General features: G+C 43.6%; 3 protein-coding genes and 2 non-coding genes across 5 annotated transcripts; 2 read left to right on the plus strand and 3 right to left on the minus strand.

Annotated features, from left to right (window-relative positions):
- Positions 1-11165: 11165 nt before the first annotated feature.
- On the minus strand, positions 11166-15912 carry LOC109786974 (uncharacterized). Its single transcript, XM_020345538.4, has 11 exons — positions 15622-15912; positions 14531-14614; positions 13754-14069; positions 13567-13650; positions 12963-13478; positions 12747-12876; positions 12498-12660; positions 12290-12418; positions 11982-12176; positions 11771-11893; positions 11166-11682 (listed from the first exon to the last, which is right to left on the minus strand). The coding sequence occupies exons 3-11, from the start codon at positions 14004-14006 to the stop codon at positions 11569-11571; spliced, it is 1707 nt and encodes a 568-aa protein (XP_020201127.1). The 5' UTR covers positions 14007-14069; positions 14531-14614; positions 15622-15912; the 3' UTR covers positions 11166-11568.
- Positions 15913-26883: 10971 nt separating this feature from the next.
- Positions 26884-26956, plus strand: TRNAA-CGC (transfer RNA alanine (anticodon CGC)). Its single transcript has one exon. It is a non-coding gene; the product is annotated as a tRNA-Ala (tRNA).
- Positions 26957-27888: 932 nt separating this feature from the next.
- TRNAA-CGC (transfer RNA alanine (anticodon CGC)) lies at positions 27889-27961 on the plus strand. Its single transcript has one exon. It is a non-coding gene; the product is annotated as a tRNA-Ala (tRNA).
- A 1817-nt stretch (positions 27962-29778) lies between these two features.
- Positions 29779-41837, minus strand: LOC109786954 (putative F-box/LRR-repeat protein 9). The gene is made up of 2 exons (XM_020345520.4): positions 41444-41837; positions 29779-30623 (listed from the first exon to the last, which is right to left on the minus strand). Exons 1-2 carry the CDS (start codon positions 41752-41754, stop codon positions 30014-30016), a joined length of 921 nt encoding a protein of 306 aa, XP_020201109.1. The 5' UTR covers positions 41755-41837; the 3' UTR covers positions 29779-30013.
- Positions 41838-43670: 1833 nt separating this feature from the next.
- LOC109786964 (uncharacterized) lies at positions 43671-46589 on the minus strand. The gene is made up of 2 exons (XM_020345528.4): positions 46302-46589; positions 43671-44172 (listed from the first exon to the last, which is right to left on the minus strand). The coding sequence occupies exons 1-2, from the start codon at positions 46480-46482 to the stop codon at positions 43889-43891; spliced, it is 465 nt and encodes a 154-aa protein (XP_020201117.1). The 5' UTR covers positions 46483-46589; the 3' UTR covers positions 43671-43888.
- Between the last annotated feature and the right edge of the window lie 25500 nt (positions 46590-72089).

The raw sequence follows: 72089 nt of genomic DNA on the forward strand, positions 1-72089 counted from the left end.
TGCATCTCCCAAATGCAATGATGAGCTACTAGAATATAAAGCCACTAAAAATGCAAGAGAGATTTAACTGGTAGAGGTTGTCACGAGAAGAGGGGCAGATCAATTAGGATATTTACAAAGGGCCAAAGACACAAGATGGAGTTACCACTACAAGTCAATCAAAGACTTCTGTTTGCTGCAATTGTTTTGGTGCTAAGAAGTGTAGCAAATGATCACACACCAACATAAAACTTAAGATATTGCAAATGTGTTAGATCGTATTTCTAACACAAATGTGTTGCTTGCTAAACTGAGAGAATATAGATGGAAACACAAGATTTATGTTCTGGATATGGTTCAATAGAATTTCTCTTTTCCTACATCCCTGAGATTGTTAGAGTGATTTAGTCACTTAATTACATACAGACTTACTCATTAATTTATGAATGTTGATGTCATAAAGTCTTGAAATAAGCATGATAACACCACATATATCCATCATTACAAAGTAGATGTATTTAAACGTTGCAATACATCATTAAGTGGTAGAGTTGAAGGATTGATTCAGTTCTAGAGTAACTGAGCTTCTGAATCTTTGTTCATCCTTGGGTCCGAGACATGAAACCTACGGCAAGTCAAAGATATGCAGCCTAGTGGAGGAAATCTATCCTGCTGATTTTCTTAGTCAAGAAAGAGACCGGTTGGAGTTTGAGCCACAACATTTCAAACTTGATACATTCAGCCATCAAGAGACCATAACCTGCAAACCAATAGATGATTTGACAAAAGGAATAGTTAAGTTGGCAAATCTTCTGATATCCAATGGTTGAGAGGTTATTAAGTGTAACATCCCAACATTTGCATTTTGGTATGTTATGATATAGCTATGCATACTTACATGTCATCTTGCGTTCGAGTGCCATTTGAATTTGGGTTCCCATTTGAAGTTCTTTTGAAGTTTAATTTGAATCCCTTTTCTTCTCTGAGTTAAGACTTCTCCATGTTCTCTCATAATTACAAAATATATGAGTGAAGGAACATGACCCTTGAAAACCAGAGACAAATTTGGAAAAACATTTGAGAAAAAAAACAAAAAAATATTTGGAAAACATTTAAAAATCAAATTCCTCTTCTTTTTGGAATTAAAAAAATTAGAGTATTTAATTTTGCTATGAAAAATAGTTCATATTTTTTATGTTTTATTTCAAGATTTTTGATATAAATTTTGCATCCTACAAAGTTCATTTTCTTTTTCTTTCTTTTCCATTGATGTTTAAAAAAACGCAAATAGCCCACGGGAGGCCCAGCCTACCTCATGAGGTCGTCCTCAACCTCATGACTGGGCATTCCAGATCGCCACCACACGCCATGGTTGCGCGATCCCCGCGCCCCGGAGCCCCCTTTCCTTCCTCCCCTCGCCGTAGGAAGCTTCCTCCATGCCCCGCACCTTCCTTCCCCACCTCCCCGCACCTGTATGACCATCAAGGCCGAGATCTTCGCCCGCCGGAAATCCAGTAATAGCCGGATTTTTCTCGGCTTGCCGCCGCGCCCTCGGCCCTCCCCGCCCCTATATAAAGCCACCCAAGGTACCTCTCATTCCCCTCAACTGATTTCCCCCTGGGTAGCCCCCCTTCCCCCACTTCACAGTCTACAAGAACTCGCCAGAGTTCGCAAACTCCGGCGGCTTCTCCACCGCCGCCCGAGGCTCGATTGGCCCTGCCTCGGCCTCTCCTGAAGTTGTTGCGATGCCCTCTTCCCCGTCCCATGCTCGCCTTCCTCCCACAGTCACTGCATCATCAGATCCGAGTTCGTTTCCGTCATCTTCCCAAACTCCGGCGACTAACCCTCGTGGGCTCCATTAAAATCCCGTAGTTCAATTTTCAGAAAATAGCCAATCTTAAAAAAAAAGTGTACCTCCTAATCTACTGATCCAAATGGAGTGATTCCAATTGCTATGGTTACATAAAATTGTGTAGTTTCTGTTGGATCCAAAAGTTCTATGTGTGAACCTTTTAAATACATATTTGAACAGATTTATTTCAAACACCAATTTGGACATAACTTTTATTTAAAGATAAGTTTTCAATTGATTCTTTTTGTCATTGTTTCCTATATGTTTTGTTTATCCAGAGAGTAATAAAAATAATTTTTCAAGACTATTTTAGATCTGTTTTGATCAGTTTCAAATCTGAACCTATTAGGCTTGTATTAATGAAAAGAAAATTATTTTCTTTTACTTTTAAGTAATTCTTTTTGCCACTTTAATTTAATTACACTAAAGTTTCTGTTAGTTAACAGTAATAAAAATTTATTATTAATTAAAATTATTTTTGTTCAATTCTAAGTTGATTCTTGTTTAGGCCATAACTTTGGATCTACAAAAACTTTTCAATTGATTTTTTTTGCTAATTGAAGTTTTAATAAAATACTTTTTGTTAATATAATAATATTAAGTTTTACCTTCTGTTAAACTTTTATTTTAATCAGAACTATTTCTATTTTTGTTTGATTAGAACTTAAGTTTTCCCTAAGTTTTATAAGATTTCTTTTAACTTTTCTTTGGTTTTTCTTTAATGTTTTCCTGTTAGTTTTACTTGTTGAATTCCTTTGTGTATGTCATTGTTTGCTTCGTTACATTATCAGGAGTGCGAAGCTTGCTACTATCGGTCGTTAGAGTTTGAAGGGCATCACCAAGGCAAGTCACATTTGATCATATTTTTGGCAATACCCATGATTTTATTGCATTAGATGCAAACTTTCCAACATGTCATCAAGTAGGTAATATTGAACTTGTCCTTGAGTGGTATCATGAAGTAGGAAACCCCACACCCCTGTTACCAATGCCCAGGAAACAATGAACTTATTAAGTTGCTACGCTCTAGTAAACGGGGATTGGTTGAGTGATACATGGAGTTGTGAGTGTGATATAAAATTTTGATCAAGACTAAAACCTCAAGATTTCAAGACTTCAAGACCAAGAATTCAATATACCTCTAGGTCGAATGGTTGAAGGGCACCCTGGAGTACGAGTGGATTCCCAGTGAGCTGGAGTAGGCCAATTATCATTAGGACTTGTCGGTTTTCTCTGTATGCAAAAACTTAAACTTAGAGCCACCACAGCCACATTGCATATAGTGATAGTATTTTTATCTGTTTTCTCTATGATTTTGCCAGCATATTCAAAATGTTGACCTACACGACTGCAACTTATCATATTGCAAAGATATTTTCCAACGAGGAGTAAGGTCTACGTTCTATGCTCGGTGTTGCCCTTGGAGTCGGATGGACTCATCTACCTTTGTCGCTTCCACAGTAGTTATATCTCATGAGTTAGCCTTTAGCCAATTTATTATTATTGTAATAAAGACTCGATATGAAATTTTAGATGTAATAAAGCATGTGATTGAACTTTGATATATACACTGATGTACTGTGTGTGCTAGCACGATCCAGGGATAGCAAAGATACATAAAGACTTGAACTTTTCGGGTCGGGTCGCTACATAAATGTTATCAGAGCACACGCTGGCCGTACGACGTGACCAATAGGATTGGAAACCATTAGAAAGAAACTATTTTACTATATGCTTTAATTATCGTATTCTCGTCTATTCATTTCTAACTCTTATCCGATCTCAATGTTTTAGATGGCTATCACCTATACCCCAGTCATCATCACGGAGTTTTGCCAGCCGGACGAGACGATGCCCTTCGAAAAGCAGCTGGTACAAGTCGTCAAGGAGCTGAAGATAGCTCTGCCCACCATCACCAAAACCCTCATCAAGATCATTCTGGAAGACCCACGCTGGAAGATTGAAATTCACATTCTTGTAAGGACTTTTGGAAGACCATAGAGCCAATAAACTTCCATTTTATTGCTCCCACCTGGCTCCTCGGTAGGAATGTTTCCGCTCACTGTGCACTTGGACGCATCCGTGAAGAATACAATGAAGAGCTCTTCGCATCAGATCTTACCATGGTCTCCCGCAGAAGGCCAGATGGAGAAATCGTCCGCACAAGGAATGATGAATCCATCATCTCCTACGTCCAAGACCTGGAGGTGCATATCAGGACCCTGGAGCGACAGACGCACCGCAGCACGAAGAAGGTCAAGCAGCTGATGATTCGTGAAGTGGAGCTTGAAGATGAACTGGAGGAAGTCCACTATGATCATGAGGATGAAGTCAGTGCTCTTCAGGAAAAGCTTGAGGAATTGAAGCTTCAGCTTGCCAAAGCAGAGGAGAAGCTGGACCAAGGAGAACACCTCCAAAATGATGATAGTTATGCAGACTACGTGTGCAACGATGACGATTATGAAGAGAGTACAACTAAAGGAGGCGGAGTCATTGACATTTCCTCTGAAGAAGACAACTAGTTTCGACCACCATGTTATCTTAAATTTCTGTTTATCGTCTAGACCGATGTTGAAAATTTAAGATAACATGGTGGTCAAAACTAGCTGTCTTCTTTAGAGGAAATGTCCATGAGTCTGCCTCCTTCAGTTGTACTCTCTTCATAATCGTCATCGTTGCTCACGTAGGCTGCATAACTGTCACCATTGTGGAGGTGTTCTCCCTTGTCAGGCTTCTCTTCTGCTTTGGCATGCTGGAGCTTCAATTCCTCGCCCTTTTCCTGAAGAACACTGACTTCATCCTCATGCTTGTAGCGGGCTTCCTTCAATTCATCTTCAAGCTCGACTTCATGAATAATCATCTGCTTGACTTTCTTCATGCTTCGGTGCATCTGCCACTGCAGGGTCCTGATATGCACCTCCAGGTCTTGGACGTAGGAGATGATGGAGTCATCACTCCTTGTGCGGACGATTTCTCCATCTGGTCTTCTGCGGAGACCATGGTAAGATCTAATGCAAAGAGCTCTTCATTATATTCTTCACGGATGCGTCCAAGTGCACAGTGGGCAGCAACATTCCTGTCGAGGAGCCAAGTGGGAGCAATAAAATGGAAGTCTATTGGCTCTGTGGTCTTCCCAAAATTCCTTCCAGGAATGTGAACTTCAATCTTCCAACGTGGGTCTTCCAGACTGATCTTGATGAGGGTCCCGATGATGGTAGGCAGAGCTATCTTCAGCTCGTTGATGACTTGTACCGGTTGCTTTCTGAAGGGCATCGTCTCGTCGGGCTAGCAAAACTCCGTGATGATGACTAGGGCATAGGTGATAGTCATCTAAAACGTTAAAATCGGAGAAAAGTTAGAAATGAACAAATGGGAATACGAGAATTAAAGCATATAGTAAAATAGTTTTCTTCCTAATGGTTTTTAATCCTAGTGGCCACGTCCTACGATCAGAGTGTGCTCCGATACCATCTCTGTAGCGAACCAACCCAAAAAGGTAAGTCTCTGTGCATCTATGCTATCCCTGGATCGTGTTAGCACACACAATGTCTCTGTGCATCTATGATATCCCTGGATCTTGTTAGCACACACAATACATTAATGTATATATCAAAGTTCAATCACATGCTTTATTACATCAAAAATCTCATATCGAACCTTTATTACAATAATAATAAATTGGCTAAAGGCCAACTCATGAGAGAAAACTACTGCGGAAGCAAAGAAGGTAGATGAGTCCATCTAACTCCAAGAGCAACACCGAGAACGTAGACCTTACTCCTGCCGGAAAATACCTCTGCAACATGATAAGTTGCAGCCGCGTACGTCAGCATTTTGAATACGTCGGCAAAGTTACAGAGAAAACAGATAAAAATTGTATCACTATATGTAATGTGGTTGTAGCGGCTCTAAGTTTAAGTTTTTTCATAAAAGCTAATTCTTTCCTACTCAAGAGGAAAATTAATTACCACAAATTAATGTCATTAATGAGATATTTCCGCCAACCAAATTCTCATAACCCAGTTACAATTAAATCCAATTATTTTATAATAAATGTGTCGAGAGTCCCTGATAGTTCCAATTCCAGAGGCTCAAGTTGTCCATAATCGAGAACACGGCTAATTGATTGGTTTAATACTCCACAGAATTTTGTGCACTTTCCCCACAAGATTTGATCCCTCCTTTTACGTCCTTGCACTGCTGTTGTTTAAGAACAGAAAGATCAAAACATGGTCTTTCGGAGAGTTTCCCTGAGCCACTGACAGTGCCCATCCAATCCTACCATTTGTCTACATCTGGTAGCACTGTCCGGTGAGAGTCACAACTAAGATCAACCAAGTCAGAGCCCATATTGACTTGTAGTTGCAGTATCCATCCGCCTCTTTGAGTCTGGGTGGAACTTTCGTCATCATAACTGGCCTACTCCAGCTCGAAAATCCACTTGTACTCCAGGGTGCCCTTCAACCATTCCACCCAGAGATATATTAAAGTCTTGAAATCTTGAGGTTGTAGTCCTGATCAAAATTTATATCACACTCATAACTCACATATATCACTCAACCAATCCCTGTCTACTAAAGCGTACCAACTTAATAAATTCATCGTTTCCCGGGCATTGGTAACAAGGGTGTGGGGTTTCATACCTCATAATACTACTCAAGAACAAGTTCAATATTATCTACTTAATGCATGATGGAAAGTTTGAATGTAATGCAATAAAATCATGAATATTACCAAACATATGATCAAATGTGACTTGACTTGGTGATGTCCTTCAAACTCTAACGACTGATAGTAGCAAGCTTCGCACTCCGGATAACCTAACGAAGCAAACAATGACATGCATAAGCAATCATACTAACAATGAAAGGAATTCAACGAGTAAAATAACAGGAAAACAATAAAGAAATCCAGAAAAAAAACAAAGAAAAATTAAAAGAAATTTTACAAAACTTAGGTAAAACTTAAATTCTAATCAAACAAAAACATAAATAGTTTTCTGATTAAAATAAAAGTTTAACGAAAGATAAAACTTAATATTATTAGATTAATAAAATGTATTTTACTACAAATTTAATTAGCAAAAAGAATCAATTGAAAAGCTTTTGTAGATCCAAAGTTATGGCAAACAAGATTCAACTTAGAATTGAACAAAACTAATTTTAATTAATTATAAAAATTTATTACTGTTATCTAACAAAAACTTTAGTGTAATTAAATTAAAGTTTAAAAAAATAACTTGAAAATAAAAGAAAATAATTTTCTTCTCATTAAAACAAGCCTAACAGGTTCAGATTTGAAACTGATCAAAATAGATCTAAAATAGTCTTCAAAAATTATTTTTATTACTCCTCTGGATAAATAAAACATATATAAAATAGTGGCAAAAAGAATCACTTGAAAACCTATTTTTAAATAAAAGTTATGCTCAAATGGGTGTTTGAAACAAATCTGTATTTAAAAGGTTCAAACATAGAACTTTTGGATCCAATAGAAACTACACGATTTTATTACTGTAACAATTGGAATCACTCCATTTGGATCAGTAGATTAGGAGGTACGATTTTTTAAGATTGGCTATTTTTCTAAAAATTGAATTACGAGATTTTAGTGGAGCTCACCGGGGTTAGTTGCAGGAGTTGGAAGATGGCGGAAACGAAATTGGATCTGATGATGTAGTGATTCCAGGAGGAAGGCGAGCACGGGACGGGGAAGAGGGTGTCGCAGCAACTTCAGGGGAGGCCGAGGCAGGCCAACCGAGCCTTGGCGATGGAGAAGCCGCCAGAGTTTTCGAACTCCGACGAGTTCTTGCAGACCGTAGGGTAGGGGAATGGGGGCTCCCGAGGGGGAAATCGGTCGAGGGGAATGAGTGGGACCTCGGGGGGCTTTATATAGGGGCGGGGAGGGCCGAGGGCGCGACGATAAGCCGAGAAAAATCCGTCCGTTACCAAATTTCCGGCGGGCGAAGATCTCGGCCTTGATGGCCATAAAGGTGCGGGGAGGCGGGGAAGTAAGGTGCGGGGCGTGGAGGAAGCTTCCTACGGCTAGGGGAGGAAGGAAAGGGGGGCCCGTGGCGCGCGGATCACGCAGCCATGGCTTGTGGTGGCGATCTGAAACGCCCAGTTGTGAGGTTGACGACGACCTCGTGAGGGAGGCTAGGCCTCAGGTGGGCTATTTCCGTTTTCTTTAAACAGCGATGGAAAAGAAAGAAACAGAAAATGAAAATGAATTTTGTAGGATACAAAATTTATATCGAAAATCTTGAAATAAAACATAGAAAAATATGAACTATTTTTCATAGAAAAATTAAATACTTTTAAAATATATTTTTTGAAAATTCCAAAAAGAATGGGAATTTGATTTTCAAATTTTTTTGTTTCTATTTTTTTCAAAAAAAAAATCCAAATTTGTCTCTGGTTTTGAAGGGTCATGTTCCTTCACTCATATATTTTGTAATTATCAAAGAACATGGAAAAGTCTTACCTCGGAGAAGAAAAGGGATCAAATGAAAACTTCAAAAGGACTTCAAATGGGAATCCAAATTTAAATGGCACTCAAATGCAAGATGGCATGTAAGTATGCATAGCTATATCATAACATACCAAAATGCAAATTTTGAGATGCTACATTAAGATTAGTGATAACTTTTCAGTGTCAACTCAACAAAAGAGTAAGCCATTTCTACTATGAAACTTGTGAAGACACGACTTCTAACTAAAATAGGGGACACTTTTCTTCGCCATTGCATCATAGTCTATATAGAGAATGTACTAGCAGAAGTTCAATTCTGAAAAGATATCCGAGACTGTTGATCTTCGTAGTCGTAATGCTCCTAGTTCCCCCCTCCCTCCAAAGTTTTGGCTCCATTCTTGACCACATTTGCTCCTAGTTCCCCCCTCCCTCCAAAGTTTTGGCTCCATTCTTGACCACATTCCCAATTGGATTTGTGGTGTTGCGTTGGTTCCTCATTTGAATCGACGACAGTCAGCACATGTTCTAGTAAATTCATACTCTTCCAAGATTAGTTGATAGGGGCCCTCAAATATACAAAAACACCTACACCATCTTGCTTTCCAGGAGGGTGTTGCCAAATTTGAACATCATGATCAACTTGGGCATTAACTTTAGTAGGATTAAGGCTGTCATCTTTGCTAGCTTGCGACATCGTTTATATATTTGTATTAGCATCATGTTCGCACGGCTGATAGCTTGAATCGATTGGCTTGCAAAAATTATGAATTGATCTGGCTCTCTTTCTGTTCATATTACACACACAACCACATGCATGTGAACAAACTGAAATTTCCTAATTAGTTTTGGTTGTTTGTATTTTCTTACAATTCTACATCCATAATTTAGAAGTCACAGATTTAATCTGCATGACTGGTCTTTGGAGTAAACTAACCTTTCTTCCTTGCCTCTTCGCCGCTCATCCTAACCGGCCGGCCACGCGCCCGTGCAGCTGTTGTCTCTGGATCGCCACCCCCTTCTTCCTCGATTCTTGGATCAACTGGAATCGATACAGGCAAGTAGCCAGATAGGGCATGGGCATGTCTGATCGAAAGCGTCGGCGGCGGCAGAACGAAGAAACAGGGGCGATCTGAGTGCCGACTGCGTGCGTGCGTGCGTTTCCAGGGGACAAGTTCCTGGCCCTTTATATTCTTCATCAATGGTGGGCTTTGGCCTGGGAGATTTTGTCCTGCCAGCTCCTTCGACGCCACAGATGAGATGGGCCACTATGCGACAGACTATCGGATAATGGTCAAAAGTGCCCCCCCCCCCCCCCCCCCCCGGCGCAATTTGGGCTAGCCCATGTGTTCTTTCTCTTTTTTCCTCAATTTGTTTTATATTTTTCTTTTTCTTTTGGTTTTTTAAACTCCATAAAATGTTCAATATTTCAAAAAAACGAGCTTATTAATTTTTATTTCAGAAATGTTCATGAATTTTCAAAAAAAATCGAGTTCCAAAAATGTTAATGCATTTTAAAAATGTTTCAAATTTCAAACTATAATTTTTTTAAAGTTCTATGATTTCAAAAATGCTCCAAATTTTAAAAGTGATCGCAAACTTTAATTTTTTCCCAAAATTCAAATATGTTTCAAAACTAAAAAAACTATCAATTTCATCTTTGTGCCTGGCGTGCACAAGACGTTCAAGTTGGTCGCCGTTGTCATGATGTCGAAGTCGTCGTCCTCCTCTGTGTCAACGGTGTTTGCATGGCGTTGTTGGGGTCCACCATGTAGACCAATGTCGGGACCACTGCCAAGCCGGCTGTTAGGAGTGCCTCCGAGCAGCTGCTCAAGCCTTTGTCCTCGTCGGACTCTTCCTCACCCAAGATCTGGTGAAGCGACTCCACCGTTTCGACAAAGTGAGAGGTGGATGGGAAGTTGAAGATTTTCGTCGACTCCTTGACTAGGCCTTCAACAAAGTTGGAGGTGTCAGATCGTGAACATGGGTCTCATCGCGCTAGTCGATGACGAACTCCAAATTCCCAAAGATGTGAACCTGGCCTTCGACAAGGGGAGGGGCAAGGCTGACTCACCCCGTCGAGTCAGCGATGAAGCTCATGACGCCTAAATACAAAGATCCGGCCCTGAGCATAGACGCAACAAATTATGCTAGATCCCATATGAATCTTGTTTCCAACAATTGCACCCCACGCCTGGAGGCTGGAGTGCCATTGTCAGATTGGAATCTAACAGATCCCTCGATAGGGTACCGCAACATTCGGATGACCGAGTTGGCAAACCCAGAGGCAAAGTTTACCCCGGTTCAGGCCCTCATGGTGATGGTAAAACCCTAGTGATTGTTCATAGGGTGCACAAGCACAATGTACACAGATGTTCGTATGTGTATCGAGGGAGTGAAACTATGAGATGTAAGATACCTAACGACTAGCTCGACCTCGCCTTATAAAGGAAGACGAGATCTAGGGTTACAAGTTTCCTAGTCGGCTAAGGCAATTGAAGAGTCATGGATCTATGGTTCGGCGTGTCTTAACGGCAAGCCGAATTCTTCCTTTGGTGGAGGCCATGGGCTGGGTAGAAGGCATGGCCTGGGGAGGCGAGGGCTTTACTAGGTCTGGTGGGCCGATTTCTGGTGCCCTGGATACCGCGGATTCATGGCATCGTCAGTTTTGGTGGAAAGACAGCTACACTATTTTTCCCTCAAAAATAAAAAGACAGCCACACTATTTTTTCCCCTTAAAACAACTCCCGTTGGATTCTAGTTTGAGATAACTGGTGTCAGTTATACTAGCATTTTAGCATCAAATCTTCAAGATTTGGATTACAAAAACTCAGATATATATATTGATGATAGCTACGTCCAGAACTAGTTTCAGAATGAGATGTTGATGGAGGTTGGCATATAGCCTCATAACAAATAATGTACATACAATATGATATTAGAAGATAGAGAAGAGATAAATTGAATAAATAAACCAATAAGGCTGTCCAGATAGCATCATCAACTCCTGATTCGCGGGGTTCACAGATTCGAAGTTGACCCACATATCCAGATTGTTAATGAACATGACTATATACGCATGTTTTTACATAACAACATTGTGGGTTGCGGCAGGACCGTTCATCTTGCAGAGCAGCGCAACCCTTCCAAGCACACATAGCAAAGGGAAGGTCATCAATCCTCAAGGGTCAGAACTTGTGAGCACCTGGAAATGGTTTTGAGGTCCTGACTGAGACTTCAGGTTTAACTTAGCACACCCAGGTCACGTGTCAGTCGTCGTCGCAAGGAAGGAGTGTTGGTATTTGTCCATGATCGACGAAATCAAGCCGGTTTAGCCTTACACTGCACAGGACACTCTCAGGGAGTTCTTCCTGCTTCTGGGCCTGCATGACACACGCTCAACATGTTCAGTTCATCGACAAGTTATATCCCCCCTAGCAACTTATCAAGAAGAATGGGTTATCATGCTACCTGTATAGTCAGACCCAGATCGATTACACCATGTTTCAGCCGTTCCCGGAAAGCTTCGAGCCCTTTCCTCGATATGAAGCTAAACCGGTGCACATCTAGGTCTATCTCCAAGTAATTTGGTCCCTGTATGTATTAAACCCATATGTTATATAGGAGTGGAGATGCTAGAAAAAACTAAAAAGATGGCATGCATCAAGAAAATGTCACGCACCACATAGAAGTTGTGTTGAGGCCGTGACAGAACTGGCTTTTCATTATAAGCCTGCACAAGTTTCCTCTCCGCAGAACTCAGATTCATATCATCTGGGTTAACCAACCCAGTCAATATTTTCAATCTTTCCCTGTAAGGAACAGTTGAGTCTAATGGAAACCCTTTGACCTTTTCTACCTCATCGCTTACAAGTCTCTGTAAATAAGACAGAAGACAGAGATTCAGGGCATATCAGTCCAGGTCATCAGGATTATCAAGCATCAGTTGTCTGCGAACAAAGACGGCGCCTGACGTGAGAGAAATTTTACCTTGATACTCTCATAGAAGTGAGGAGAAATGTCTTTCTCAAAGTTGTCGTTCAGTTTGAAATACAACACTAGGTTAATCCCTTCCCCGTCGCTGTCACCAAGGAAGATAGCAGTCGGATATGTAGGCATCTGGGTGCAAAATACATACGCATTAGTAATCAAGCATCCTAAAAGTTTAGGGGAAACCAGCGAGTTCTGACTATCATACCTGAATATTTACGATAAGTAAAGAAGGAACTTTCTCACTTGGCCTTATAGATGGTAGCTCAATATGCTGGGCAATGTGATGTATTTTCCTTGGTGACATGAACATGTCCACGCCGATTGGAGTATATGGAGAACTTCCTGGGGCAGCTGCCTTCTTTTTGTCTCTACATGAAAGTTATACAAATTAAAACCAAGTTCATGTACTAGAAAAACACAAAACAAGACAAGCAAAGGGTGTACCAACTCTTACCTGAAAAAGCTGTCTCCGCGTAGCTTGAAGATCGAAGGCTCAAGAATGGACCAACAACCTTCTGATATTTTCTCGCTCGCTTGAGGAATCAATAGCCCGGCTCTTGGACGAATCAAGTACCTCCTAGAGCCTGCGGATAGAGATTCAACATCAACCATATTTCTGAAAACTGCCTCTAATGTAAAAAAAGGTAAAATACATCAGAGAAGAACTCACATATTTCAGTAGTTTGCTCCCCATCAAAAGATGTCCTCGTGAAAGAGAGCCTGACAACTCCTGACTTCTTCTTTTGGCCCCGTGGGCTCGCCACTCCCAACGGCTGAACCTTATTAGCATGACGAGGCGTGCACACTGGTGTCAAACTTTTGAAGATACTTTCATGAGATTTTTCTCCATCTTTGAAAGACTTCAAATTATTGCATGCCTCGTCACCTCTTCGAAGTTTTGTCAGCATTTTTACGCCATCATTTTTTGTCTTTGCTTCCTCCACCTTTGCACCAGAGATATCAGATGTTTCCGAACTTGCAATTTTAAGCCTCTCTGCTTCCTGAACACCGGATTGGCTTGATTTATCCATACAGTGTGCATCTCTTGTTAGGTACTGTTCAACAGCTTGAGCAACACATGAACTGTCAAAAAACTTCTCGAACTTCTGGATGCAATCAGCAATACATGAAGCATCTTCACACTGCACTAAGTGTGTCCTTCCAGCGCCCGACATGGCAGGAAAGTCTGCAAGAAAGGATTGTGCATAAATAAATATATATGACCAATGCATATGCCTAGTGCGAATGAAATCTGTCTAGAGAAAAGACGATACCTCCGTTGACACTGCTGAAGTCTTCATCAGAATCAGAACCCAAAATGCTGACAGAATCGAACCATGCTTCTTCCTGACATACAACTGGAACAATAGGAACAAAATTTAAGGACTTTTGATCCTAAATGTGAAATGTAAAGACTTTGGATCCTAAAACGTATGAAAGTAAAATGAAAATTCTGATTACCGCTTCCATTTTCCGAGTCTAGCTCGCTATGATGCCACTGCAGCTGTGTAAGGTGGAATGTCACATTCGAGCCATCAGATTTCCTGCGAGTGGCCGCGGAAGTCTCCACATGGACAACTTCTCCAGAAGCAGCACAGGTCCCCACATCACTGGCGCGTATGGTAGGCGTGTTTCTCAAAACCTTTCCACGGCGATATGTGCAGCGCAATCTCTGCGGTCTCCGCCTCCTGCTTGAAGACACGCAGGCACCCATGGTAGTAGTTGTGAGAGGATTTCTTCTTCAAAGGGTCTGACCAAAATGTAGACTTCCAAGAAGCTGCAGAAGAAAAAGGCTCAACAGAGATCAGCTAGCTTGTTCTTCACAGTGTGGAGATTACTTGTGTGCCTACCCTAGATTGCTTGTAGTACATCTGAAAGTTGGTTGCCTAATTCATGCAGCTGTATGAAAAACAACCAACTACAGTACAAATTTGATAAAAAGAAAGAAGATGGCAAGACACATCCATTTTATGGCTCTCTAAATCTTTGATGATAAAATAAACGGATAAAAAGAACAGGCCCCCCCCTCCTACTGAAGATCTCGAGGGTGCTTAATTTAGAACTTAATATAATGAAACCGGCAATGAGGGGGCATGCATTGATCTAAGAACAAGATGCAGGGACCAAAGCAGACAATGAAACCATGAACGGCTTACCATGACAATAGAAGGCAGACAGATCAATCAAGATAACACTAGAAAATTTCTTGAACGGCTACATGGATGGAGCTGGAAATACCTGGTGATGAAGAGGGCAAATGAGGCCGGAGATGTGATGCCTACTAGTAATCACCGGCGCAGCACTCCGCCTCCTTGCGACAGCCTGCGCACAAATCCATTTATTGACCGTTCAAAAGTGGAAAGACATGTATGCTCATAATAAAACCGCAAATCAACAGTTGGTCGGTCGGCGCATCATCACAGCTATAGAATTGATTTGAATCAATGGAAATGCTATACTAAATAAGAAGATGGTTGTACTGGAAACAACCAGGAGCGCTCCAGGTAAAAGAATAAACAAAGTGTGAAGATTCTGCCGAGCTTTATTGCTGGTTGAACTTCTCAGCTCGACAAGTTGACTCCACGGCCACCAACGAAGGATTTTTTAAAGCTTTTTTAATCGGCGACGAACACAGAAACCCAGAGTGGAGTGGGAATTAAAATAGTCGGATTGAAACTAGCAACGGAGCTGGATCTTGCTACTTAGCCAAGAACTTGTTTTCTTCTTTCCGAAAGGAAATGAAAGGGGAGGAAATCAAATATAGTGGCCAGCAAGAACCTGAAGGAGGTGGATTCACGTCTGCGAAGACTAATTATCCCATAAATCAAATGACAGCACAGAGGAAAAAGCCCGGATGAATCGGAGACAGAGAGCGGACAAATTGGTCAAATGCAGGGGCATTTCTTTTCCTTTTTCTTTTCCATTTCCTGTTTTCTGGAGACAGGGCAGGCAGCAGCTCGATCAAAAGGGAGCGGCCTATTTATGAGCAGCAGAGGGAAACAAGAGATGGTTTGCGTGAAAGTAACCCAGGCTGAATCCAAGCAGAAATCGACAACACAGCTGCGGCATTGGTGGATAAGCAGAAGAAGCGCTCGTAGTTGTGTGTGCTCTACCGACAAACCAATCCCGCCGGCAAAAAAACGCCAAGTAAGCAGAAGCAAGGGGGGAAAGATTTCGCGGTCGATCCAGAGCAAGCAAGGCCGCCTCCTCCCCCGCCAAGAACACCAAGGATCCCCTCCGAGCTCCCGGAAACAGAAACAAAAAAAAAACAATCCTCGCGAGAAGAGCGAGCAGGGCGAGACGGGGGAGAGAGAGAGAGAGGCGGGTACCGAAGCATCACAAGGAGGGGACGGGCGGCGGCGGCGGCAAGGTGGCCGGCCGGAGCGGGGCGGAGGGTGGATGGAGATGGCCGGGCCGGCAGGAGCGAAGTCGCCGAGGTGGTGGTGGTGGTATCGTATATACACGTACCAGTATATACCCCCACGTGTGGATCGGAGGAGGGAGGGGGCTCGACTTCAAAGGCAGGTGGTGGTGGTCGGCAGGAAAAGGAAAAGATTGGAGGCTACAGTGCAGCACGGCGTCATCGCTTTTCTCCTCCTGCGCTGCGCTGCGCTGCGCACGGACGATCGGTTCGGAGTCCGGGAAACAAAAAAATCGTGTTTGGCTCGGAGCATCGACCGACCTTCCGTTGTTTTCGGATTAGACAGTAGAGTACGCACGCTCTACAGTAGTGGAATCGTATATCGGGCGGAAATTGATCAATGTTTTTGGTTGGGTGCGGTGGGCCGTGGGCGGCTGAGGATTTACTGCTGCTCGCGAGTCAGCAACAGTGCATGCTGTTACACGACACTGTAGACGAATTTAATGAATGAAAGATATGGGATCGTCAGGTGCCAGTGCTGCACTGCTGCTCATGCTCGAACCCTCTGTCAGACTCTCACTAGGTACACATGCATGCAGTGCACGGGCCGACTTTGGTCACCGTCGCTGCTTTTTCCGCGGGATAACAGCACCATAATCTCTAACAGAGAGCAAATTGCTCAAACCACCCACTGTTGATGCCGATTTGGTAAGAACATCTACTCTATGGGTTTGTTATGTAGAACATCAACTATTGATGTAATTTGTTACAGCTAGGTCTAATCTAGCGTTAAGGTACGTTGATGTGATTTCCGACAGGTGAGTCCCGTTTGTAAGTGTAAATATGGCAAAAGAAAATGGCCACATCAGTCAGCAGGTCAAATCAAGGGTTTTCCATTGCAAGTTTAATTGGCCTATTTAAATTTTTGACTCAAAATTCAATAGTTTTCAACCCAAATGCAAAAAAAAATATTGAGTAAATCACACATGTATGAAGTACTACTCTGGGAGAATCGCAGCTCATTTGACCAACGGTTTTGTAGAAAATGGAAGTTTGGCATTTCATTCAAATTTCAGTTCAAAACTTAACATTTTCAAAAAAAAATGTGCAAAAAACTATATTAAGACCATAAATGTATCTAACACCGATCTAGGAAATCTCAATTTTAGTTAGCTTGCTCAATTTATTGTTTATAAAATCATCATTTTTTGATAAATATGAAAAAAAATCCAAGAAATCATACTCAATACTAAGCTAAAAAATAGCTTAAACGGACCAAAGGTTTGAGAGATATTGACAGTTTTGGTTGGTCAGATGTCACCGGTTTTGTTTGTCACGGCGTGCATATACAAGCGGGACCCACCCATCAAAAATCACATCAGCGTATCTTAACGTTGGATTAGACATTGTTCCAGCGGAGTACGCCAAATATGTGATGTTTTGTGCAAACTCAACACCAATAGTTGATGGCTTGTGCACCTTTCTCCTCTAACAGAACCCAAAAGTTATATTTGAAGATAATTTGATGTTTCAAGGGTTGCAGGAAGTAAATTCTAACCGCTTTCTTTTGATCCAATTTCAAATTAGATTAGAAAGATAGAAAGGCCACGAGGATGGGAAAATCAAAATAAAATCTTTTTAAGTAGTTCTCCTTTAGGCCTAGCTAGCATATCACTCAAGCCAGTAATCCCTAAAAGATAGTCTTCTATCCCCAAAATGCGGTCGTCTCAACTAAATTTAGTACAAAGACACAACTTCTCGGTAAAAATTAGGCGGACGTCCGACCTTCCTCTCAGCCCCGACCTGCCAACCCCATTAGCGTTGTCCACCCATCGGGGCCGGAACCATTTGCGACAATCCCGCAGGCATGCTGTCCTCACCTACACCTTCTCCTCGCTCGCCGACACCAGAATCCGTTTTTTCACCGTCGACGACATCGTCGTTTCATAGCTCCGTCCCGTGGCTTGGGAGGTGCGTTTTCATTCTGAATCAAACCGGCCGACCTTGGATACTGCATAGAAAGGTCAAACGCAACTCATAGATGTTCAACAATGCTGGAACCAGCAAAGAAGACTGCCACCCCCATCGTCGCCCCAACATCGCACTTGTGTTTGTCGCATCCATGCCCCGGAATCGCCTATGCAAACTTCTAGGCAGTGTACTCGTTGTCCTCTGCCCTCATTCGGCCTTAGCCCGAGCTCCATCACTAGTCGTAGTGACTCTGGACTCGTCCGCCCACAAGGTATTTTGTCAACATGCCTCTATGGCCTTTATTTATTTATTTATTTTTATGTTTCAATCAAAGAAAGGTCTCGAATTGTGCAGACAAAGATGTTATGGGACATGGTTTTCAACGATTCATCGTAGGAGGAGGAAGAAGATGATCACTTTGAGCTGGCGGTTGTCGTGGTGTTTGTGGAGGATGATTTCAGGTGGTCCGGACTTGGTTCTCGGTTTGGTCGAAGGACATTTCTTTGAGATGGAATCATCAGTCATCAAAACGAGGGATTACATCGCGCAGAATGCAATATATCCCCCCTCACTATTTCTAGCACCGACTCCAAATGTACCAAGATATTTTCAACACCATTACATAAGTTGTGGAGAAACATGATCCTTCGTTCAACTGATAACGAATGCACCGGGAGCAGCAAGTGTACGTTCATTCTTGAAGATTACATCAGTCGTGCAAGTTCTTGCTTATGAATGCCCAGTCGCTGCCATTAATGACTATGATCGCATTGGGTAAGATCTCATCCTAGAAGGTGTGAGACGATTCGGCGAAGGTGTGATCGAGATATGTATCAAAGTACCTGAGGGGTCCCATTGATGAAGATACCAAGAGGCTCATGGCAGAAAATGAAGAGAGAGGTTGGCTCGGGATGCGTGGATCAATTGATTGCTCCGTTGGACATGGAAGAATTCCCATGTAGCATGACAAGGTTAGTACAGAGGGCATTGTCATGATCCAACCATCATTCTTGAGGCAGTTGCATCCCATGATCTGTGGATTTGGCATGCATGTTTTGGGATGCCCGGCTCTCACAACGATCTCAATGTCCTCTCGCGGTCTCCTCTTTTTGCAAGGCTTGTTGCCGGTGACAATCCACCTTGCAACTATGTTGTCAATGACAATGAGTACAACATGTGATATTACATAACTGACAATATTTATCCCCCATGAGCCACATTTGTGAAGAAAATCCACCGTCCTAAAGTATCAAGAAATCTCACTTTGCAAGTATGCAAGAATATACTAGAAAGGATGTTGAGAGAGATTCTAGTGTGCTTCAGCGACACTTTACAATTGTCTGTGACCCTGCCGAGTATTGGAACCCCGATACCTTATGGAAGATCATGAAAGCATGTGTTATCTTGCGCAACATGATCATCGAGGATGTTAGAAAAGACCCACGTGACTATTGGTATCGCTTCAATGGGCATCTGGTGGAGATGAACATAACCCCAACATGATTGAAGCGTTCCTCCATGCACACCGAAGGACCGAGAACCATCAAGACCAAAACCAACTTCAATAAGATCTTATTCAACACAGTTGGCACGATCATAGCACTTTATTCTCGTGCTTTTATCACATTTATTTGGATTCTTAGTTCATTTGAACATCCTGTTGTCTTTGAATTTGCATGGTGATGTTTGAGAACATTGAGTTTGCTATGCATTTGAATTGTGTATACTTGAATTATTAAGTATTAAACCAATATGTTGGGATAAGTTGAAAACGATTGGATGAATTAGGAAAACAAACTTCTTACCGGATTAAGATTTAAGGGGTCTGCCAACTGAGCAAATGATTAATCACCTAATTTATTTTGAATTTTTGGGATATAGAATAAGTTTTGGACTTTTAAGATAGGGATCTTCTAGAGATGCTCCAAGGACATCTTCAAATGAATAACAAATCAGGGTCTATGCAAAAATAACAACTAAGAACATCTCCAATTGACTTTGGCACCTCATTGTCAGACGTGGCGGATTACCCGGACATACCCGAGCACCCTCATATCCTTCCTATACATGAGTTGGGTTTTAGGGTTTTGAAGACATCCCGAGCATATAGGAAAGAAGGGTCTGTATCTGTAGACTTTGTCTTTCTCTCTCATGTTACCAAAAAGGGTTTCCCCCGCTTTGTATTCCAAAGCAAACCACCATTGTATAGATCGCAATGCTGGGGCGAGCAGCACAACAAGCCCAAAGAAAAAGAAGAAGAAGAAGAAATGCCAACAGCGGCAGCTCGACAAAGCGCAGAAGACCCGCGACCGCTGCGCCCTCCGGAACCAAACCACCACAGCCCGAGGCTCCGATCTACCGCGAACTAAGCAGCACCTCCAAGAAGGCATGCGACACCGACGACGCTGCTGCCCGGACAAGTCCTAGGGTTTCCCCCAGTACGCGGAGGGAGGTGGGGGATAGCTACTCCCGACACCCTCCAAGAAGGGATGGTAGCACCCGCCGGTGTCACCGCATCGGAGCCAGACGAACCGGCAAGGATTTCTCCCGCACGCCAAACCCCACCAGCCAATCGGAGCCAACCATCCAAACCACCGCCCAACTATGCGCCATCACGGTTGCGCCGTCACCAACACCGTCTCGCTGCGAACATCACCACGAGGCCAAGAAGACCGGAGAGAAGATCCGAGCAACGGGAGCAGCAGCATCAAGGCCGAGCGGGAGGGAACCACCTCCACCGCCGTCGTGCGGGAGGCCCGCGCCTCCGGCACCGTCGCGGTAGCCGTCCGGACACGGCAGCGGGGCATACGAGGCCACCCTTGGCCCGGCCAGGCCCGAAACGGGCCCGCTAAGCCCCGCCGGCCACTCCGCAGCAAGCTGGCGTCGACGCCGCCAGCAACCAGCCGATCATCGCCGCTCACCACCGCCTCTTGAAGGCCACGCCAACGCCATGCCTGTCGCCGACCCGCCCCGACCCAGATGGAGCCCGAAGGGCCCAGATCTGGGCCGGGCGGGCACCGCCAGCCCGCGGCGCCGCCAGCCCGCGGCGCCGCCGCCGCCCAGAGTCCGCCCCCGCCTGCGACAGGACACCCCGCCGCCGGGCAGGACCGCCGCCGCCTGAAGACACCGCCCGGAGTCGCTCCGTCCCGCGCCGGAGAAACCCTAGACGGGGAAGGGCCGGGGGCCGCCGCCTGAAGACACCGCCCGGAGCCGCTCCGTCCCGCGCCGGAGAAACCCTAGACGGGGAAGGGCCGGGGGCCGCCGCCACCAACATCGCCCGGGCCAGGCCCGAGGCGGGCGCCGGCGACGGCGGCAGGGAGGAGGAGATGGGAGGGGGACGCGCGCGGGGAAGGAGGGGAGGCGCGGCCGCGGACCGTCTGGGTCGAGTCGTGTTCCCTTTCCGAGAAAGTATTATCATATTTCTCTCTCTCATGTTCAGGCAATGTTCGGGTTATCCGTCCTGACATACAGGAACAAGGTGAGGGATTTGATTGGAGGTACTCTAAGGGTCTTCGTGGGATTCTTAAAAGGCGGGGAAAAAAACGTAGGAATGACATGTCATGTGCATCTCAATCTTACGGGATTTTGATTCGTTTGATTACATCGTAGGAAAAACAAAGCATTCTTTTAAAGTGGTTTGAGTGGATGCTGACATGTATATGAAATATAGTATAAAGAAAATTTTAAGGAAAATCCCATAAAATAGGTTCTTCTTTCTATGGAATATAGTATGAATAAACAACCAGCATAAAAAAAATCCAAAGGACTGTAATCCTCCAGAATTTCTACAAAAATCCTTTGAATCCAAGGAGCCTAGCTCAAAACGGGATCTTGCTGGACAAAGCATGTACTCCTCGCTCGATGTTCAAACTTTCATCGCAGAAATGGAACATGCTAATAGGAAGAGGAATGCCATTGGCAAAACAAACAAAAACTGAATGGTGTAGATAAAGGATCTAATCCAAACACTACGGACAATAATTTTGCACATGGAATTTATTTTCTGCATTCGTCTGTCGGTTAGGAAGAGAACCAAGAAGATGCACTACAGGGACAACCAAACTCCATCCAAGAAGGGGGAGCGCGCAAAACAGAAAAAATGCAGCCTAGCTCTCCCTTGTCGTCGTGGTAATTACGCACAGGTATCCACCGAATCGACGGCCTGCTGCGCTGCCCGAGAGAGGAGATGGCGCAGGGTCTAATTTTAGTCTATCAAGCAGGCCTTGCCCATGCACGCAGCTCCCCCATCATGACAAAATCTTGCTGAATCCAATAAGCCATGCAGCAGCACCAAACATGCATGGCTACTCTCTTTTTATATCCTGCTTTGTCTCTAGTATTTTTTTATGTAAATTTTTATACTGTCTCTATCAAACCAATACGTGTCGAAATCCGTCGAGATTTTTTTTTCTCCAAACGCGTCCAAATCAGATGATTTGTTTTTAAAATGTGCAAGAAGAATTCTCTAGTTTTCATTGGTAAAGTAAAATAGCATCATCTATTTACATACTTTCAAATCATGTATATGTTGTGCGACAGTTAGGAAACGCGAAAAGGAAGTTCCTCACTCCGCTGACGGCCGGATCGACGGTCTCCTCCCTCTCCGGCTGCGGCCGGAGAGTAGGGGGGGGGGGGGGGGGGCTTGGATTCGTGCATGACGCGTGTAGATAGTAGGGTGGTGGTCTCCGGCGGTGCTAGCGAGGTGGTGGTGCTGGCGTCGTGGTGGAATAAGGTTGTTGGAGTTCGATCCCCATCCCAACGAGGTCCTATGTGGCGGAGTCGGCGAGCTTCCGGCATGGTTTCCTCTTGGATCAGTCGATCTGGTGAGGTTTGGTTCTCCTGGTGTGGTCTTCATGGCGGAGGTGATGGCCGAATGTGGGAAATTTGGTCCCCTGCTTCTCTCTTCGTCATGGTAAGGTGGTTCCTCACCTTGCCATGGGGAGTTGGGGGTGATGTGGCGGTGCGTCGGTGGATGCCGGCGGCGCATTTCGTCGTATCTTTAGGTGTTGTTTGTGGACCTCTGGACTATGTTTCTGTCGGCATGGTCAAGCGATGGTCGTTCTTCCTCCTTTTGACGTGCTAGTTTTCGACCGAGGCTGGTGACTCCCCGTCTGTGTTTCAGTCTGTCTGCAGGTTTCAAGATCGCGCCGGCTCTGTGTGGCAGCGGCAGCAACGGCAGCGGCGGCGCGCCCTCAGCCCGCGTTGGATGCGTGGTTGGACGGCTCCTCAGGGATCTATTTGTAATTTTCATTCTTGTGGGGGTGCTTTGTACCATTGGCTTATTTTAATATTAGTTTGGAGGTCTTTTTCACAAAAAAATCATGTATATGTTGAAATTTTAATGTATTCACATACAGAGGATGGTTAAAGTGCCATGTTCGAAATTGTGTTAGTGTCTGAGTTATCATGTATTTCCAAATTAAATGCATATCATAGCGTCACAAATTGCTAGTCTTTGAGCGACTAGTGCAAAAGTGACGGGTGAAAACAAGGGGGTAGTGGGTTTGGGCGATTTAGGACGGTGGTAACATCATCATAATAGCTTGGACAAGGTTCGCTACCTAAAAACGTACCCCCATGAGTGTGACTGCGGTGATGAGGCAACGAGGACGGGATGAATTCAGTTAGATTCATTGGTTTTACCATAAATCTGAAGGGCTTCTTTGATTTAAAAGAAAAACAGAGGAATAGCATATGATAATCATTTTTATTTCCTATGGTAAAGCTGTCCATATATTTAAATCCGTGGGATGGAACAACGGAAAAATAGACAAAGTTTTTCTTTGGTCTCACTTTTAGAGTCAAAAATGCAACCCATCTTTGCAAGGATTGTTCCTTCGTGGTCGCTGTTTGGAACCAGGTAAACACTTGGACAAACGAGGGTCTTGTCATCTCAGGTTTCTTGCGTGAGCCAGGCGTTGTTTCTGACTGATGGGACAAGATGCTAGTAGATGAGCCATCCCAAGTGCGGAGGCGGAGGAGCGGTAGGATTATCTACACAGTTTGAGCTATCTGAAAAGAGAGGAACATACGCGTTTTTACAGGTCAACGGATGACTCATCGCGAGGTTGCTCTACTAGCTTTCGAGGCCATTAAGCAACAGGATCTGGCTTTCGTTGGGGCCTTGCCATCTGTCGGCATAGGCTGAGTATGTGCTAGGTTTTTCATGGTTCATGCACATGGGCCATTTTTTGGTTTTTGCCATGCTCCCTAAAAACGTGCGCCCTCTATAAATTGCGCTTCTGTTTTTCTTCTATAAGAAAAGGCAGTGTTCCTGCCGGTTCTTCAAAAGAAAAAGAGTGAAAAATGCATGAATTCCAGTGTAATCTGCTTAAACCTTATCTTTAAATTTCTCTGCATGAAGAATGAGTCTGATGTTCTTACGCTGGTACAACATTTTAATTATGCTTTTTTAGTTTCACACTAATTGGTTTGTGTTCATCGGAATTTCTGTGTTTTTTTTTCATTTGTATTAATCAAACACCTAATTTTATGAAATTGTGTTTTTACTTTACATATACATTTATATCCATCCATACCGAGTTTAGAGTCTTGCAAACCAAACAAGTACACAATGCACGGATTTCTCAGCTGACCGTTCATTCTGGTGTGTAATTGTAATGCTTCTTTTTGCGTCATCATGTGTGCGTGCGTGTGTGTTATCATTTTTTTAATGAAAGAAATGCCTATCATTATTACGTTACAAAATTTGGACAGGTTACCTGGAAAAATTGGGACTAGTTGATTTTTTGTCCATCCCGCCACCATCGTCGGCTTGTCCTCCTCCACCAATCGAGCTGCAATCATCCTCCACCCACAGCCCGCACCTCGCAGGCGCGCCGCCTCACCATGTCTGACCCGTCCCCTTCGTCCGTCTGGTGCCGTCCCAGCCATCCCTCCAAGCCCCCTTCTTCTCTAGCGTTGACGACCCCCCACCCACCTCACTTCTCCCGCACACTCGCACCTACACCTGTCAACCCTTCGGTTCCCCTCGGTCAAAGTCCCAAAGATGTCACCGTCAATGTCCTTGTCTCCTAGTCGTTCCCGGCTAGGCCTCCCCGAGAACACCGCGGTCGCCCACGTTGTTCTCGTCTCCATTCCAGCTTCGTAAAAATTGAATGGCGTGAAATATGTTTTCCGTGGCGTGAAATATGGTTTTCATCACCACGCTTGCGACTCCTCGACGGATATCTTTCTTCTTTGCAGTTTCAGGTTCATGTCGGTGATCAGGTTGGCTGGTGGTACCCGTGTCATATGGGTTGGCTTGCATCGGTTGTCTGGTTTTCCGTTAATTAACCGGGCAATTCTTTTCTTTTTAATCAATAAAAATGGCAAGTGTGTTGCCTCGTTTAGAAAAAATATGTTTTTTAGTCGCAAATTTGAAGTGAACTAGGGGAGAATCATTTGGGAGTACTAGCAGTAGTTGATGGGTCGATCGATAGGTCAGGTGGTTCGCGCCTGGACCGTCCAACGTGGTCCGGACGGTCAAAGACGCGCGGGTAGGGCCGGACCGATATGGTTTGAGTGGAAAAGGACGTGCTAATGCCTCACAGTGACTGCGACTCGCGATCATCGTGCACGCTTCATAATCAATGAAGACGCATACGTTCCGCCTGTGCGGCGTCTCACTCACAAATGAAACGCGTTGTCAGATCTACCACCGCTCAGTTTTTTCTAGAAAGAAAGAAAAGCTTCCCTAAAGAAAAAAAAGGGGGGAAGATATAATAGTGCAGTAGTAATCATCTCCTGGTGAAATTTTCCGGCGATAGATATACTCTTCGAGTTACTGCAAGCCTGCAACAGCACTGCCGTGGAGCGGTAAAATTGCGTGAGCGAGAGCGAGAGCGACAGTGCTGGTTTTGGCCTCGGCTGTCTGCGCAAGGGCGAGAGAGTGAGACGCTGCGCATTGATTGCACTGGCTGGCTCATGCGACAGTCGTTCAACCACACGTACGTGATTGATTTACCACGGCCCACACGTTCTGCGTTTGGGACAAACTTTTACTACTACGGCATCGACTGCGTGACTGAGCCTGAGCCTGAACCTTGACTGTTCGCCCGGCTGCGCCGTCGAGCCATCATTTCCACATCTCTGCCGCGCCGGCTGCTGCGTGATACGCGATCGATCGATGGGCTGGCTAGACTTTCGTTTTCAGAGACAATCGTATGGTAGCATGACGCTATCTGTTTGCTAAGTTTCAGTTAGGAGATTAATTAAACTGCGCAAAGTGGTTTTCTAAAATATGTTTTTCTATGATGTGATCAAACACTTCTTTTACAGTATCTATATACAAATTCATTCATGTGGGGCACACTGAATCTTATCTACGCGGGCTCGAATCATATGCACTGGATCAAATCAACGAAGCGATTGCTTGCTTTGAAAAACTACTCGAGGGATCAAGTCCGGGTTCAGTGTCCACCTCCGTCTCTTGTGATTTGTCGACACTGAAAGAAAGTTCAGAAAAATGTTTCAGATAACACAGAAGCTTTTTAAAACTTTGCAAGCCAGCGACGAGCTTTGGTTTGGTGGCGAAGGGAAGGACAAAGCAATCAAGCCGCACCCACACGGGGCTGAGCAGTCACGTCAAACAAAGAGAGATCGATCTCTCTTTAACTTTCTTCCTTTCTCTGCCTCTTCGACTTTCTGTATCCAAACAGCTCGCGCCAATGATGGCTGATGCGACCGCTGCTGGTGCATCATTGCGCTCCTTTCTTTCGTAACCGCACTGCTTGCCATCGATGCGTCGCACTGCATTCATAAGAACACATGTGTGGAGTGGAGATGGGTATTTTTTCCAGTCAGAAAACAAGAACCGGCCATTATTTCTTTTTACCCGAAACTGTTGCAAGTGTCACAAGGTTTCACATGTGCTCATGCGGCCATCCTTCAAGTGGCAGCATTGTTCATCGCCGATTCAATTCCTTGGCGTGAAGCAACAGCCACATGGATGGATGGATGAATAGTGGCCTTTTACGGTTCACGCCCGAAACAACGGAGAGTGGGAAGAGAGGAAAGAAGCCGAATGCGAATGGAGGGAAAGAGGAAGACGACGGGCGAGGCGAGGGCATCGCGAGCGCGACCGCCAGTGGTAGAATGGGCTGGGCCAGCCTGATGCGGTCCGGCCGTGGATGGATGGACGGGCCTGGCTCGAATTCCTTCTTCCGGCCGGCCGGCCGCAAGGGTCTCTCTGTCGTCTTCTCCGGTGACGGCGTATGTTTCGGTTTGATAGCTCCACTTCCCGAGGTTGTCAGCAAATGGGGGTGTAGCTCATATGGTAGAGCGCTCGCTTCGCATGCGAGAGGCACGGGGTTCGATTCCCCGCACCTCCATTTTTTTAATTTTTTTCCCTTGTTCTTGATGTTTTGCACGTACCATTTTGATGCTTTATGTTTTGTTCAACTTAACCTTGCCAAACAGAGCAATACATTTCTAACATCATACGATCACTTCAGCAAGAATCTTACAACATCTACGTCCACGTTGAGCTGAGCAAAAATCATTTCCTGCCTTCTTGTTAGGAAGTTTATCGGATCTCATCACATGCAAGGAAGCATGCTAAAAGTTTCGAAGCAACACTTCGGGTTCATCCCGGGCCTAGAGAGGTTCTCTTTCGTTTGTTCTGAAAAAGTTGGGCGTCTATCTCATTGTCAAGTTCAACTTGAGAGTCAAAGTTGGACGTTATATAAAAACGTCAGAGGCCAAGACAACAACATTTTATTTCTACATTGAAGCTACAATCGACATTAGGGTTGAAGTGCTCTAAATCGCCAATCATGCCGAGAACTTTAGATCGATCTAGCTTTAGCCACCATATATGCATCTACTCCTGTAATATGATTTGAGACAATAAGTTGTGAAAAAGTTGGAGCCTATCTCATTGTCAAGTTCAATTTGGGGATCTAAAAGGATTGAGATGGACATCGAGAGTGGGGTGGGGGTTAATAGGTACAACTGGAAATATTAATTAATTATTGGCAAGTTTAGGCAATGTGGAATATAAAAATGAGCCTAAATAATTGCTACGGTGAGTTCAACAAGTACACTAAGATGATTACAAATATATGGTGAGATTAACAACACCAATATGATAAAAGTCAATGCAAGGTCAAATGGCCAAAGTAAACCACAAGTAAAGAGTTAGGGTTTGAGATAACCGAAGCTCCGAAGAGGCGGAGACGAGGATATATCCCGGTGTTTACCTCCTTGGAAGGATGCTAGTCATGCAGTTATATACGTCCACTTCCCATCTTAATCATCAAATGGGGGTGTAGCTCATATGGTAGAGCGCTCGCTTCGCATGCGAGAGGCACGGGGTTCGATTCCCCGCACCTCCATTTTTTAAAAGAAAATCTTGTTTTTATGCCAATTGTGTTCTGTACTATTTTGATGTTTTGTATTTTGTTCAATTAACCTTGTTGCCAAACAGAGCAGTACATTTCGAACATCATACAATAACAGTTCAACAATCAGGGCTTCGCAACTCAAAACGGACTTACCTGTATTTTATCTCTAATTTTCCGGAATTGAACCTTATAACATCTAACATCTAGGTTGTGCCGACCAAATATGTCGTCAAGTCTTTAACATCATTGTCGATATGCTGAGCATCCTTATTGCAAGGGCTAAGGCGGATGGACAGGTTGGTAATCTTATCCCACACTTGATTGATGGAGGTATATCCATCTTACACTATGCAGATGCTACCATAAGTTCCCGTTGAGCTTCACATGGTTAGGGTCAAGAATATTTTTTTAGCAAAGGCTCTTTATCTATTGGCTATGGTTTGGGTATAAGGTTCTGGGAAGGCACTTGATTAGGAGACAGACAACACGGTCTCTAAACCCCGTCTCTTTACAACATCGTTTAGCAAATACATGTTTTTGTTGTGAGCGGTTATGGCCGACATACTGTTGAACATCACCTTTCGGCTCGCACTTGCTGGTGACAAATGAACAAAATGGCTTCACCTGGTACATATGTTTTAATGAAGGTTAACTTAGGCCCTTCCCAATGCTCCACCTTGTACAGGTGCTAAGCCTGCCATGTAGGCAAAAAATCTGATGTGGCAAGACAATTAAGAGGAGAGAGATGGGTTTGATGATCCCAGAAAGAACCAATGCCAAGCGCGCAAACCTAGGCCAAACATTTACATGAAGCAAACTCACCAATGCATGAAAGAGTTTAGTAGCTAAGTCATTAAATGAAGGAAGCTTAGTAACAACAAGTTAAGCAGCTATGCATTGGGGACAATAGTTGCTAAACTATTTAATACGCTTAGCACCTCATCTAAGCAACTATCCATTGGAAGAGGTCTTATCGCAGGAGCCAGATGTCTTCCAGATGTCTCAATGTTCAATAAGGGTCACACTTTCCTTAAAAACATATTTGATAACTCCCATTAAAGATAAAAAACATAAATGATAGTATTTGTGTAGGAAGTGGTCTTAGCGAAAGACTGCAAGAAGTATTGTTATTGTGACAGATCAAACAATCCATCATCTATTTTACTCTTTTGCAATCCATCATCTATTTCGTCGTGAGCGGTTAAACACTAGACTTAAGGATCAAATACGTGTGAAGTTATGCGCTCTATGTTTGCAAGTCCCAAATCTCAATAATGGTTTTATTTTTAGAAGAATTAGAGTTTTCAACTGTTTGTAGGTTATCCACGAGATTATACATCTGAGTGGTACGTCGTACGCACACGAGTCTCTGACCACTGAGTGCAACCAAGTCAGAGATGGAAGCACAGATTTTGTTCAACAAATGCACTCAGAGATTGTACCACACATTTTATTCAACCAATATACTCCCTCCGTCCAGAATTGGAATTACTTGATGCTCAAATGGATGTATAAGAATTGAAATTACTTGATGCTTAAATAGATGTATCTAGCGCTGGGGAATTGGAATTACTTGATGCTCAAATGGATGTGTCGGAATTGGAATTACTTGATACTCAAATGGATGTATCTAGCACTGGGTAGATAACAGTCTAGCAATAGGATTATTGGAGCAATCTCGAGTGTCTTCTGGTCCTGAAAGCCTCGTTTTCATCCTCTGGACAAGCAACATAGCAATAGAAGATGGTTATGTGCAGATGCAGAGGCTGAGGGTCCTTCATTTCTTTCTTCAACATATACTCTGTATGTAATAAGGCACATATTGTTCTTTAGTAAATGTAAGGTACATACTGTTTACAAAGGAGAAGACAAGGCTAGCAAAATTCCCAACACAAAAAGGAAACGAACCCAGCGCGCCTTCTTATCATGGAAGACATACACACACGACATGTTCGACACGTGCCACAAACAGGACTCCAGATGACCATTGTGAACTTCTCTTGAGTTGCCATCGATCAGCCCATGCCCATTGGTAGCCACCTATCATAAAGCCAAATGACCAAGAGCTACATCCAGATCTTCCTGATCGTCCTCATCACTGTGGTCAGATCCATGGAAGGGGTATTGCTGCGTAAAAACACCATCGTGGGCAAAAAGAAGTGGAAGGGAATTAAGCTCGAGCGTCTCAATGTACGCCTCGTGATCGTAGTCATTGGTCGAGTCCTTGGGTAGCCTCACGTCTCTAAGCCTTGCGCACTTCGCTCGCAGCTCTGCATCGATGTGGATGTTGAAGCACTGGCGCAGATCAAGGGACTCGAGGTGGGGGCAGTTGTCAAGTATTGCAGCAAGTGCACTGTTGCGGAGCCGATTGGCGAAGAGCTGAAGGTGACGTAGCTCAGGCATGTTGCTGGCGATGTCGAGGGCACGGTGGTTATCGAACTGTTCTTCACACTCAACATTGACCCACCGGTTGTTCAGGCGCAGCCGCTTCAGCTGTGGGAATGCTTGGCCAACAGCCTTCATTGAAATATAGATGGAGCAGGTAGTAAGCTCAAGTTCCTCGAGATGGGGAGATCTCTTGCCCAGAGCAACCAAGCCTTTGTGTGAGACTTTCATGCAGTTAACTAGCCGAAGGCTTTTCAACCCATTAGTTCTGCAAATTGTAGTACTTCAGTTAGATAAAAAAAGCATTGATCAACAACCTGACAGCAAGAACACCCGGTAAGATGTCATATAGGTTCACTAAAAAAACAGAAGGTATGCTCTTTAGGGGGGGGGGGAATGGTGGTAACAGAGGTTAAAATAATAATAGTTGCATACATTGATATATCTACAGAAAAAGAAGGTACCATGTCAAACGAGAAAATGGCAACATGAAAATAATGCTAAATTATTATTGAACTCATCCACTTCCAGTAAGTTATCAGTTCCAACAAAGTTTTATCGCAGAAAAAAAAGAGCGCTCAAACGAAGTTTTAGTTCCTTGTACACCCGTGTGGATTGACAATCCAACATATGAGTTGCATAAAAGTGAATCAAAATAATGGGATAATACATGTTTAAAAATATGATTATCACTTTATCACCCTTGTTGCACTGAGATATCATCATGAGAAATGCATACAAGGTCAGTAACAACTAATTTTGTTTCGCGCATGGTACCATTCAACTTAACCAATCATGAAAACAAACACTAACCCAAACAATCCAACAATAATTTTCGAAATTAAAGCTATTACGTAAATTTAATTGGTAAAATCAGACACTCCCATAGCTTTGACAGCATGAACCAGAGGAAATACATATTCCTTAAAATTCTCATAGCAGCCGAGAAAAAAAAATCTTAGATGATCATAAAAAAGGTAATTGGAATAGTTAGTTAGTACACAATTTGATGAAAAAAAAAACCGTTCTGGTTGGTGGTACACAACTACCATGCCTAAATAAATATGGAGCAGCAGGATATACATTTAATATGAATCATAGCTATTGGTCTCTTATGTTTCATACGTTAACCATGAAACATAGTAGATATAGAAAAGCTTTCAACTTTCATTAACAATTAACCAAAACAGAAAACCACATCATGAACCAAGATGGTAAGGAATCTCCAAGATCCAAGGTACCCTTCCACACAGAAGAACAAGCAGCAGTCCAAACTGGTGGAGAAAGTTGAGCAATCCACATATACTTCAACACCCTTACCACGAAAAAGAAGACCAAGGCACAAAACATAATCTGAGGTATCCTCCTCGCAAAAATGAACAAGATATCATGGATGCTGATAACCAGAATTGGCAAAATTGGTTTTGGTCCAGTAATAAAAGTTTACATGAGTAAACCAAAAACATGCTATCTGTAAACTCATAAACTTGGGTTCTGAAAAAATAAGCCAGGATCTTTTTTTAAAAACAAGGCATCCCCATTGTTTTTTTGAAAGGTCTGCTGAAGGCCTAAGCCCACCTGAACTATATTCCAACAGGGCACATCAAGGGCAGGGGTGGCGGGTGGGGAGGCACTGAAGTGCCCAGGCTGAGGCCAACACAAGAAGTAAAAGGAAGAGCGAGAAAAAATAAAGGACGGGGAGGTTGGCAACGCCAAGTGAAACCCCCGCAATGACGCCCAGAGAGACAACAACTCGCAGCATGTAAGGTGTGGCGCAAACAATGACAAAAGACCTACTTCGCTAGGAGCATCACGGAATCAAGTCATGATGAAGACACAACCAGCATCATAACCACAAACGGCAACATCCCCTCTACAACCTCGAGAGCAAGGCCAGGTGACAAGCAAGACTTCACCACACCGCAGGCACAAAAACCACTGGGTGGGCCGGAAAAAACAAGCTGACGCCAAGCACAGTGCCAAGGAGCACCACCGGCAGTCGAAAAGCATCAAATAACCGAGACCTCGTGACAGCACTGATGTGCTGCCGTTGAGACTGAAGAGCGTCGTGCAGCTGAGGCCACAATGCAGCACCAATCATCCCAATTTTTGGTTCTGTATCTCACCCATTTTTTTAGTGGTGCATCAGAATTAGATTTTTGCACATACTGGATAGTGGATAGTAATTCTAATATAAGAACACACATTATCCCACAAACTCACAAAGTCATAAATCACATCCACCAAAACAAAATTACACCCATATGGACCGGCAGGGGCTTGCGAGGTTGCATGAGGTTCTCTTGTCGGTGGGTGAAAGAACATGCGGTGCCCCATGTTTAGTTTTGGTAATTGATGACAATCTCTATGGACTAATGGTTGCCTTGAGTTATATTTGAAGGATTTGTCCATAGGCATTTCTTGAAGTCCATGTGGTGGTTTCAAGGAGTTTATGTGGTGACCAATGTGTTATTAAGGAATTATCCAAAGATTGGTCATGTGAGAGTTGAGCTTATTGCAAGCATGTCTTGAAGAAGAAGATTATGTGATCATTCATGTTTACCTTCAAGACATTATCCAAATGAAGAGAGTTGGAAAGAGTCAAGGTTGATCAAGACTAAGTCAAGAGTGAATCAAGTTGATCAACACACAAAGCGCACAAGATGTACCGAGGGATTAAGCGATCCCATGGTATGGTAAGCATTGTCAATTACGCTTGGTGTACTAACCCATGGTCTTCGTGAGAGTTCTTTGTGGGGTTAGGTTGCGGTGTGCAAGTTCAAGTGAAGCATCCTGAAGAGATCAAATGCTTGAAGCTTGCCGTCCATTGTGGTGACAATGGACTTGTGAAGTCATTGCGGTGACAATGGACTTGTGAAGACGTTGCGGTGTGCAAGTTCAAGTGAAGCATCATGAAGAGATCAAATGCTTGAAGCTTGCCGTCCATTGTGCTAACAATGGACTTGTGAAGATGTGCGGAAGAGTGGCTCACCCATAGTGGAGTATGGGGGAGCAATTAACTAGTCTTCATCGAGCCAACGCAACCAAGAAAGGTGGTCCAACTTAAGGGAGTCAAGATCGTCATCATCTAGCTCAAGTGGACCATGTGCAAGGCAAAGGTTTGCTCTTGATAGGTTTTCTATTTTACCGGTCTCATGATGGTAGTTGGGAGGCCGGGTTATAGGATCGATTGCCGTACTATCAAGGGAGGCTCTCGATGAGTAGCTTGATCGTATCGTCCATAGAGAGCTCAAACCATTGCATCCTTGCATCATCTTTATTGGTTCTTATTTGGTTCTTCTCTTTGTGAGTTTTGGAGCTTATGGTCATTTTGATGACAAGCTCGAGTTCATCGAAAACGGAGTTCACTCGCATCTTCTATGATGTTTTCGATGTTGGAGGTTATGCCGGTTCTTCTCGGTTGGAGGTTTCACTCTTCTATTTGTTGGCATACCTCCCCTGCCTCTTCTTACTATAACCAGTCACTGTTTTGATGCTACTCGTCTTCCTCTATCCAACAAGCTTGAGTTTGCTCAATTCGGAGCTCATATGCAGAAGTTATGGCAGTTTTGGTCCCAGCGATAGTACCGCGGGCCGGAGCGGTAGTACCGCTTGGGTGCTACAAGTGGTAGTACCGCTGGTAGCCCCCAGCCGTAGTACCGCTGCGGTCTCGTGCTAGTACCGCCTCGATTCGAGGGGTCTTTTTTCGTGTCGGGTTTTAGGGTACTAGCCGCGGCAGTGGGGGCCGTAGTACCGCTCGTATGCGGTAGTACCGCCCTGACCACCGCGGTAGTACCGCTTTGGGCCCAGCGGCAGTACCGCGAGGGGGAGCGGTAGTACCGCTGGCCAAGTGGTAGTACGCTCTCTGCGGGGCTGGTGTGGGGGGTAACGGTTGGATTGTTCCTCCCACTATATAAGGAGGTCTTCTTCCCCAATGAACCTTATCTCTTGAGCTCGTGTTCTTCCCCCATTGTTGACCTTCTTCGAGCTTGCTAACTCTCAATCCCTACATGGATTCTTGCTAGTTTTTGAGGGAAAAGAGAGAGGAGATCTAGATCCACATTTCCACCAATCACTTTCTCCTCTATGTGAGGGGAACCCCTTGGATCTAGATCGTGGAGTTCTTGATGTTCTCCTTCTTGTCCTTCCTCTCAATTTCCTCCCTAGCATTAGTTGCTTCGGTGGGATTTGAGAGAAAAGGACTTGGGCACTCCGTGTGCCCTTGCCATTGCATTTGGTGCATCGGTTTGAGTTCTCCACGGTGATACGTGGAAGTTACAAGTTGAGAAACTTATTACTCTTGGGTGCTTGGTACCCTTGAGCTTGTTCCTCTTGGGTGCTTGGGCGCCCTAGACGGTTAGTGGTGTTCGGAGCTCAATCATTGTGGTGTAAAGCTCCGGGCAAGCGTCGGGGTCTCCAATTAGGTTGTGGAGATCGCCCCGAGCAATTTGACGGGTTCCGGTGACCGCCCCCAAGGGTTGCCATTTGTACGGGTTCGGTGACCGCCCTCAAGGGTCCCTTAGTGGAATCACGGCATCTTGCATTGTGCGAGGGCGTGAGGAGACTACGGTGGCCCTAGTGGCTTCTTGGGGAGCATTGTGCCTCCACACCGCTCCAAACGGAGATTAGCATCCGCAAGGGTGTGAACTTCGGGATACATCGTCGTCTTTGCGTGTCTCGGTTATCTCTTACCCGAACCCTTTACTTATGCACTTTACTTTGTGATAGCCATATTGTTTCTTGTCATATATCTTGTTATCACTTAATTGTTTATCTTGCTTAGCATAAGTTGTTGGTGCACATAGGTGAGCCTAGTTGTTGTAGGTTTTGTGCTTGTCAAATTAACCGCTAGGTTTATTCCGCATTTGTTCAAGCCTAAACCGTAATTATTTTAAAGCGCCTATTCACCCCCCCTCTAGGCGACATCCACGATCTTTCAGTGGGGACGGTGGACACCAGATCAGCGGTCCTAGATGGTCGTTTTTCCCAGGAGTAGTTTGGAAAGCAATGCAGTGACGGCTCTATGGGGCAGTGACCTTGTGACGTTAGGGTGAAAGTGTTTGTCTGCCCGGTCGACTCAACCGGGTGGGGGAAGGGCCCCGGATTTGGTATGGTGGCCATGGATTGCTGGTGGTCATCCTGTGCAGCTATGGCTGCGGGGATCTGGGTTATCTAGCGGTGTGGCTCCCGAGTGAGCAGTGGAATATTGACTCAGCAGCACTATAACTTGGTGTGTTTGTAGTGTGGCATTGATCAGCGATGGGGCTTTCGCATCAGATGCTGTATGGTTTTTGGCCTAGTTTCTTTTGATGAAATGCATGAGAAGCCTGCTCTTTCAACCTTCTGGAAAAGAAAAGAAAATGTCTACAATAAAATCAAGAATAGGGCCCCGAAACTAAAATTAAGAATGTTCCCCTCATGTCACACTGTAGTAGTATCCCACTACAAATATAACCACCTAGTCCTGCTAATCTGAAGCAGCACAAAGTTTGTGAAGGAGCAACTCCACCTTGCTGCTACAATGTGTACAGCACAAGTGTTGAAAGAACAACTTCAACGTGCTGCGCTAGATATCGCTCTAGAGACGAATGTAGGTTGATAGGGCAGCAAGAGTTCAATCCAGAACTCCTAGGGCACAAGATCTACTCCAAGATCTTAGATAAGAACAACAAATTCTATTATAGGTAGGGGTACATAGTCTGCCTCCAAAGTAAAGGCGAGGACCTCTATTTATAGGGCTTTGAGAAGCCTTCACATACTTCTACTTATAGCTGGAATACTCTAGAAAACATTATGTAAGTTTCACCATTCTACTCATAGCTACTCACAACTAGAAGACTCTAGAAAACAGTAGGTAGGATAGAAAAGAAAAGGAAAGAAATACTACACTAGAGTGGAAGCATCTAGAAATAGCCAAACAGATCTGGCATGTGTTTTCTTTCTTCTCATCTAGTGTTCCTCATCATTCTCCCCTGGTTGTTTGGAACTCGCCCTCGAGTTATCTTCATAGAGCGCTTCTTCTGGATGGTAGAGAACAAGTCGCAACATTGAAAGTGTTGGAGATACCCATATCACTTGGAAGATCTATCACATAAGCATTATCATTTATCTTCCTCATGATAGAGAAGGGCCCATACCTTCACTGCCTAAGTTTCCCTTTAACACCTAAAGACAGCCTCTCTTTTCGGAGGTAGACCATCACCTTATCACCGACTTGGAATGATTTTGGCCTCTTTTTGCAATCAGCAAGTTGTTTATTTCTGATTTTGTGCTTCCAAAGCGCCGCGAATCTCTTCAAATAACTCGGTGTAATTATCAGCAAAGGACAATACTGATTTTGAGTTTCCCCTTGATGGCAGCTTCACCAGGTCCACCACATGTGTTGGAACTTTAGTGTAGACAATGGAAAAAGGGCTCCTTCCTGTGGATCTATGCTTGGAGTTATTGTAGGAGAACTCTGCAAGAGATAAAGCCAAATCCCATTGCCCCTTTCTTTCTCCATAAATGCAACGGATCAGATTACCCAAAAACTTGTTCACCACTTCCGTTTGTCCATCTGTTTGTGGATGAGCAGTGCTAGAAAATTTCAATTCAGTGTTGAATTGCTTCCACAAAGTGAGCCAAAATGCAGCAAGAAACTTGCTATCACGGTCTGAGACAATGGACCTTGGAACTCCATGAAGTCTGACCACTTCTCGAAAGAATAGGTTTGCCACATGATGAGCATCCGTTGTCTTGCGGCACGGGATGAAATGAGCCATCTTAGAGAATCTATCCACGACCACAAATACAGCATCACTTCCTCGTCTTGTTCTTGGCAAGCCCAAGACGAAGTCCATAGAAATGTCCTTCCATGGAGCAACAGGAACAGGCAAAGGCATGTATAACCCTGTGTTCTGGACTTGGCCTTTGCAGGTCTGGACATACGGGGCACCGTTGAACGAACTTTCCAGCATCTCTCTTTAGTTGTGGCCAAAAGTAGCGAGCTTCTAGGTTAGCGATAGTCTTGTCCCGTCCAACATGGCCACTAAGATCACTTGAATGGAGCTCTCTAACCAGCTTGTCACGTAGAGAACTTCTTGGAATGCACAAACGATCATTTTTGAAGAGATATCCATCTTGCATCAAATAGTCATCACCTAATGGTTGGCCCCTTGCGTGCTTCACTCAAACATGGCCAAAGTCTTCGTCACCCTCATACAACTCCTTTATTTGACCCATGCCCGGAAGTTCAGCTTCAAAAGAAGTCAAGAGGCATGCACGGCGACTCAAAGCATTGGCCACTCTGTTAGTTATTCCAGATTTACGCACGATGAGATAGTTAAACCTCTCAAGATATGCTGCCCATCTTGCTAGCATGCAGTCAACATGCTTTTGATTTCTAAAATGCTTCAAGGATTGATGGTCGCTATAAACAATGAACTCTTTAGGCAGCAAATAGACTTCCCAAGTTTTCAACGCTCTGAAAACGGCGTATAATTCTTGCTGATAGGTACTCCATTTCTGTCTAGCTTCACTTACCTTCTCACTAAAGAAAGCAATGGGCTTCCTTTCTTGAGATAGGACAACTCCAATGCCTACTCCACTTGCATCACACTCCAACTCAAAAGTCTTGTTGAAATCAGGTAGTACCAAGACAGGAGCTTGTGATAGCTTTTGTTTAATCTCATTGAAGCTAGCTTCAGCTGCTTCTGCCCATTGGAACTTTCCTTTCTTCAAACACTCGGTAATTGGTGCCATGATAGTGCTGAAATTCTTAACAAATCGCCTATAGAAAGTTGCAAGGCCATGAAAGCTTCTTACCTCAGAAATGGTCTTAGGAGTTGGCCATTCTCGGATTGCTTCAACCTTAGAATCATTAACACGAATGCCGTCACATGTTATGACGAATCCTAGGAAAAGAAGTTGTGTTTGCAGGAAAACACATTTCTTCAAGTTGACGTAGAGCTCATTTTCCCTTAGTACTTCTAGCACCTTCCGAATGTGATCAAAGTGTTCATCCTCATCCTTGCTATAGATCAAGATGTCATCGAAATAGACCACAACAAAGTGGGATAAGAAGGGTCTAAGGACTTGATTCATTAAGTGCATAAAGGTACTTGGTGCATTTGAGAGTCCAAATGGCATGACTAGCCATTCAAACAACCCTTCCTTTGTCTTGAAGGCGGTCTTCCATTCATCCCCGGGTCTTATACGGATTTGATGATATCCACTTCTTAAATCTAGCTTTGTGAACACTCTTGCTCCACTAAGCTGATCCAACATATCATCCAGACGGGGAATAGGGAATCTATACCTTACGGTGATCTTGTTAACGGCTCTACTGTCCGTACACATGCGCCAAGATCCATCTTTCTTTGGCGCGAGTAGGGCTGGTACAGCACATGGGCTAATACTTTCTCGAATGTGCCCCTTTTGCAACAATTCCTCCACTTTCTCCTTCAATATACCATGCTCCTTTGGGCTCATTCGATAGTGTGGAAGATTAGGAAGACTTGCTTCCGGAATTAAGTCAATTCTACGTTGAATTCCTCTCATCGGTGGCAAGCCATGTGGCTCCCCAAGTATGTTCTGAAATTCTGCCAATAAACCACGTACCTTTGCTGGAATTTCAACAGACAGGTGCTCTTCTCCCTTTACAACAAGTGCAGCACACAAATCTGCCTCCTTCAAGTCTTCCATAAACTCATGAGAGGTATGGGAGATAGTTAACATAGTTTTCCCCTCCTCCTTAAAGGTATTACCTTCGGGTTTGTTTGATAAGATAATGATCCTACTCTTGTTCCAAATGAAAGAGTAAGAATTTTCCTTGCCCTTGTGTGTAGTATCCACATCAAATTGCCAAGGCCTCCCAAGAAGAACATGGCTGGCATCCATGTCAACCACATCACACAACACATTTGAGCGATAATGCTTACCCAAAGAAAGTGCCAGGTTGCATTGTTTGGTGATCCTCATATTCACTCCTTTCTTGATCCATCCAATAGTGTAGGGATTTGAATGATCATGGGTTTCAAGCTTTAAATGGTCCACCAACTTCTGGGAGATAAGATTCTCGCAGCTGCAACTATCAATCACTAGTTTGCATACCTTGCCATTCACCGTGCATTTGCTCTCAAATATTTTCTTCCGTTGTGTGTCATCGAGTTGTGGTGTGGAACATAGGGCACGCTGGATCACACATACCACCTCTTCACCTTCTTCTTGACAAACCTCTTGTCCGTCTACATCTTCAGATTCGTATTCTTCCTCATCGCTTTCACCATCATGGATAGTCGTGTTAACAAATTTCCTTAGTGGGCAGCCGCTGGATATGTGTCCCTCTTTACCAAATTTATAGCACTTTGGGCCTTCATTTGCCTTACCCTTGCTTCTAGTTTGCTTCGGGATGGGCTGTTTTGTCTTTGGTGGAGTGGTCTTTTCTTCCACTCTATTAGGTTGGCTCCTAGATGAGCCTTCGGTATGAGGATATGGAGGATATGGAGCCTTAGTTGTCTTTCTCATCCTCACAAACCTCTCGGCCTTTAAGGCTAGAGCTTGTGCTTGATCAACGGACCAGATTTGTTGCATCATCAATCGATCTTGAATAGCATCATTGAGACCATTGATGTACCTTGCAACTTGTTGCTCTTCAGTTTCAGCAAGGTTGCACCTCACTTGTAGCCTTAGAAACTCCTCCGTGTAATCTGAAACAGTCCTATCTCCTTGAGCACAATTTTGAAATTGGATAAATAGGATCTGGTCATAATCAGCGGGCAAAAATCTCCCTTTCAAGAGGCCTTTCATTTGTCGCCAAGTTCTAACACGAGGTTCTTCTCTGAGCCTGCGCTCCTCTTGAACGTGATGCCACCATGCACCGGCTCCTCCTTTCAGTTTGTATGCGACCAACGGAACTCTACGATCTTCCGGAACCTCCATGACCTCAAAGAAAGTCTCCACTTCATATAACCAATCCAGGCATCCTTCAATGTCAACATTTCCATTAAAACTTGGGATCTCAGCTTTCACCTTGTATGTATCTCTTGCATATGTAGGGTTGGGTGCTCTCCGATATGCGTAGAGATTTGGCTCTTCAAGGGCATCATCATATTCTTCACCTTCAGAAGCCTCAACATAAATTGGCCTTCTTGAAGCACGTTGAACGACATGTTGTCGTGGCGGTCTTGCTCCAAGATTACCTCTCCTTCCTTGATGAACATCTTCCTCTTCTTTAGATGAATCTCCTTCATTGGTAGCAGGGGGACACCCTTTCTTATCATCTCAACCAGCTGGTCAAATCTCCTATTAAGATCTTCACGCAGCTCTTTGATTTGTTGTTCAGCAGCATCCATCCTCTTCTCCAATTGCTCCATTGCTTGCTGCAACTTACTCTCGAAGAGGACAGCAAGAACTAGTATGGGTCAACGAGGCTCTGATACCACCTGAAGCAGCACAAAGTTTGTGGAGGAGCAACTCCACCTTGCTGCTACAATGTGTACAGCACAAGTGTTGAAGGAACAGCTTCAACGTGCTGCGCTAGATATCGCTCTAGAGGCGAATATAGGTTAATAGGGCAGCAAGAGTTCAATCCAGAACTCCTAGGGCACAAGATCTACTCCAAGATCTTAGATAAGAACAACAAGTTCTATTATAGGTAGGGGTACATAGTCTGCCTCCAAAGTAGAGGCGAGGACCTCTATTTATAGGGCTTTGGAAAGCCTTCACATACTTCTACTTATAGCTGAAATACTCTAGAAAACATTATGTAAGTTTCACCATTCTACTCATAGCTACTCACAACTAGAAGACTCTAAAAAACAGTAGGTAGGATAGAAAAGAAAAGGAAAGAAATACTACACTAGAGTGGAAGCATCTAGAAGTAGCCAAACAGATCTGGTATGTGTTTTCTTTCTTCTCATCTAGTGTTCCTTATAATAATCCTAACAACAGGATCACTATCCACCAAAAAGACTAGAATCAGAAATCCAGAACAGCGGGCAGGATTAACGAAACCCTAAAACCCAAAAATTATCACAGTGGGCACAGGTCACCAAAACCACAGCGACTAATCTCTCCCAAATCCTACAGAGAAGCAGAAAGGGTCGCTACCTCTTGGCCATGTAGAAGAGCAGCGCGTCGGTGACGAAACAATCGGCGGCGAAGTGCTCGAGGCGGCCGTCAGCGCGGTCGACGGCCGCGCACGCCATGGCCACCATGTCGATGGTGGGGTCGAAGCAGTCGGACAGGTCAACACGGCGCCAGAGGTCGGGCTCGCCGGTGGCGACGCGGAGCCAGTTGCGGCACACGACTCCGGCGCCCATGAGCACCTCCGGCGCGCCCAGGCGCTCGAACACTGTAAGCAGAGCATCGTCAGGGAGGCCGGCCCAGTCCGGCGACGGCGACGGCGACGGGGATGCCATGTCGATCTGGCTAGGGCTTTCCGGAAGCCTCCTGTGTGGTGAGAGGGGAGGCAAAGTGCTTAAGCGTCGGGCGCAGTAATAGTACCCACTGTAACCGTTGTTGCTTTGTGACACCTGTATCCATTTTCTCTGCTATGACTAGTTCTTTTTCTAAATATTATTGATATAGTTTTATTTACACATTGTAAACACAAATACTAACATACACACACGCAACGCACGGACGCACGGACGCACGTACAACCCATTTCTACGAGCACCTCCGAGATAATCGATGGAAACGCAGAAAGTCTGAAATAAATTCAAAAAAGTGCGAGCATCTGTGCCAAGTCAAATACTTGAATCCTGATAGGATAGCTCCACCACAAGAAAGCTAATCATCTGAATTATGCTGAAATCTGGTAGTTTGGGAGAAGCCGAGATTTTGACTGTTTAGTAGGAGTTACTTGTGAAAATGGTTAGGGTGATTTTTTATGAGAACCATTTTCAAATCAGGTAATATAGACATGGTAAGAGATATTTAAACACAATGAGTCATTGTAGGATATGATATATGCTATCATTTACTAATATGATGAATTTTAGCTGGGTAATTCGGCCTTTTAATTTGGTTATTCAATTTATTTGTAAAGTTTTAGGTATCAACCAATGATTCATGAATGTTATCTTTGCGTGTGTCTAAAGAATTGAGACGTTGGCATTTGACTAGAGTAGTGAAGAGGTGACTATAATTTTTAATCTTTTATTTAGCAAGAGGTAGAGTTGGGGTAGCATCAATTGAAGAGAAGTTTGTCCAACATCGTCTGAGATGGTTTGGGCATATTCAGCGCAGGCCTCCAGAAGCTCCAGTGCATAGCGGACGGCTAAAGCGTGCGGAGAATGTCAAGAGAGGGCGGAGTAGACCGAATTTGACATGGGAGGAGTCCATTAAGAGAGACCTGAAGGAGTGGAGTATCACCAAAGAGCTAGCTACGGACAGGGGTGCGTGAAAGCTTGCTATCCATGTGCCAGAGCCATGAGTTGGTTGCGAGATCTTATGGGTTTCACCTCTAGCCTACCCCAACTTGTTTGGGACTAAAGGCTTTGTTGTTGTTGTTTTAGCAAAAGGGATTTGCAGGTCAAGTGCATGATTCAACTTTTCACTTATATAGTATAACCAAGTCTCTCAAAATAAACAACACGTGAGAAAAGCCAGGATAAGAAAATGAACCAAAACAGAGGTGAAGATGTATTCCGATATTCACTTTTGTGTGTGTGTGTGTGTGTGTGGGGTGGGGGGGGGGGGGGGGCTAGCCAAGTGCAGGGAACAAAAGTACCCCGACAAAGCAAAATCTCACCTTCTTCTCCCTGAGTCTCCTCCACACATAAAGCAAGAATTCAGAGGTGTATCTCCCTCTACCCTATGAGCGATATTCAAATTGACAAGCATGGTACAAAAATAAAACTGTCAAACATGATATGAAAGATATGAAGATGGGAATTGCCACACATAGTTTCATGTTTTACCCCCTCTACCCCTATGGGCGATAGTTATGCGGTGCTTATTCAACGCCTATTCATGTTTTATCTCGATTATTTATTGTATGTGGACATTGTTCTTTGTTTAAATTGAACATTTGGATTTATTGATTTGAAAATTTGTTGTATTCTATGATACTGAAATATGAAAAATTTCAAATTATGTTGATGTGAAAATGAAGTTGGAATAGAGTTTATATGCACACACACACATAGAAGAAACATAAGAGGAAAAACACAAGGAATCTGGCTTTACGTAGTTGCTCTAAAACCTTTTTAAAAAATTGAAGAGCGATGTAACAACACCTTTAAAGGCTCCGTTCTGGGGGAATCTGCTAGAGTTGCTCTCATCCTTATGTCGCAACACCTGATCGCTCGGCAAATCTCTGGAAATAAAATTATTCAACTCTTTACACATATCTATTATATTTATATGGCTCAAAAACATATAATGATTTACAACAAGTAGGCATTCGACATCAGATCCCTTCAAACGACTGACATTCTAGATGCGCAGACCATTACAAGCATAGGGACCGACCAACACCTTCCCTTTCAGATCTTACAACATGTTTACTTATATATCAGGCCCGGGCATGAACCCATCCTACACATTTCAGCTACAGTACAGCGGAACATTGGCAGGCTTGTACAGGAATGCCTTGACGTTGTGCGAGTTCCCTGACTGTTTGTTGTATGTGAACTTGACCCCAGAGTGTGCATCGCCCCTCCTGGTGCAATGGTGGTGGAAGCTGCTGATGGGCCTCGCCAGGCACGAGTCCCATCGGTCGCTCTCCGGCATCGTCTCCGCAACACTGTAGATGCCCTCGGAGTTTGTGAATGCCTGATAGTTGATGACCTCGCCAGATTTCGTAATGCACAGAACAGCAACCTCCGCGCCTATATAAGACACGAAGATGTACATGAGCAAGAGGAGAATTAAAGAGATTATCTTGCAGGAACTTTAATTGTACACAACATAATGAACAATCCAAAGCAAAGAAATCAAAATGGAATTAGTATGAGACAGGCAGCACATGTATGCTTGACAGTCACATAAAAGGTTCAAGATGTAATTCTTTTTTAGTCTGGTATAGTACCACCTAAAGATCGCCACTTCAGATTTACACTAACATTTTCCAATACACTTCGATCGCATGTAAGCGTTATGAAATATCCCTAATTTTCTTGACAAAAAGGAATGTCAAAACCCATCGTTGACACCTGCGCTAGCACCAGCACTGCTTGTCCCATTTGCGTTTTCATCTCAATTTGTTCATGGATGGTTGAATTACTGAATCTGCCTACCTGAATTTCTAAAATGGTTGATTCAACAGCCACTCGGCCCATCTCCTCCAACTTTATTTTTTGATGTAGTTGTTGAATTGCCAAAATTATGTCTGTAGCTATGCCGTGGAACAATCAACGTCAGCAGAATGGCGAGTGCGCCAGTACAGTATGCTGGTCCAGAGAAAATAAAATAAAAGTAGAATGGAACATCAATGGGCAGAAAGTTCTCCCAATAGGCTTAACAGGCAATGTTTTGACGTCATTTGGTTTGAGCTTGTAGGGGCGATGGAGCAAGAACAAGGAAGCAGAAGGGAAAGAAGAAGCAGGATGGGGAAGCCAGAGGGGTCAACCTGCGAATCAGTGACAGGGACTAACTCCAGGAAATGGACTCCAATAACTTGGCAGTGGGTACCCTCATGTTAATGCTTCTCATTGGTGTTCATGCTTAAATGGGATTGGATTGCGAGAGATAGCAGGGAGGTGAAGGTCGCCCTCCAGGCTTCTGTGGGCTTGTCCCAGCCAAAGCTCAGAGAGAAGCACTATTAACTTTTGGCACACCGTTCGCAGTTCTAATTTTATCAAGCAGAGAGCACATCAATGCATTTTCTTTGATGACATTTGATAAATGCTGACATTTCTTGCTGAACAACTAAAATAAGTCTCAGAATACTAAAGGAAAAATTCACATATGTTCTGGAAAGAAGTGGATTCAAGAGATGCATTCAGCTATTCCATGGACATGTACATAACTTTACATGTACTACGCCAATGACTATTATTTCATACGTTGGGAAATGCATTATTTACTCCTTGCAAGCCAACGTACAGACCCACATGGGCACCTAGACAGTTTTGGATTTTGATATCTTTAGTTTCCTTTGCGCATGGAGTTTCAGAGAGAAATAGTGGAATAGATGGTGAAGTGGATACGTGAGGGAAATTTAGGCTATAATTTACACATCATCTAAATATATATACATGCAATGAGAGGCTCCAGAGAAATTACTCAGTAAAGGTGCTATTGTATTGCAGGCAGTACATCATATTCAGCCATCCTTAATAGTTTGCTTAGGCAGAATCAAGAACTCTACCTGACAGTTAAGTTCACCTCAATTTCGGGACATGTTTTGAGCTGAACCAGTTCCCTGTAATTTGATTTGCTCCGGTGGCAGTGGAAAGCAGTTTATGAACTTTCATACGTTCCCAAAACATGTACTAGGATAGAAGTCAAACCTTTTTCCTTGTTTCTTCTTATGTTCTTTTGCTAGAGACTGAACAACCTTAGAGTGAGATACAGATAACGGCTCATGTGTTCGCCTCACCTCACCAAATCCCAACTAAGCTGTATCATGTGCGTCCATCTATGCTCCTCACTAGCTAACACAAGAGCCTCCTGTTACCTAGTACTTACGTCCGATTTTCATCTCAACATCAGATGACCAGTAGCCAAACATCATACGGCCAGTAGCCTAACACAGACTAAAATTCCACCAGAATTTCCCACGGAATGATACGAAAAGCGCTCTCCAGTCTCCACAGCCCACGAATTTCCACTAGAGCGAAACTCGCCACTCTGCTCAGCGTGGTAAACCGAGAACTAAATTCCGAGATCCAAAACAGCTGAACCGAGATCCGCGGAAGCGATCGCTCGAAATCTAGCTCGATGGCCACGACAACACAGAGGGCGGCGACTGCAACTTAGCTAAATTCGAAGGAGGAGGCAGGCTCATTGGGCTGACCTTCGAGGGCGTGGTCCTCGGAGCCGATGGCAGAGTCGGCGCAGACGTCGCAGACGACGCGGCCGCGGATCTCCCCCGTCCACGCCTCGGCCGCCGGGGCCGCCGACAGCAGGAAAGCGAGGAGGGCCAGGTGGAGCGGGAGCAGACACCGGTGAGGGAGAGAACACGCCGCCGTCGCCATGGATTGGGTTGCTCCGTCGAGCTACTCTTTCCTCTTTTTTGTAGTAGCTACTCTTTCCAGCTGTTTTTCTTTTTCTTTTTGAGGGGTTGGTGACATTTTCCCTTTCGCGGGAGTATTGACGAGGTAGACTGTTTTTTTTTTCTGAGTCATACGAGGTAGACTGACTCTAGAACTGGGCCTGGGCAGCCTTGGGCCGGGCCAGGCCAGGTTTATCTCCTGTGATGGGCTTGGGCCTTATTTGCAACCCAAAAGATGGTTTCGGCCCTCTTTGTTTGGGCTTTTACTCCTACTTTTGCAGCCTTTTCACTTTGGCCAAAAAGCTCCTAAATAGGTGTGAGAGCTATTTCTCGCTTTAAGCGAGTCGAATAGCTTGCTCTCGCAGAAGCATGCGCAGTAACAGGCCAGCCCATTTAGCGCATATGTAGTAATAAAAAGGAAGAAATAGGGGCGAAAAAGCGCCGCCCAGGGATCAAACCCGGGTTCCTACGGTTGGGACTAGTGCTTCTAGCCACTGCACCAAAGTTGTGTTCTCCTCTCTTTTTTGGTTTTTTGTTGATTTTTTATTTCTTCTCCGGTATCTCCATTTTTTTCATTTCTTTCTTTCTTCGGGTCTTTTTTGTTTCTTGAGTTTTTTTTCATTTTCTTCATTTATTGTTTTGGTTTTTGTTTTTTCTTATGTTTGTTTTCGTTTTCACTACATTTTCGTATATGTCAAAAACATTCTTTAACAAGTGATCAACATTTATTGTATGCACATTCAACATTTTATGAACTCTTATTCAACATTTTTCAAATATTTGTTCAATATTTTAATACTTATTCAACATTTTTCAAATACTTGTTCAACATTTTTCAAATACATGATCTATATCTTTTAATACATATTCAATATTTTTCAATACGTGTTCAACATTTTAATACTTATCAACATTTTTCAAATACTCATTCAACATTTTTGAATACTTATTCAACATTTTTCAAATACTTGTTCAACATTTCTAATACTTATTCAAATTTTCAAATACTTGTTCAACAATTTTCAAATACTCATTCTTATTCAACATTTTTCAAATACTTGGTCAACATTTTTTAAATGTGTTTTTAAATAGTGTTTTTATATATATGTAAAATATTTTAAAACATAAATAAAAATACAAAAAAAGAAAAAACGAGAACGAAAAAAAGGCCTTTGCCTCCCGCGCGGTTGGGCCGGCCCATCTGGGCTCCCCCCGATGCGAGGCGTCTCCATGTGCTCGCCTAAAGCGAGAACAATATCATGAACCTCATCCCCACATTTTGGAGGACTCATGAGTCTCCATCATTATTTACCTCACTCGGACAATGCTCTAATAATGATGATCATCACACTTCTGTTTACTTACCACTCGATAAACTGAAACAATATGACTCTATATGAATGTCTCTGCCAGTGTACCAAGATGTGCAATGATCTAGCGTAACATGTATAACAATGATGAACGGTGGCTTTGCCACAAATATCATGTTAGCTCTATATGATCATTCAAAACAATATGATGATGAACATACATGTCATAACACGGAACGGTGGAAATTGCATGGCAATATATCTTAGAATGGCTATAGATGGGATCGCGAAAGAACAGAAGCTTGCGCGTGGTGAAAAAGTTGTTTCGTTGGTGCTTCTGTTTTTTTCAATATTTTAGAATTTATAGTGCTGGAATTAGATCAGATGGAGCCACAAGGGGCTCACAAGACATCATTTGAGTCTCCAACAATTATTCCAATAATTACATATCCGATTTGCCCTATGGTGCGCCTACCCGCCAGGGTGCACCCTGTTGTCTTGCCGTCTCCTTGTTTCTCTTCTGGCTCCCTCCGAAGCTTTCAGGGTCTCTTATGTTCCAGGAAAAATCGTCAAAAAAATTCGTCGCGTTTCGACTTTGTTTGGTATGGATTTTCTGTAAAACCAAAAACAAGCAGAAAGCAGCAACTGGCACTAGGGACTAGGTTAATAGGTTAGTTCCCAAAAATGCTATAAGTTTGCATATATAAATTATATAAGATTGATAATATAATAGCATGAAACAATCAAAAATTCTTGATACATTGGAGATGTATCAAGAAGAAGGGTGTTTTCATGGTCCGATCAACATATAGGATGTTGGTGAAAACAAAACTCATCCGACGAGACTGGTTAGAAGGGTCGGATGGATCTTCAAAATAGCGACTGACTAGAGTGGTGTTGGGTGTCTCTTTGAAAAAATAAGGTTCCCTCCAAACTGAAGGTATTTCTCTAGAGTCTGTCACAATGATGTGACGCCCCCGACTCAAACGTGCATTAATCATACACGCAATGCGCACGATCAAGATCAGAGACTCACGGGAAGATATCACAACACAACCCTAGACACAAATAAAGTCATACAAGCTTTATATTACAAACCAGGGGCCTCGAGGGCTCGAATACATAAGCTCGAATACAAACGGGTTAGCGGAAGCAACAATATCTGAGTACAAACATAAAGTAAACAAGTCCACCTTAAGAAGGCTAGCACAAACATCAACGTAGATCGAAAAGGCAAGGCCTCCTTCCTGGGAGCCTCCTAACTACTCCTGGTCGTCGGCAGCCTCCACGTAGTAGTAGGCACCCTCGGGTTAGTAGTAGTAGTCGTTGGTGGTGGTATCTGGCTCCTGGGATCCACCAACTGATCGCAACAATCGTGATGTGAACGGGGCCCAATCTTTCAATGAGAGGGAGATAACTACGATTTTGGGTGGGACTTTGTCGGGGTATTCTCGCAACAGACGCCAGGGGGTGGCTTATCATGGATGGGGATAAGAGGACGTCGTCGGGCCCTGGAGGCGGGAATGGGCGAGAGCTCGATCACACACGAGACTTACCTAGGTTCGGGGCTCTCCGAGGAGATAACACCCCTAGTCCTGCTTTGCGGGGTCTCCGCATGATGACTATGATCAAAGGGTGGCTACAATCGTGCTCCTTGAGTTGTATTGCTAGAGGAAGAAGAAGGGCAAGGCTAGCTCTCTTGCTTCTCCTAGCTATGGTGTGTCTGAGTGGTGTGTGTGCTGAACCCTTTGCATGGGTGAGCCAGGGGTTTATATAGGCCTACCCCCAAGGGTACAATGGTAATGCGGCCGAGTGTAGGACCCAGACATCAGTGTCTAAGGGCGCCGGGTTCTCCGCCGGCTGCTGGGACCCACCTCCTGGTGGGTCCCACTGGCTGCCGAGAAACCGGTCGACAGGTAGGGCTCGCCGCCTGCGGCCCATGCTGATTGCCTTTTGTTGTAGCCTCGCCCTTGATGACGGAGGCCTTGTCGGGGGACGCATGGCTACAGTCCCGCCGCCTAGTCTGCGCTCGCTGTAGCCATGCTCCGTCTTGTCGGTGTAATGGCGCGTGGACTCTGAGAGGAGGGAAGGGCTGGCTGCTGGAGGCCGGTCTGCCCCTGAGTCCGCCTTCGTGGGAAGCACCGTCTTCTGGTTGCTCACGGACAGGTAGGGCCCGCCACCTGCAGGCCGTACCGATCGCCCGTCGTGGGAGCATGGCCCTTGCTGACGAGGGCCGTGTCATGAGCCGCATCGCTACAGTGCCGCGCCGGGCAGGCAAATGACCGCTTGGTCAGCCCGCACTGTAGCCATGCTCCTCCGTGATCCGGGGGAGGGGGAGGCCCTGTAGCCACGCCCCGTTTCTGTTGGTGAACGTGGTAATAATTCAAAAAAATTCCTACGTGTCACCAAGATCAATCTAGGAGATGCTAGCAACGAGAGAGAGGGAGGGCATCTTCATACCCTTGAAGATCGCTAAGCGGAAGCTTTATAAGAACGCGGTTGGTGGAGTCGTACTCGCGGCGATTCAAATCGTGGAAGAGCCGATCTAGCGCCGAAGGGACGGCGCCTCCGCGTTCAACACACGTACAACCTGGGGACGTCTCCTCCTTCTTGATCCAGCAAGGGGAGAGGAAAAGTTGAGGGAGAACTCCAGCAGCACGACGGCGTGGTGGCGATGGAGCTCGTGGTTCTCCGGCAGAGATTCGCTAAGCACTACGGAGGAGGAGGAGGTGTTGGAGAGAGGGAGGGCTGCGCCAGGGAAGGGGTCACGACTGCCCTCCCACCCCCTCACTATATATATGGGGAAGGGGAGAGGAGGAGGTGCCCTAGGGTTTCCCCTAGGGGGCGGCGGCCAGGGCAGATTGCATCTCCCTAGGAAAACCCCAGGGATACTTGCCCCCGAAGCCAAGCCAGGTGGAGGCTTGCCTTCCAAGTTAGGTGGAGGCGCCCCACCTCCCCAAGTAACGTGGGAAAGGGTGTGGGGGCGCACATCCCCTTAGTGGGCTGGTTTGCCCCCTCCCCTTGGCCCATGAGGCCCTACAACACTTGCCGGGGCCCCCGAAACACATTTCGGTCATGTTGGCCATAGCCTGGTACCCCCAGAACACTTCCGGACTCCAATACCCTTCGTCCAATATATCGATCTTCACCTCCGGACCATTCCGGAACTCCCCGTGACGTCCGGGATCTCATCCGGGACTCCGAACAACCTTCGGTAACCACATACTATTCCCATTACAACTCTAGCGTCACTGAACCTTAAGTGTGTAGACCCTACGGGTTCGGGAACCATGCAGACATGACCGAGACACCTCTCCGGACAATAACCAATAGCGGGATCTGGATACCCATATTGGCTCCTACATGTTCCACGATGATCTCATCGGATGAACCACGATGTCGGGGATTCAATCAATCCTGTATACAGTCCCTTTGTCTATCGGTATGTCACTTGCCCGAGATTCAATCGTCGGTATCCCTATACCTTGTTCAATCTCGTTACCGACAAGTCTGTTTACTCGTTCCTTAACGCATGATCCCGTAGCTAACTCATTAGTCACATTGAGCTCATTATGATGATCCATTACTGAGTGGGCCCAGAGATACCTCTCCGTCACACGGAGTGACAAATCCCAGTCTCGATTCATGCCAACCCAACAGACACTTTCAGAGATACCTGTAGTGCACCTTTATAGTCACCCAGTTATGTTGTGATGTTTGATACACCCAAAGCATTCCTACAGTATCTGGGAGTTGCACAATCTCATGGTCTAAGGAAACGATACTTGACATTAGAAAAGCTCTAGCAAAACGAACTACATGATCTTGTGCTATGCTTAGGATTGGGTCTTGTCCATCACATCATTCTCCTAATGATGTGATCCTGTTATCAACGACATCTAATGCCCATGGTCAGGAAACCACAACCATCTATTGATCAACGAGCCAGTCAACTAGAGGCTCACTAGGGACATGTTGTGGTCTATGTATTCACACATGTATTACGGTTTCCGGTTAATACAGTTATAGCATGAACAATAGATAATTATCATGAACAATGAAATATAATAATAACCATTTTATTATTGCCTCTAGGGCATATTTCCAACAGTTTCGTTGTAATGAATGGGTGTAAACTCCGAGGGGAGGAGGGGCCGTCTGCTAGGAGCCGGCCCCCTGAGGCTGCCTTCTAGAGTGCGCCGTCTTCTGGGAGTCGGCCACCTGGGCCAGCCGCATGTCCGAAAGGTACGAGGGGCTTTGCTAGCCCCGATGTCTTGAAATGCTAAGGGGTGCCGATGAGGCTGCCAGTGGTCAATCCCTCCGACAAACTTGACCCTCATGATACGGCTACCAACCGTATAGGAAGAACCGTACACGACTAATATCCACGACAATCACTGAACCAACTCCATGATGTTATCGACCGAGCCAACGACACGATCGACCTATCCACGAAGGATTTTTCCTGCAAGCCAATCGAAGGACATGCAAGAAAATAATAGCCAAGCAATCTGAAATTACGGATATGCTAGATGGAATAAATCTCACAAGATGAAATTTGAGGTTCTGATAAGATGTCTTGACGGTCGCACTAGCCGCTACGAGCGAAGACAAATAAAAGTAGCTAAAGCTAAACTTCTCTAAACAAAAACCGAGTCTAAAACATATATAATTTAGGGTAACTATTTATTAGAGGCAGACGTGCGGCCAAGTCAGTTCATTGTGTTCCATCCGGACTGCTTTGGGCGTACGTCGACGGGCGGCGTGTAGAGGCTGTAGCATTGCAGGGCTGAACTGTGAGTCCACGTCTCCGATTCCTAATCCAAGTGCTTTGGTTCTTGTGCCCGCTGTCCTTGTGCACGTAACATCAAATGATGGTTGTGATGGATGGTTTGGTCTTTGGTGGGTGCATGCATGGTATGCACATGCATGTGTATGTGTTCCATGCACATTAACTGCTCCTCATTTTCACACGGCGCCTGTAAAAATATTCTATTATTCTGCATACAATAAAAGGATGTGTTGTATATATATTTCAAGTAACAAAATAATAATTTATATAATAATTAATAGAAATTACCTAATTATTGTGTATGATGATAATATTTTTGGTTGTATCTATGGAGGCTATGTCCACATCAAATCGAGTATAGGGGGGGAGGTAGCGGAGCAACCGTGAGTACTCATCCAAAGTACTCGCAAGACTTACATCAGATCTACACTACATATGCATTGGTATCAATAAAAGGGGTAGTATCTTGTGGAGTAAACTGTAGAATGCCAGAATGAGGAGGGGGGAGGGGGGGAGAAGCTAATCCAATCGAAGACTACGTCTTCTGGCAGCCACCATCTTAAGGCATTAGAATAGAGTAGCTGGTATGGTAACAAGTATCATCATATAGCAATAATCCTACCCGGAGATTCTCTCCTCGTCTTCCTATAAGAGAGCAATCACCGGGTTATATATGTCACTTAACTGGGTGTGTTTTATCAAGTATCCTATTTTAGTTGTAAGAGGTCGGAATACAACTCCACGCCGTCCTGTTTCTGTAGACACGGCTATTCGAATAGATTACTTCCCTGCAGGGGTGCACCACATTACCCGATCAGTCCTGGCTACCTCTTTATACAAAGCAGGTACTTACGCGGACCACCTCGGCCAGTGCCTCTCCATCATTGACGTTTGAGAGCTTTGGGAAGAAACATATGACGCTGAGTGTCCATAACTCATCCCGCGTGGCGGTTAGTGCGAAAAGGTCAGTAGCCATCTCAGATCAAATATCCAATCTCGTTAAGCATGTGACGTGGCTTAGACTACGGTGGTATTTCCCAAAAAAGGAAGGGATGATGCAGCATAGCTACGGTAAGTATTTCCCTCAGTTATGAAACCAAGGTTATCAATCCAGTAGGAGAACCAAGCAACACTATGTAAACGGTACCTGCACGCAAAGAACAAATACTTGCAACCCGACGCGTAAGAGGGGTTGTCAATCCCTCCTCGGTAAAAAGATAGATTAAATTATACGAGATTGGATAAATAGATCCGAATAAAACACGAAATAAAATAAGTAAAGAAAAATTGCAGCAAGGTATTTTTGGGTTCTTGAATTATAGAACTAAAAACAATATGATAAAAGATAGACCCGGGGGCCGTAGATTTCACTAGTGGCTTCTCTCGAGAACATAGCATACAGTGGGTAAAAAAATTACTGTTGGCAATTGATAGAAGAACAAATAATTATGATGGTATCCAAGGCAATGATCATGATTATAGGCATCACGTCCAAGATTAGTAGACCAACTCCTGCCTGCATCTACTATTATTACTCCACACATCGACTGCCATCTAGCATGCATCTAGTGTATTAAGTTCATGGAAAAATGGAGTAAGGCAATAAGAACGATGACATGATGTAGACAAGATCTATTCATGTAGGAATATACCCCATATTTTTATCCTTAATAGCAACGATCAATACGTGCCTCCCTACTGATACGCCATTTTGCACCATGTTTACTGCTACTTCTTGAGCTTGCGTTGGTTTTTTCCTTGAAGAGGAAAAGGTGATGCAGCAGAGTAGAGTAAGTATTCCCCTCAGTTTTGAGAACCAAGGTATCAATCCAGTAGGAGACAACGCACATGTCACCGAATACCTGCACAAACAAACACCAACTTGCACCCAACGCGATAAGGGGTTGTCAATCCCTTCACGGTTATTTGCAAAGTGAGATCTGGTAGAGATGGATAAACGACAAAGTAATATTTTTGGTTTATGGAATGGAAAGTAAAAGATTGCAAAGAAAGTAAAAACGAAACTAAAATTGTAGATCGGAAACTTATATGATGGAAAATAGACTTGGGGGCCATAGGTTTCACTAGAGGCTTCTCTCAAGATAGAAAATATTACGGTGGGTGAACAAATTACTGCCGAACAATTGATAGAAAAGCGCATAATTATGATGATATATAAGGCAATGATCATGAACATAGGCATCACGTCCGTGTCAAGTAGACCGACTCCTCCCTGCATCTACTACTATTACTCCACACATCGACCGTCTCCTGCCTGCATCTAGAGTATTAAGTTCATAAGAATAGAGTAACTCATTAAGTAAGATGACATGATGTAGCAGGATAAACTCAAGCAATGTGATGAAAAAACCATCTTGTTATCCTCAATGGCAACGCCCAAAGGCGGGAGGCGGAGGTGGATGCCCGCACATGCGTTAACGACCTTGCGCGCTACACCGAGTTCCTGTGGGAGGAGGAGGAGCGCCTCGTCGAGCAGGCAAAGAGCCTTACCGCCACCGTGACCATGGCACACGCTGCCTCAGAGGCGAGGAATCAGGAGATCTACGAGGAGAACCACCGCTCCAAGAGGGGTCGTCTGGAGCGGTAGAGGGCGTTCGAGGTGAGCGTCGCTGAAGCTGCAGCAGCGACAGGCACCGTATTACAGCTCTCCAGCTCATCGGTAGGCTCCTCCTCCTCTGCCTCTTACTGAGTGCGCTTGGCAGAGGAGAGGCATCCGGAAGTAGTACAAAGCCCCTCCGTAGTAGTAGTATTTAGGGGCTATTTTGTTCAGTTCATCTAACTATAGATGTGGTGGAACTTGTAGCGACCAGACCTCATACAGTCTGATCTCTGTGCATCAGTGTCATCCCTGGATCGGTAATGCTGACACGCACAGTACTTGAGGATTTATAACAGAGTAGCAATCACACACTTATTACATCGAATGTCTCAAAAGAGAACTTATTACAATAAATATGTCTTAAGGCCATCTAAAACGATAACAGCGGAAGGCTTGGAAGATAAAGCGAGTCCATCAACTCCAACGGCATCACTGAGTGAAAGACCACGACCTAAGGCACCTTACTCGTCATCTGAAAAGTCTGCAACATGATACGTTGCAGCCTGAAATGGGTCAGCACATGGAATATGCTGGCAATGTAACACAAGAGAGTAATGAAACAGAAATAATGCTATCACTACATGCATATATGGCTGGTGGAGGCTGTATGGTTAATATGTTTGCGAAAAGCCAATTTTTCCCTACAGCAAAGGAATAAATTTTATTTAACTATCATGGTAGTTGTTAAACATTGAGAAGGTTCCTCCAACTCAATCCCAATTAAATATCATCATTAAACCCAATCAAAATTTATATTAAGAGTGATGAGATCCACATGATAATCCAAGATCTAGATACTCAAGATGTCCATAACCGGGGACACGGCTAATCATGATTAGTTTGTACACTCTGCAGAGGTCTGCGCACTTTTCCCCACAAGACTCGAATACATCCATGGTCGGATATTCGAGATACAGTCTTTCTGAAGCATTAACTCTCTACTCTGGATAGACAATACCACCTACAACCCACTACATCTGCTAGTCTACCTCTTCGAGAGCTTCACGCAACTTACTCAACTATGCCAGAGCCCATAATGGCTTGTGGATGCACACGGAAGTTTCTAGCATGAATAATCTTATGATCCCTTTGAGCCTGGGTGGCGAGCCGTAGGATGATCACACGGGTCCTCCGGGATATCCTAGGACAACACTGGATTCTCCAGGTGCCCGCAACCAATCCACCCAGATGTGTATTTAAGTTGCCACCTTAAGTTGAACCATTGATTAACAAACGCACATCTGTCATGAATACACTCAAACCCAATCCACGTCTACGAGCATAGCATAGCAGTATAAGCAACGTAGAAGTAACTCCCAAAGGTTTGATAATAAACAGGTGAATAGGTACTACCTCATCTACTTCCCAAACCCACAATTTAATCAGATCCTAACCATGCAATTGTTTGAGGATTGATCTAATGCAATAAAACTGGGTAGTAAAGAGGTATGATCAAAGTGTTACTTGCCTTGCTGATGATCCGCGAAACCTAGAGACTCGTAGTAACACGCTTCGCACTCCGGGTACTCTATCACAAACAAACAAACAAACATACAATAAGCAATCAAGCAAGATGCACGGGTAAAACTCAAATAAGAAATCTAACCAGAAAGTTCAACTTAAGAACTCCGGTTTGCAAAAAGAATCAAATCAAACGAAGCAACGAAACTCAAACTGCGAAAGAAACAAGATCCGATTACTAATCTGGACTAAAGTCAAATTTTACAGTAGAAAAATCTTGTTTAAGTTGGTTAAACAGAAATAGGGCTTCGAGACGAAACTCTAGGCGCTTGAATCGCCTGATTCCGATAAACGAGCGAAAAGTTATACTAGAACGAAAATCGGATCAGAAATCGCGATCGAAAATAATCGCGAAAAATCCGAGAAAAAGAAAAACTGACGAACATGCTAACGAACGAACGTTCGTTATCTGTGGCTAACGGGCGAAAACCGTTCGTTAAAACGAACGTATGGACGAACGTCCGCTAAATAACTAAACCGAAAAACCGAACCAGATCTGAAAAAACAGATCTAGGGTTTCGAAAAAAACCGATCGGTTTTCTCGCGAAAACTGATGACGGCGGTGGCGGCGGTGCGACTCCGGTGCGGCGGCGGGTGGTGGCTCCGGCGGCGCGGGCGGCGGGGCGACACGGCAGCGGGCGGCATCGACGGCGGGGCTGCGCGGCGGCTAGGGTTTGGCGGCGGGGCGCGGGGTGATGGGCTTCGGGGCTCGACCGGCGCGGCTTATAAAGCCCCCCCGGGCGGAGTCCCGTTCGGGTACGGCCTGAAGTCGGTTTCCTCTTTCTTTCTTTTTAAAATTATTCCGTGCAGAAAAACAAAGAAAAGAAATACTAAACAGACTCCAAAAATCCTGAAATAAATTGTCCCCGTCCTCTAAAATCTACCAGACAAGGTGAACATTTATTTGGGACTCTACTGCAATTTTGAAAAACACATATTTTTCCTAATTCAAATAAAGTAGCGATAAAACTCCGAATAAAATTCTTATTTGATTTTAATGTTAAATCTTCAATATTTCTTTATTTTGAGGAAGTCATTTTATCCCCTCTCTTTTATTTCATCAAAGAAATATTCGAAGAGAAAATAATTAAAATCAAACGATCCTCTTTTCAAAATTTGAGAAAAACTCAAATATGAAAATAACGAAATTCCCAACTCTCCTCGTGGGTCCTTGAGTTGCGTAGAATTTCTAGGATAAAACCAAAATGCAATAAAAATATGATATGCAATGATGATCTAATGTATAACATTCCAAATTGAAAATTTGGGATGTTACAGAACTGTACAACGTACTTAAAATTAGCTAGTATATATCTTTGAACTAGCTATTTCTGTACGTGGTTGGCAACAATTGGGAAAAGTTTGGTCGGTTCAGCTGTCGAGTTGAACTTAAGAACGACTGCTTAATCTATGAATGAAATCTATGCTTAATTACTGAATTTTAGTTGCAAAAATTAGATACTACTAGTGATTTTTAGCTTCATATTTTGACAAACCGCAGTGTTACAAGGTTGACAAATGGCAATGTTACTAGATCAACAAATGTCAATCTTTTCAGTTTGACAAATGGCAACATACCCAATATGACAGATGCAAATCTTACCAAATTGTTTGTAAGTGGTTGCACACGGGTCATCCAAAAGAACCGTTTGCGTTGAAGAGATACACAAATCCTGCTCTCACTTTGAATACGGTGTTCTATCTAAAACGTTTGCGATCAAGAGCCGCAAAAATCCTGCTTGGCACATTTTCCCTTGGCTTCCTGGGGAAGCTCCCGGTTTGCATACGGGTGTTCTAACTAAAACGTTTGCGATGAGTGTTTTATATTTAAAAACCATTGACGTTTTTTTCAAAAGAAAATCGTTTGATAAGTCTGTACATTAAGAGAGAAAAATGCAAGTTCGCTCATCTTTCATTCAGTCATACTGCGAATTTATATTCATATAATTGAGATACAATATTAAACCCAAGAAAAAAACTATTTCCGGCGGCGACGGAGGCGGCGTGCCGCGCCGTCGTTGTCGTCCTCCGGGACTCCGTTGTTGAAGTCTTCAATGCAGCACAGAATGTTCTTCACTTGTAAATCAAACATCATGTTGTCCCGGGATCGACGGGCGTGGCGCGGGAGGACGGCAGCTGGCGGCGCTAAGAGATAGCGTTCGACGGCGGCGTCCCATGCCGCTGAGGGGGGCGCGCACATAGAGAGGAAGGCGGGCGGCCATGGAAGTCAAAGGCCTCGCTTCCCAGTGAGCCTGCGCATTCGAGGGCAGCTTGCACGCCTCTCGGTCAGCCTGCGCATCGGACTGTGCTCGCACGCCTCCCATTCAGTCAAGGTCAAGCAGTTGTCCACACGGCACCTCCTACAACCATTAAAACCAAGACATGTGGCGTCACGTGAATGGTTAACAGAACGCACACGGTTTGAATTATACAAACGTTTGAGATATTTTTTCAAAATGCGTTTGTTGGCTGTCATTATTCGAGTGCGCCTTCTCTCAAAATGGACACAAAAAATACCACAACATGTCAGGTGCCATTGCTTGATAGCATGCCAAGTTTCATGAATTTCAGACGAGTTTTGGATTTACTTGAATTTAAAAATAAAGTATCTCAATGTTTTGCCGGCAATCAACGATGCTCTGGTATTTGAAATTCATTCCCATTTCTTGCATGGGACCTAAGCATGCACCCAAGGACACATATTTGATTTTTCAACCAATTTATATGCACTGGAGCATGTGCATGTAGTTCAAATTTGAATTATGCACACAAATGCATTGAAAGCTCAATTAATGCATAAAAATGTCCAAACGAACCCCGAAAAATCACAAAAATTGACACAACACTCCTGTTGTTCTATGTTGACACGAGAATTTTTTTGAAAGCAATAAGAGGCAATGGATATCGTTTCGTCCCCAAAGGTGGGACGTTCCCTACCGAAACCATCATGCTTGTTGTGAGAAGCTCTGGTTTGTGAGAAGCATATACCCAAACCTGCCCCAAATAGGACAAAATTTTTACCACGACATGTTGATGCCGCTCCATGATAGCATTGCCAAGTTTCATGAATTTCAGACGAGTTTTGGATTTACTAGAATTTAAAAACCAGGTATCTCAATGTTTTGCTGGCAATCAACGGTGCCTTGGTGTTTGAAATTCATTCCCATTTCTTGCATGGGACCTAAGCATGCACCCAAGGACACATATTTGATTTTTCAACCAATTTATATGCACTAGAGCATGTGCATGTAGTTCAAATTTGAATTATGCACATAAATGCATTGAAAACTCAGTTAATGCATAAAAATGTCCAAACGAACCCCGAAAAATCACAAAAATTGACACAACACTCCTGTTGTCCTATGTTGACACGAGAATTTTTTTTGAAAGCAATAAGAGGCAATGGATATCATTTCATCCCCAAAGGTGGGACGTTCCCTACCGAAACCATCACGCTTGTTGTGAGAAGCTCTGGTTTGCGAGAAGCATATACCCAAACCTGCCCCAAATGGGACAAAAAATTTACCACGGCATGCTGATGCCGCTCCATGATAGCATGCTAAGTTTCATGAATTTCAAACGAGTTTTGGATTTACTAGAATTTAAAAACCAGGTATCTCAATGTTTGCGGCCGAGTGATGGTGGCAGGGTGCTTGACATTCATTCCCATTTCTTGCATGGGACCTAAGCATGCAACCAAGAACACATATTTGAATTTTCAACCAATTTATATGCATTAGAGCATGTGCATGTAGTTCAAATTTGAATTATGCACATGAATGCATTGAAAACTCAGTTAATGCATAAAAATGTCCAAACGAACCCCGAAAAATCACAAAAATTGACACAACACTCATGTTGTTCTATGTTGACATGGGATTTTTTTAAGTATTAAGAGGCAATGGATATCGTTTCGTCCCCAAATGTGGGACGTTACCTATCGAAACCATCATGCTAGTTGTGAGAAGCATATACCCAAACCTCCCCCAAATGGGACAAAAATTTTACCACGACATGTTGATGCCGCTCCATGATAGCATGCCAAGTTTCATGAATTTCTGACGAGTTTTGGATTTAATAGAATTTAAAAACCAGGTATCTCAGTGTTTGCGGCCAAGTCACGGTGGCAGGGTGTTTGACATTCATTCCCAATTCTTGCATGGGACTTAAGCGTGCAACCAAGGACACAAATTTGAATTTTCAACCAATTTATATGCATTAGAGCATGTGCATGTAGTTCAAATTTGAATTATGCACATAAATGCATAAAGAACTCAATTAATTCATAAAATGTCCAAATGAACCCCGAAAAATCCCAAAAATTGACACAACACTCCTGTTGTTCTATGTTGACACTAGGAAAAAAATTGAAACCGAGAAGAGGCAATGGATATCGTTTCGTCTAGAAAGGTGAAACGTTCCGTACCGAAACCATCAGGCTTGTTGTGAGAAGCTCTGGTTTGTGAGAAGCATATCCCCAAACCCGCCCCAAATGGGACAAAAATATTACCACGACATGTTGATGACGCTCCATGACAGCATGCCAAGTTTCATGAATTTCAGACGAGCTTTGGATTTACTAGAATTTAAAAACCAGGTATCTCAATGTTTGCGGCCGAGTGACGGTGGCAGGGTGTTTGACATTCATTTCCATTTCTTGCATGGGACCTAAGCAGGCAACCAAGGACACAGATTTGAATTTTCAACTAATTTATATGCATTAGAGCATGTGCCTGTAGTTCAAATTTGAATTATGCACATGAATGCATAGAAAACTCAGTTAATGTATATAAATGTCCAAGTGAACCCCGGAAAATCCCAAAAATTGACACAACACTCCTGTTGTTTGATACGTCTCCAACGTATCTATAATTTATGAAGTATTCATGCTATTATATTATCCACCTAGGATGTTTTATATGCATTTATATGCTATTTTATATGATTTTTGGGACTAACCTATTAACCTAGAGCCCAGTGCCAACTTCTGTTTTTTCCTTGTTTTATCTATAACTTATGAAGTATTCATGCTATTATATTATCCACCTAGGATGTTTTATATGCATTTATATGCTATTTTATATGATTTTTTGGGACTAACCTATTAACCTAGAGCCCAGTGCCAACTTCTGTTTTTTCCTTGTTTTTGAGTTTACAGAAAAGGAAAATCAAACGGAGTCCAATTGACCTGAAATTTCACGAAGCTTATTTTTGGACCAGAAGAAGGCCATGGAGTAAAAGAGTTGGGCTGGAAGAGTCCCGGGCTGCCCACGAGGGTGGGGGGCGCGCCCACCCCCCTGTAGCCATCGAAAAGCAATCTAGACCCGTTTCGGCACCCTGCCGGAGGGGGATCCCTCACCGGTGGCCATCTTCATCATCCCGGCGCTCTCCATGACGAGGAGGGAGTAGTTCACCCTCGGGGCTGAGGGTATGTACCAGTAGCTATGTGTTTGATCTCTCTCTCTCTCTCGTGTTCTTGAGGTGGTATGATCTTGATGTATCGCGAGCTTTGCTATTATAGTTGGATCTTATGATGTTTCTCCCCCTCTACTCTCTTGTAATGGATTGAGTTTTCCCTTGGAAGTGATCTTATCGGATTGAGTCTTTAAGGATTTGAGAACACTTGATGTATGTCTTGGATGTGCTTATCTCTGGTGACAATGGGATATTCACGTGATCCACTTGATGTATGTTTTGGTGATCCACTTGCGAGTTCCGTAACCTCGTGAACTTATGCATAGGGGTTGGCACACGTTTTCGTCTTGGCTCTCCGGTAGAAACTTTGGGGCACTCTTTGAAGTTCTTTGTGTTGGTTGAATAGATGAATACGAGATTGTGTGATGCATATCGTATAATCATACCCACGGATACTTGAGGTGACATTGGAGTATCTAGGTGACATTAGGGTTTTGGTTGATTTGTGTCTTAAGGTGTTATTCTAGTACGAACTCTTGAATAGATCGACCCGAAAGAATAACTTTGAGGTGGTTTCGTACCCTACAATAATCTCTTCGTTTGTTCTCCGCTATTAGTGACTTTGGAGTGACTCTTTGTTGCATGTTGAGGGATAGTTATATGATCCAATTATGTTATTATTGTTGAGAGAACTTGCACTAGTGAAAGTATGAACCCTAGGCCTTGTTTCAACGCATTGCAATACCGTTTGTGATCACTTTTATCATTAGTTACCTTGCTGTTGTTATATTTTCAGATTACAAAAACCTATATCTACCATCCATATTGCACTTGTATCACCATCTCTTTGCCGAACTAGTGCACCTATACAATTTACCATTGTATTGGGTGTGTTGGGGACACAAGAGACTCTTTGTTATTTGGTTGCAGGGTTGTTTGAGAGAGACCATCTTCATCCTACGCCTCCCACAGATTGATAAACCTTAGGTCATCCACTTGAGGGAAATTTGCTACTTTCCTACAAACCTATGCACTTGGAGGCCCGACAACGTCTACAAGAAGAAGGTTGTGTAGTAGACATCAAGCTCTTTTCTGGCGCCGTTGCCGAGGAGGTTATTGCTTGAAGGTATATCTTTAGATCTTGCAATCGAATCTTTTAGTTTCTTGTTTTATCACTAGTTTAGTTTATAAAAGAAAACTACAAAAAAATGGAATTGAGGGTGCCTCATATGCTTCATCTTTTTAATATCTTTCGCGAAAATGATGGGAAGGAAAATTGTGCTCAAGTACTAGAAGAAGAATTACATAGAATGCTTGGCATAAAATATGTGAATGATGAGCATGATTGCAATGTTGTTAGTACAAATTCTTTGAATACCCATGATGCTAATGATATGCAAAGCCACAAGCTTGGGTATGCTATGTTTGATGAAGATGATTTGTTTAGTCCCCCAAGTTTTGATGAGAATATTTATTATGATGAAAGCATGCCTCCTATTTATGATGATTATATTGATGAAAGTGGGTTTGGAAGAGTGTCAACTTTAGGAAGTAATGATCCCACTATTTTGGAGGATGTTGAATCTTATTGTGACAATTATGAAAGTGGATTTGGAGAGTCATGACTTTATTTAGTAATGATTCCACTATCTTGGAAGAGGTTTCAATTAATTATGATGAGAACAAAGTTGCTACCTATGATGATTATTGTGACGATACTTATGCTATAAAGAGTAGTGATGATTGTATTTATAAAACCTGTCATGATTATGATTACCCTTTTTCCGAACACTACTCTTTTAACGTGGAAACAATTTATAGTATTTGAGTCTCTTATGATACTCCCACTATTCCGATTGAGAAGAATTTTGCTTATGTAGAGAGTAGTAAATTCTCTATGCTTGTAGATCATGAAAAGATTGATTTAGGTGCTGGTTATATTGTTGAATTCATTCATGATGCTACTGAAAATTATTATGAGGGAGGAATATATGCTTGTAGGAATTGCAATAATATCAAGTTTCCTCTCTATGTGCTTAAAGTTTTGAAGTTATGCTTGTTTTGCCTTCCTATGCTAGTTGATTATTGTTCCCATAAGTTGTTTGCTCACAAAATCCCTATGCATAGGAAGTGGATTAGACTTAAATGTGCTTGCCATGTGTTTCATGATGCTCCCTTTATGTTTCAATTCTTATCTTTTATGTGAGCATCATTGAAATCATCATGCCTAGCTAGGGGCATTAAACGTTAGCGCTTGTTGGGAGGCAACCCAATTTTATTTTGGTTTCTTGATTTTTGGTTCTGTTTAGTAATAAATAGTTGATCTAGCCTCTGGTTAGATGTGTTTTCATGTTTTAATTAGTGCTTTTGCCAAGTAGAACCTATAGGATCTTCTTGGATGATAATTATTTGATCTTGCTGAAAAAGACAGAAACTTTCTGCTCACGAAAACAATTGTTAAAAATCACCAGAAAGTGATAAAATACTGATTCCAATTGCAGTAGATCAATAATCAAATTATATAGTTCGTCCTATTTTGGAAGATTTTTCTGAGTTCCAGAAGTTTGCGTTTGATGCAGATTAGTACAGACTGTTCTGTTTTTGACAGATTTTGTTTTCTATGTGTTGTTTGCTTATTTTGATGAATTATGAGTAGTATCGGAGGGTATGAACCATAGATAAGTTGTAATACAGTAGATATTACACCAATATGAATTTAGAATGAGTTCACAACAGTACCTAAGTGGTGATTTATTTTCTTATACTAACGGAGCTTACGAGTTTTCTGTTAAGTTTTGTGTTGTGAAGTTTTCAAGTTTTGGGTAAAGATTCGATGGACTATGGAATAAAGAGTGGCAAGAGCCTAAGCTTGGGGATGCCCAAGGAACCCTAAGGTAATATTCAAGGACAACCAAATGCCTAAGCTTGGGGATGCCCTGGATGGCATCCCCTCTTTCGTCTTCGTTCATCGGTAACTTTACTTGGAGCTATATTTTTATTCACCACATGATATGTGTTTTGCTTGGAGCGTCATTTTTTATTATTTTGTCTTGCTTGCTGTTTGAATAATATCCCAAGATCTGAAATTCTTAAATGAGAGAGAGTCTTCACATAGCTACATAATTATTTAACTTCTCATTGATCTTCACTTATATCTTTTGGAGTAGTTTGTCATTTACTCGTGTGCTTCACTTATATCCTATGAGTAAATAGTTGAATGATTTGAATATCATAAATCTGAAATTATATATGTTTCATATGCTTATCCCATGGGGAGTAATGACTTCACATATAAGAAGTAGAGGTGGTAATTTTTTTGAAGGTTAGCAAACATTGTATTGGTCACTTGAACAATTCATGAAAGAATATTGAAGGAAGAGAGATTTCACATATAAATATATTATCTTGGACATCTTCTATGATTGTGAGCCCCATTAATTATTTTCAAACCTGAGCAAATTAGTTGAAGTTGGACAAGGAAGACAACATAATGAGTTATGCTTGGGTATATTTGTATAGAAGTGATATTGTTATGGATCCTCTAACATGTGGTGCTTGCTATTTAGAATCCTTTGCTAGCCAAAATATCTGTACTAAGCGGGAATATTGCTGGTGCATCCAAATTCCTTGAACCAAGTTTATTCCATGAGTGTCCACCGTATCTACCTATATGCCGTATTTACCTGCCGTTCCGAGTAAATTTGCATGTGCCAAACTCTAAACCTTCAAATAATAATCTGTTTTGTATGCCCGAATCGCTCATGTAGCGACTAGGGGCTGTCAGTATCTTCCATGCTAGGTGGGTTATTCTCACGATGAGTGGACTCCTCTCATCATTCACGAGAAAATGGCTGGTAACTAGGATGCCTGGTCCTATGATTAAAAGATCAAAAACAAAATCACAAATAATTTAAACAAAACTCCCCCAGGATTGTTGATAGTTGGACGACACCCGTTGTTTCGGACAAGCCGTGGAGTGTGATTGTTGGTGGAGGGGGAGTAAAATCCTTACCTTTCTGTTTGGGAACCGCCTATAATGTATCTAGTATGGAAGATATTGGGAACTCTTGGTCATTATGTTGACAATGAAAGCATACCTCTCAAAATTATTTTCATATCTGTTTTAGCTTCGAGCTCTGGCACCTCTGCAAATCCCTGCTTCCCTCTGCGAAGGGCCTATCTTTTACTTTTATGCAAGAGTCAGTAGTATTCCTTCTCATTCCAACCTACTTTTTAGTTGGCAAGCATCATGTGGTGGAGAAAGATCTAATCATATATGGCCATTCAAATATATTTGATCATGAATTATAATTGTTGACAATTATCTATATGATAAATAAGTTGGGAGGTGAAACATTAAGCCCCTATCTTTCTCTGTGTTCGATGGATGCTATTTGTTCTAAAAATATGCTTTGAGTGGTAGCAATCATGGAAGACTATATGATAGTTGGGTATGTGGGATTTGCTAAATCAAAGCTCTTACATAGACCCTTCCTGAAAATAAGATGAATTGCAATTGTTTGATGACTGAGAACTGTTTGTTAGTTTTCAAGAAAGTTTATGGTCTATGCTTTAACATGTGAATAGCTTGTTACTTGATCATGAAAAGTTTTATGAGTTGAGCTACTGTTATGGCATATAATGATGCTAGAAAAGGTGATTGAAATTATCATTGATCAAACTTGTGCACCTGTTAGCATTCACACTTCATAAATTATTTCTTTTATCATTTACCTACTCGAGGACGAGCAGGAATTAAGCTTGGGGATGCTGATATGTCTCCAATGTATCTATAATTTATGAAGTATTCATGCTATTATATTATCCACCTAGGATGTTTTATATGCATTTATATGCTATTTTATATGATTTTTGGGACCAACCTATTAACCTAGAGCCCAGTGCCAGTTTCTGTTTTTTTCCTTGTTTTTCAGTTTTACAGAAAAGGAAAATCAAACGGAGTCCAATTGACCTGAAATTTCACGGAGCTTATTTTTGGACCAGAAGAAGGCCATGGAGTAAAAGAGTTGGGCCAGAAGAGTCCCGGGCTGCCCACAAGGGTGGGGGGCGCGCCTCCCTACCTCGTGGACAGCCCGGAGACCCCCCTGACTTGTTCTCGACGCCAAAACCTCTTATATATACAGAAACCCCCAGAACATAACCTAAATCGGGAGTTCCGCCGCTGCAAGCCTCTGTAGCCATCGAAAACCAATCTAGACCCGTTCCGGCACCCTACCGGAGGGGGGATCCCTCACCGGTGGCCATCTTCATCATCCCGGCGCTCTCCATGATGAGGAGGGAGTAGTTCACCCTCGGGGCTGAGGGCATGTACCAGTAGCTATGTGTTTGATCTCTCTCTCTCTCTCTCTCTTGTGTTCTTGAGGTGGTACGATCTTGATGTATCGCGAGCTTTGCTATTATAGTTGGATCTTATGATGTTTCTCCCCCTCTACTCTCTTGTAATGGATTGAGTTTTCCCTTTGAAGTGATCTTATCGGATTGAGTCTTTAAGGATTTGAGAACACTTGATGTATGTCTTGCATGTGCTTATCTGTGGTGACAATGGGATATTCACGTGATCCACTTGATGTATGTTTTGGTGATCAACTTGCGAGTTCCGTAACCTCGTGAACTTATGCATAGGGGTTGGCACACGTTTTCGTCTTGGCTCTCCGGTAGAAACTTTGGGGCACTCTTTGAAGTTCTTTGTGTTGGTTGAATAGATGAATAGGAGATTGTGTGATGCATATCGTATAATCATACCCACGGATACTTGAGGTGACATTGGAGTATCTAGGTGACATTAGGGTTTTGGTTGATTTGTGTCTTAAGGTGTTATTCTAGTACGAACTCTTGAATAGATCGATCCGAAAGAATAACTTTGAGGTGGTTTCGTACCCTACAATAATCTCTTCGTTTGTTCTCCGCTATTAGTGACTTTGGAGTGACTCTTTGTTGCAAGTTGAGGGATAGTTATATGATCCAATTATGTTATTATTGTTGAGAGAACTTGCACTAGTGAAAGTATGAACCCTAGGCCTTGTTTCAACGCATTGCAATACCGTTTGTGATCACTTTTATCATTAGTTACCTTGCTGTTTTTATATTTTCAGATTACAAAAACCTATATCTACCATCCATATTGCACTTGTATCACCATCTCTTCGCCGAACTAGTGCACCTATACAATTTACCATTGTATTGGGTGTGTTGGGGACACAAGAGACTCTTTGTTATTTGGTTGCAGGGTTGTTTGAGAGAGACCATCTTCATCCTACGCCTCCCACGGATTGATAAACCTTAGGTCATCCACTTGAGGGAAATTTGCTACTGTCCTACAAACCTCTGCACTTGGAGGCCCAACAACATCTACAAGAAGAAGGTTGTGTAGTAGACATCATTGTTCTATGCTGACACTAGGAAAAAAAATTGAAATCGAGAAGAGGCAGCGGATATCATTTCGTCTAGAAAGATGAAACGTTCCCTACCGAAACCATCACACTTGTTGTGAGAAGCTCTGGTTTATGAGAAGCTTATACCCAAACCTGCCCCAAAATGGGACAAATTTTTTACCACGACATGTTGATGCCGCTCCATGATAGCATGCCAAGTTTCATGAATTTCATATGAATTTTGGATTTACTAGAATTACAAAAGCAAGTATGTCGACGTTTGCGGGAGAGCCACGGTGTCGTGGTGTTCGAATTTCATCCCCATTTCTTGCATGAGACATAAGCATAAACCCATGGACACATATATGAGTTTACAACCCATGTTGGTGCACCGGAGCATGTGCATGCAGTTTAATTTTGAATTGTGCACCTGAAATGGCTAGAAAACCAATTTAATGTATAAAATGTTCAAACGAACCCTGAATAATTCCAATTCTTTTACGACACACATATAGTTGCATGTTCAGTGCAGATAAAAGGTCTAGCAATTCAAACACCGTCCATTGCGGCTGTGACCCCATTATGCAATTCAAATCAAGATGAAAAATCAAGTACACCACACACAGTTTATTATCACCAACTGTGTGAGATGCATCATAAAATATCCTGGAGCACCATTGGTGTATAGTACGCCTATGGCTTACGCGAGAAGGTGCGTCAGCTACAGTCCACAGCCGGCGTCTCAAGCACACTAGCTCGCTCCCAAAATACCATTTCACTGTTCAATGTCGCCGGTGAAAGATGGGCACGTGGACCCGCGTCGTGAGGGCAACTTCAGTGGCCCACTCCAGCGAGAGCGCGGCCGCAGCCGCCATGCGTGTGCTAACAAGGTGCATGAGCGCGGCCGCAATCTGCGACCGGGCGGCCAAGGCAGCCCAAACGGCCGCTGTTGCTTCTCAGGTGGCGGCAGCAACATCTGCCTCGGGGACAGCAACTGGCGAGAGCAGCACAACATCTGTTCGTTCCGCAGCGGCGGCCTTAGCCCTGATGGAGACCGCCCACGACCATGTCGAGGCCACCCACTCCCAGCTCATGGCGGTCACCGCACAAATCGAACGAAGCTTCTCCGACAATGGTCGGCAACCCACGGCCGATGAGTTGGCAATCGCCGAGAGCGTTCGAGCAGCCGTCCGTTCCTCCGCCGCACACCTTGCGACGACCGAGCCCATCCAAGCCCAGATCGCGGCCGTCCACGCCCAGCTTGTGGCAGCCTTTTCCGAAGAGATGGCGGACACGGATGGCGAGATGCTTGCCGAGTATGGTGTGATGGATGCCATGGAGCCCCATCCCCAGGAGTCCGTCGGGCGTGAGCTGGACATGGAGGCGGCGGCGGAGATCGACGAGCACCAGCCGTAGTACTAGTACTCTTTGTTTTGTTTAATTAGGAGTGCCGATCTTTAATTTGTTGGAGTAATGTTTAGGTCAGCTAGCTCTGTTTAATTGCTGAACTTACTCGATTAAGAAGTGTGGGTGTGCTGTAGTCTCCTTTGCCTACCCAAATTATGCAATGACGTGGATGACCACTGTAACCATGGAAATTCAAACCAAAATTTTTGACGTTCAAACTCATCACACACGGGTTAAGCTATCTGAATCGTTTGTGATGTTCACATATCGTACACAGTTCTGAATAAGGGACCGTGTCTGATGACACTTTGTGCGCCAGTTTTTTCGTTGAAGCAATTCCAAATTTTCGGCTTCCGTGGAAATATCTACCTCCCCGCCCCCTACCCCTTACCAAAAGCCACATTTCCCCTGTTTCCGCCTTCCTTTGCAAGTTGAAACCTCCACTCCTTGCTTGCAGCGCTGCCTCCTCGCCGGCGACCCTCCTTCACGCTACCCGGCCTCGTCTCCAGGCAGGTAATCCACACCTGACCCCCATCCTCATCCTCCTTCCACATCCCACATGCCCCGACCGCCGGCGCGAGCGCGACACCTTCCATCCAAATCACCGAGCCCTCCACCAAATAAGCGCCGCCCTAAGCCATGGTGCGCGCAGTATAGCCAGGATCTCAAGGAGCATTTGGCAGTGGAGAAGCAAATCGCGGCCGCATGCGCGGATGAGGTCGCGATGGCTGCCATTCGTGCCGACCCCCAGATCTTGGATCACCTTGCCATTTGCTAGCTACGACAGTTAAGCATGCTCGGTTTACCTATTGCGTGTGCTGCTCCTGCCTTTCCTTCAAAAATTCTAGTGAATTGTGCTATCTAATTTTACCATGCAATCTGTTGCTCTAGTGTATATGTTCTATATGTCGTGCAGTGTGGTGCTCACTTATTAAATGTTTTGTTAATTAGTTGTCATCTTCAGTTAACTGTTTGGTTCAATTCTGCAAACGTGATGTTCAATTCTTTAGGCTGCAATTTTGTATTGTCTTCCATGTGAGAAATAAATCGAATTTATATTTACAAAATACATGAGAAACGAATACAATTGCTATATTTCCAAGTTGTCAAGCATGCTTGGTTTGGTTATACATTGTGCAATGTGGTGCTCAGTTAACATTTGGTTCATTTGTGTTGTGGTGTTTAGTTAACTGTTTGGTTCAATTCTGCAATGCGATGTTCAATAGTTGTGGGTGTATTCTGTTATTGTATACCATGTGAGGAATAAATTGAATTTGGCTGTAGTAAATTCATGAGAAACAAATACAATTGCTATATTTCCAAGTTGTTAAGCATGCTTGGTTTGGTTAACTGTTTATCTTCTATTAGGAGTATGTTATATTGTGCAATGTGGTGCTCAGTTAATGTTTGGTTCATTTGTTGTGGTGTTTAGTTAACTGCTTGGTTCAATTCTGCAATGCGATGTCCAATTGTCGTGGGTAGAATTTTGTATTGTTGTGCATGTGAGGAATAAATCGTATTTGGCTGCACTTAATACATGAGAAACATATACAATTGCTATATTTCCTAGTTCTTAATCATGCTTCGTTTGGATAAATGGGTTTTCCATGTGGCTTGAATTAATCTGATGAATCTGAATGTACTTATTTTTCATCAACATATTTTACTGATATCATGTGAACCCTTACTTAACCTGATGACTAACTACCTTATATGTGTTGCAGGGAAACAATGGGAAGCACTGAGGTTTACAATCGAGGTTAGCACGTGCATGGTCCGTTGTTTAATAGCACATTATTGTGCAATTGCAGGAACCATTCTAATATTTAGGTTTTTAACAATTTGGTCTTTCACATGTAGGTCCCACTGTCAGAGGTTTTGACCCACTATTCGACCCTTTTTGCATATGGGGAAATGAGTTGTCCATGAATATCAATCAAATCAAGAAACTCAGAAAGATTGTTAGGATAAAGAAATTAGCGACAAAAAGCAACAAGATCTTTGTCTGCACAATGAAGAAGACATCAGTTCACTACAAGATGGTACTAACTATTATACGTTGCCTTTTTTTATTCCTTTGCCCCATTTCCAATATAGAGAAGATATTTATGCACATCCTTGTTTTCAGGCCTT

Source organism: Aegilops tauschii, chromosome 5, assembly GCF_002575655.3.
Source record: "Aegilops tauschii subsp. strangulata cultivar AL8/78 chromosome 5, Aet v6.0, whole genome shotgun sequence".
Taxonomy (NCBI): domain Eukaryota; kingdom Viridiplantae; phylum Streptophyta; class Magnoliopsida; order Poales; family Poaceae; genus Aegilops; species Aegilops tauschii.

Bases quoted from the DNA above. Each gene is read 5' to 3' on its own strand.
- LOC109786974 (XM_020345538.4), bottom strand. From the start codon at position 14,006: ATGGGTGCCTGCGTGTCTTCAAGCAGGAGGCGGAGACCGCAGAGATTG. The intron at 12,419-12,497 runs GTATGATAGTCA...TTTTGCACCCAG, and splicing joins TACTTATCGTAAATATTCAG to ATGCCTACATATCCGACTGC. The intron at 11,894-11,981 runs GTGCGTGACATT...TAATACATACAG, and splicing joins CTCAACACAACTTCTATGTG to GGACCAAATTACTTGGAGAT.
- LOC109786954 (XM_020345520.4), bottom strand. From the start codon at position 41,754: ATGGCATCCCCGTCGCCGTCGCCGTCGCCGGACTGGGCCGGCCTCCCT. The intron at 30,624-41,443 runs GTAGCGACCCTT...TACAATTTGCAG, and splicing joins CTCTTCTACATGGCCAAGAG to AACTAATGGGTTGAAAAGCC.
- LOC109786964 (XM_020345528.4), bottom strand. From the start codon at position 46,482: ATGGCGACGGCGGCGTGTTCTCTCCCTCACCGGTGTCTGCTCCCGCTC. The intron at 44,173-46,301 runs GTCAGCCCAATG...TGTCTTATATAG, and splicing joins CGAGGACCACGCCCTCGAAG to GCGCGGAGGTTGCTGTTCTG.